The sequence below is a fragment of the Urtica dioica genome, chromosome 8, assembly GCF_054948205.1.
Source record: "Urtica dioica subsp. dioica isolate 48M chromosome 8, U.dioica_male_clone48M_v1_H2, whole genome shotgun sequence".
In the NCBI taxonomy this organism is placed as follows: domain Eukaryota; kingdom Viridiplantae; phylum Streptophyta; class Magnoliopsida; order Rosales; family Urticaceae; genus Urtica; species Urtica dioica.
The window spans coordinates 35,260,603-35,332,691 of NC_142763.1; the positions used below are offsets into that span (position 1 = coordinate 35,260,603).

The 72,089-nt window shown below is 37.4% G+C and overlaps 3 protein-coding genes across 3 annotated transcripts; 1 reads left to right on the forward strand and 2 right to left on the reverse strand.

The window, feature by feature from the left end:
• Window positions 1-15,960: 15,960 nt before the first annotated feature.
• LOC149389504 (mitogen-activated protein kinase kinase kinase 20-like) lies at window positions 15,961-16,893 on the forward strand. The gene has a single exon (XM_089622644.1). The coding sequence runs from the start codon at window positions 15,961-15,963 to the stop codon at window positions 16,891-16,893; it is 933 nt and encodes a 310-aa protein (XP_089478770.1).
• Window positions 16,894-24,354: 7,461 nt separating this feature from the next.
• LOC149389505 (mechanosensitive ion channel protein 6-like) lies at window positions 24,355-28,064 on the reverse strand. The gene is made up of 5 exons (XM_089624314.1): window positions 26,382-28,064; window positions 25,820-25,943; window positions 25,441-25,734; window positions 24,911-25,113; window positions 24,355-24,823 (listed from the first exon to the last, which is right to left on the reverse strand). The coding sequence occupies exons 1-5, from the start codon at window positions 27,971-27,973 to the stop codon at window positions 24,559-24,561; spliced, it is 2,478 nt and encodes an 825-aa protein (XP_089480440.1). The 5' UTR covers window positions 27,974-28,064; the 3' UTR covers window positions 24,355-24,558.
• A 27,558-nt stretch (window positions 28,065-55,622) lies between these two features.
• LOC149389506 (coiled-coil protein) lies at window positions 55,623-58,235 on the reverse strand. Its single transcript, XM_089624439.1, has 3 exons — window positions 57,560-58,235; window positions 56,054-56,173; window positions 55,623-55,949 (listed from the first exon to the last, which is right to left on the reverse strand). The coding sequence occupies exons 1-3, from the start codon at window positions 58,115-58,117 to the stop codon at window positions 55,938-55,940; spliced, it is 690 nt and encodes a 229-aa protein (XP_089480565.1). The 5' UTR covers window positions 58,118-58,235; the 3' UTR covers window positions 55,623-55,937.
• Between the last annotated feature and the right edge of the window lie 13,854 nt (window positions 58,236-72,089).

Genomic DNA, 72,089 nt, shown 5'->3' on the forward strand with positions numbered 1-72,089 from the left:
ATTCTTGTCGTATATATGCTTGTAATATCTCGTTAGAAAGCTACATGAGTCTACTTTAATTTTCCGCTTGAATCAATCGATTTCAAGTTTTGTAGCTCGAGTTATGATGGCTTAAGCGCTAGTGGGTCAGGTTGTCGGGAATTCTTTTGACTTGGCTGAAATGAGTTTGTGATTTTGCTGTGATTCATTGGCTGTGACACTTGTTTTGGCTATGTGATTCATTTTGACTTTTTGTGATGTTGAAATTATAGGAGTGGCCTTGTTCGATTTGAATCGGTTTTGGGACGTGAATATGAGAAGGTTTTGGCCTCGATTCGGACCTCGCCGTGCGCTCAGCCCCGGCCCCGCTGCCTCCGAGTCCCAGCCACCGAGCCGCTGTCCCCGAGTCCCCGGCCGACCGTCCTAGGTTAGTGTATATATTAGTTTTTTTTTATATAATCATATATTAGTTAGTTAGCTAGGTTAGTTAGGTTGATAAATATATATTAGTATATTAATGTGAAATATGTAAGTTAATATATGTTAATAATTGTAAATGTTAATTAGATAGTTAGTAATTTAATTTTGATAAGTTTGTTTAATTTAATTTTGATTAGTTTATGTTAATTGTAATTTTAATTAATTTGATAACATGTTAATGTTTTGTAATATGTTTAGGTTAGTGTTTCTATTAAATTATTTATATAATTATTAGTTTAGGTTAAAATTAAGTTTAGGTTAAAATTAGTTTAGGTTAAAATTAAGTTTAGGTTATTTGTATGATTAGTTTAAGTTTAAATTTCCCTGATTATATGGTTCTTCAAATTTTAGTTTTAATATGCTGATTATATATTGTAATATATAATCAGCATATTAATTTTTTTTTTTAAAAGATAAAGAGCATCAGGTGCGACTAGTCGCACCTGATAGTATAAGACTTTCAGGTGCGACTTGTCGCACCTGATAATCAAGAGGATTATCAGGTGCGGACTTTCGGGTGCGACTTTGTCGCATCTAAAGTCGCACCTGAAAGTACTTTCAGGTGCGACTTTTGCACTTTCAGGTGCGAAAAAAGTCGCACCTGATGCTATATTTTGTACTAGTGTAAGGGTCAATAAAAGAATCTTCGCGATTTAGAACGACCTAGAAACCAAGTTCGATCGTATCTTCATGATTTTCGGAACCAAAAACGCAATATTTTTAGTTAAGTTTGCGCTGGAGAAAATTGACGAAAGTACCCCAGGTATTGAATTTGGTTGAACAACTTCTTCTAGCTTTGACTTGAACAACTGTTACAATATTTTTTGCCAAACTAAAACAAGTGGCACAGAGGATCCAACACAGTTGAAAGTTATGAAAGAAGATATGGGCTCACTCAGGAAAATTCAAACATGGGCCTTAGTAGAAAAGTAAACGAAAAGAGGATAACAGGCTGCAAGTGGGTCTACAAACTAAAGCAAGGCATTAAAATCCTAGATATAAGGCTAGTTTGATGATAAACTAGTATTCTCGGGTTGATGGTGTTGATTACCATAGGTTTTCTCTCCAATGGTAAAACACACTTCGATCATGCTCGTGCTCTCTGTTATAGAAATACAATATCTAAAGTTAGAGAAACCGGATGTGAGAACTGATTTCCTACATGGATCTCTTGATGATGATGTTTTTATGCAACAACCTGAGGGTTTCACATGGAACCAAAGTCTATTTTATAAAGAAGCCTTTGTATGAATTTAAGTAGCACCAAGTCAATGATATTTCAAATTCGATGAGTTCATGATAAATCAAGGGTTCTCAAGATGCAAGTATGTCCACATCGCCAAACGCAAGAATTAAAACTACATGTTTATAGATGAATTGAAGAAAATGAAGGTTCAACTTCGTCTAGAATTTGAAAGGAAGGATCTAGGCTCAGCTTCAAAGATTTTGGGCATGATATGTTCAAGAGGAACAAAAGTCAAAGAAGTCTAATTTTTTTGCATGAAGTGTATTAGAAAAAAACTAGTAGATTTGTTTGGCTTAAGTGACTCCAAGAGTGTCACAACTCATATTGGTCCTTAATTTAAGCTATATGTTGTTCAAAAACATGAGGAGGCTACTAAGTACTTGTTCATGAAGAACTGTGATTTTGTGAAAATTCGTTCTTATTATTTTAGCCAAAATAGGCTTGATATTTATGCAGTACAAACTAACCACTTTACCACAATTTTAGAACCTAACCAAATATATAGGAAAAAATAATACAACTGATACTGGAAAATATATTATCTAAACTACCAGCCCTACTTTAAACATATTTCTACACTCCCCCTCAAGTTGACGCATAAATATCAAACTTGCCCAACTTGTTTACAAGTAACTCGAATACCGGTCTAAATAATCTCTTTGTTAAAATGTCGGTTGTCTGCTCCTTGGTGGTGACAAAATGAGTACACAATCCTTGCATCCAGATTTTCCTTTATGAAGTGTCGATCTATTTCAGTGTGCTTTGTCTGGTCATGTTGAACTGGATTTTGAGCAATGCTAATCGTTGCCTTGTTGTCACATTACAACTTGATAGTAGTTCAATATTCAGCTTTAAATATTCCAAAACTCATTTTATCCACAACAGCTTGCATGCTCCGTTTGTCATAGATCTATATTCTGCTTCAGCACTACTTCGCGCAACCATCGACTGCTTTTTACTTCTCCAGGTTACAAGGTTTCCCCATACGTAGTTACAATAGCCGGAAGTCAATTTTCTATCGCTTGAAACAGCCCAATCAGTGTCGGTGAAGACTTCAATGGATCTATTCTCAATCTTCTTAAATAGAAGTCTTTTTCCATGACAACTTTTCAAGTATCTGAGGATTCGGTAGGTTGCATCAAGGTGTTCCTCGTATGAACAATGTATAAAATGACTGACAAGACTCATAGCAAATGCGATGTCAGGACGAGTATGAGCTATATAAATTAACCTTCCGACTAATCTATGTTATTGTTCGGTGTTGATTAGGGTTCCGTCGGTGATGGTGCCAAGCTTTAGATTGGAGTTAATCGGGCTGTCAACTTGTTTGCAAGCACTCATTCTCGCATTCTTGAGTAAGTCAAGGACGTATATTCAATGTGATACACTGATTCCTTCTTTGGACTTTGCAACTTCCATGCCGAGGAAGTACCTTAGCTCTCCCAGTTCTTATACTTCAAACTCTCTGGTCAATCTTCCATTTAGATACTTGATCTCTCCTTGATTGTCTCCAGTGAGGATTACGTCATCAACATAGACAATGAGGATGACTATCAATCCTTCGTACTACATCTTGGTGAATAGAGTGTGGTCAAACTGAGCTTGGCAATAACCCTATTTTTTCACAAATTGTGTGAGTCTTTCAAACCACGCTCGTGGCGATTTCTTGAGGCCGTACAATGCTTTCTTTAGTTTGCACACTTTTGGTCTGAACTCATCTTCGAATCCTGGTGGTAGCCGCATCTAGACTTCCTCTTCTAACTTCACGTTTAGAAAAGCGTTCTTCACATCAAACTGCCAAAGTGGCCAACCACGATTCGCTGCAATCGATAGTAAGATTCTTACTATGTTAAGCTTTGCTACTGGGGAAAACGTCTCAGTATAGTCGATGTCGAATGTCTGAGTGAATCCATTGGCGACGAGCCTCGCTTTGTAGCGTTCAAGGGTTCCATCAGATCTTAACTTTGGTGTGAATAGCCACTTGCAGCCGACCATCGGTTTTCCTCATGGAAGTTCTTGAACCTTCCAAGTCTGATTCTTCTCAAAGGCTTCAATCTATTTGAGGATAGCTTTCTTCCACTCTGGTTTTTATAGAGCCTCCTGAATACTACTTGGAACAATCACGGATATGACACATGTACGGTGTAGGTGTTGAATGAAGAAGAGAGTTTAGAGTATGGAACATAGGTAGTATTTAGCAAATATCCTTTTTTTTTTCTTTCCTCGAGGAAATAGGAAGGTCAAGGAGGGACACTTGCATACCTTTTTCGGAGCTGGTTCCAATTCAAAAGATTGGCAGGCCGGTTCAATTACAGTCTCTATATTCTTATTCGAAAACGTTCTCGTGTAAAGCTTGTCAAACATATTACTTGCTCGACTTCTACTTTCCTGAGTAAAGGGAGAATATATTTTTTGGTTTTTTGTGACCCTAGGTTCATTTACACTAGATTGTTGGTTTATTCCCAGATTTTGTGGGATCTTAAACACCTCCTCTTGATTCTGATTTTTTTCATAAATATCTATCTAGTGTTGATCAACTGTATTTTTAGTTTGATTTAAAAAAAAGGTTCAGAGATATTCTCAGCCATATTTTCAGAAGTAATTTCTTGATTCTCAAAGGAATTTCAAAACTAGAATCAGGTACATCATCTTCCTTTTTATTCTCTTCCTGAAGATGATGGGTAAAAACAATTTTGATTCAAAAAACTCAGTGTTCATTGTGACATATATTTTACGGGAAATTGGGTCAAAATATATTTACGTTTTTTGAGTTGGAGCAATCCCGACAAAAACACATTTTTTTCCTTTTGGATCTTGTTCGCTAGCATTCCGGTCAAGGTTTCTTATGGCACAATACATCCGAAAAAATTTATTGGTATGGAATGAATGATGTGTACATTAGGAAACTATTGTTGAAGGATGCTTATCAGTGTTTGACATTTTAAATTTTTATGGCATCCGATATATTAAATAGATAGCATGTAGAACATTTTCTCCCCCAAAGATAATTCGAGATTTTTGTTGAAAAAAATAAGTGTATGCGTAGCATCAAGAATGTGCCTTTCGTCTCTACTATGCCATTTTTTGGAGGGTGTATATATCGAAGAACTTTGATGGATTATCATGTTTTCTTAAAAAAAACGTTTTAAGATATTTCACAATGTATTCGCGATATTATCACTTTGGACCTTTAAATTTCAGTGTTCAATTAGGTTTTAACCATCCGAAAATAAAATTTGAAAACATTTTCTACTTCTAATTTTTCTTTTAATAAAAAAATCCAACTAACACATGTGTGAACATCAATTTATGTTACAAACCATTTTTTACCCGTGTGTGTTGGTATCCGGGACGGGCCCCATATATCACTATGATTGAGTGAAAATGGTTTAGTCTGTTTATATTATAAAGGTGGATACAGATTTTTATGATGATATTTCACACATGAAAGAAGAAGGATATTTATTTTTAAATAAATTCGGAAACAATTTTTTTCAAATAGTGAAAGCTAAGATGACCTAGGCAATAATGCAAAAAATAAATCTCATTATTACTTGGGTTGGCAGAAATCTATAGGCAAGTATAATCTTGGCCTTCTTTATTTGATTCCACTCCCTCTTCAAGAATATGGAGTCCTTCACTTTCTCTAGCTTTTCCAATCATCTCCCGGATACCAGTTCCTGAAAGATACAATGAGAATCAAAGAATTGAGTTTGACACTTTTGATCAGATGTTAATTTACTGACAGACACAAGTTTCCAAGTGAGGTTGGAGACATGTAGAACTTTAGATAGAACTAGTGCGGTTGATATTACAATATCACCGGTTCCAACAATTGCTATAAACGACCTATTTGCAATTTTGACTTTTTGGTTTCCTGCAAAGGGTTTATATGTTGAGAATAGGGAGGAATTTCTGGTCATATGGTCGGTGGCAACTGAGTCTGTGACCCAAGTGGTTTTGACTTTAGAACATATGTAAGATGAGATACACACATTTTTACCGTCTTGTGCAAAGGAGCATGAAGGAACATCTTCTTTTTTTGGAAGTAGTTTCAGGAGTTACTCAATTTGATCCGTCGTGAGAGAAGGTTGTTCCGAGTTGGTCTTCACTTCTTGAGGAGTTTTAGCTTGGTAGGCTATTTTTGGCTTCTTTCTTTCTCCTAGTGGCTTGCCATGGATCTTCCAACACGTCTCCTTAGTGTGCCACAATTACCTGCAGTGGTCACACCAAGGTTTCTTTTTTCTTGGCCATTTCCTCTGGTGAACAAGGCTGAAGAATCGCTCAGTTGTTCACCTATGGCTCCACTGGTGTCGTTCATGATCTTTTTCCTACTTTCTTCAAGTCGGATTTCAGAGAAGACTTCTTGGATAGATGGCAACGGTCTTCTTCCGAGTATTCTTCCTTTTACTTCATCTAGATCACGGTTCACACCTACGAGAAACATAAAGACTTAAATCGTTTCTTCGCGCTTTTTTTGATGGGCATAGTCGGGCTGACTTTCCCATTGGCCGTCCTAGAATTGGTCGAGCTCCTGCCAGAGACATACCATCTCGTTGTAGTATATGGTTACATTCATGCCTCCTTGTTTGGATTTCCATAGCTTTTTCTTCATTTCGAAGATTTAAGACGAGTTTTCCAGGTCTGTGTACGTCTTTCGGATGGAATCCCAGACTTCCTTTGCCTTTTTCATGAACGTGTGAGGTTTGACAATGGACGCTTCCATGGAGTTGAGGAGCCACGCGATGATTATAGAATTCTCGGACCTCCACTGGAAGTAACCATCGCTATCTTCCTTCGGGGCTTTGACTTCACTTGCCAAGTAACCTAATTTTCATATACCATCAATAGATAGCTTCACATATTTGAACCACTCAAGATAATTTTGTCCACTAAATCGATGCACAGTGACGTGCATGGACGAGTGAGTAGTTCCCATCTGTTGAACTTAGCTGAGAGATGGTTTCGAGTTTTTTGGTTCTTCCATGGCAGATCGGCTAGATATTATGATTTAGGGTTTTATGGCTCTGATACCATGTAATTTTGTGGAAATTCGTTCTTATTATTTTAGCCAAAATAGGTTTGATATTTATAGGGTACAAACTAACCACTTTATCACAAAAATAAGACCTAATCAAATATCTAGAAAAAAAAATCATATAACTAATACTGAAAAATATATTATCTAGAGTCTAGACTAAGAACCCTTTTACTTATACTCAAAAGTATACCCTAATAACCTTACATTACACGTATTTCTACAAGAAAATACCCTACTCTAATTTTATGGGAGATTGTATGTATGTCATGATCAGTTTTAGGCCTAACATTGGTCATAGTATGAGTCTGGTTAGCAGGTTCATGAGCAAACCGAGAACTGAACATTGGCAAGGAGCAAATTGGCTAGTGATATACATCAGTGGAAGTTTAAACATGAAGCTGGAGTTAACATTAGAGTGATTGGTTATTGTGATTCATATTGTTCTGCAGATTTGGACTAGAGAAGGTCTCTGTCAGGATATGTGTTCATATTTGGAGACAATACCATAAGTTGAAGGAATCTATGAAATATGTATTTGAACTATCTACTATAGCCATATAATACATTTACTTGATTCAGGAAATCAAGGAGGCGGTATGGTTGAAAGGTTTGTGGAGGAGCTCGAGTTAGGTGAAGCATATGTAAGATTTAATAGTCTCTAATCCGAACATATATGATTAGAAACATGAACACAAAAGCGAAAGCAAAATGGATCAAGCGTTTACCTCCGGTCATTGTTATCGGAATATCTTCGGAGCTTTAACGGTGACTCGGAACGTCGGCAGCGGCGTCCCAATGAACACAAAAAATGAAGATTTGCTCTTCTAAACCTTGATAATCTCGAACTAGATGGTGTATACTATATGCGATTATTGGCATAGGGCGAAAACTAACTCTCTCAATTTATAACCATTCTCTTTCCACCAAAGAGAAACGAAAATGAGAGCTATTATGGGCATTGATTCGTGGTTGAAATTATGAGATTTAATGGACCATAAATATGAGATTTGTCATAACGTTTATTTGCTTGATATAATAGATATCCAATATACGTTACTTAATATACTAGATATGCAATTACGTTATGAAATATTACATTCTCCCATTTGGTCTATTAAAATTCAATATACGTCACAAGAAAATTAATATATGAATCATGACGATAGGTCCTCTATAAATGAGTATTATCTTTCATGTATCACATATATTATTTTTTTCCAATAATACCCCATCAAACATAATGAATAAACCATATGTTTATTCTAGGTCCAAACATAAGAAACTATTTCTCAAATCAATAATGAAAAATGTATGTGCACAAACCATATGAGAAATATCGAACTGGATACGAGTTTCATAGATAAAAATGTAGCGTACAATGAAAAATTACATCATGGAACCAAGTCCCATGCTTTCCACATGATCCTTAAATTTCTTTGGTGGCATGTCAAAGGATCGGCAATCATCAACTCGGTGCTAATGTGTTGGATGACCACTTTATCATCTTTAAAACGTTCTCTTATGGCTAGATATTTGATGTCGATATGCTTACTTCGACTTCCACTTTGTTATTCTTAGCCATAAAGACAGCAGTCGAGTTGTCACAGTACATCTTAATAGGCCTAGAAATAGAGTCTACAACTCTAAGCCCAAATATAAAGCTCTTCAACCAAACACCATGCGATGTAGCTTCAAAACACGATACGAACTCAGCCTCCATAGTGGAAGTAACAATCAATGTCTGCTTTGTGCTTCTCCAAGACACGGCTCCGCCAGCTAGCATAAAAACATATCGTGAAGTGGATTTTCTTGAATCAATGCAGCCAGCGTAATCAGCGTCAGAGTAGCCGACCACTTCCAATTCATCGGTCCGTCTGAACATAAGCATGTAATCCTTTGTTCCTTGAAGGTATCGCATAACCTTCTTTGCAGCTTTCCAATGGTCAAGACTTGGGTTACTCTGATATCTATCCAATACTCCAACAACATATGCAATGTCAGGTCTGGTACAAACCTGAGCATACACAAGGCTTTCTACAGCGGAAGCATATGGAATATTCTTCATTTGTTCCATATCAAAGTCATTTTTCGGACATTGGTCCAAACTGAATTTATCACCCTTCATAATGGGTGCTACATCTCAAAGAACTTGTTGATATAGGTCTCTTGAGACAAATCCAAAATGCCTCATGATCTTTCCATATGGATCTGAATGCCAATAATATAAGATGCCTCACCCATATCTTTCATATCAAAGTTTTTGAAAGAAACTGTTTCACCTCATATAGCATTCAATTATCATTAGTTGCAAGCAAAATATCATCCACATATAAAACAAGGAAACATATCTTGCTCCCACTAACCTTTTGGTATATACATTGATCCATGACATTCTCTTCAAAACCAAATGAAGTGATAAATAATGGAACTTCAAATACCATTGGCGGGACGCTTGTTTCAAACCGTAAATGGATTTATTAAGCTTGCAGATTAAATGCTCACGATCACTAGAGGAGAACCCTTCAGGTTTTTTCATGTAAACCCCTTCATCTAGATCTCCATTAAGGAAAGTTGTTTTTACATTCATTTGATGTAGCTCAAAATCAAAGTGAGCTACTAATTCCATAATCTTGCGAAGAGAATCTTTCTTTGATACAGGAGAAAACGTCTCCGTGAAATCGATTCCTTTTCTTTGAGTGAACCCTTTGGCTACAAGTCTTGCCTTATACCTCTCGGTGTTGCCTTGTGAGTCTTTTTTTTCAAAGATCCATTTGCATCCAATGACATTTACACCATTAGGCAACTCGACGAGATCCCAGACTTGATTAGTTGCCATAGAGTTCATTTCCTCAATCATGGCATTGTGCCATAAGTTAGATTCTTTAGAACTTACCGCTTGTGAAAAGTTTTCAGGATCATTCTCGGCTCCAATGTTGAAGTCCATTTCTTGCAGATACACTTCATAATCACTAGGGATTGCTGATCTTCTTCTTAACGTTGCTTCATCATTCTCTTGATGATCTTGTTGTTAAATAGGTTGTTCAACATGATCTTGATTAGCAACTTGATCTAAAGGATCAGCATTATTAGCTTGTGGAACTTCAATAGCTGGTTGTCGTACACACGATTGAGCTTGAGAAGAGTGTATGATAATCAATCTATCACTTGAATTACAAGGTTGAGCTTCATTGTGATCCATTGCAGAGACCGATTCACGTAATTGGTCACTCCCACTAATCAAATCATTCTCAAGAAAATTTGCATTTCTTGATTCCACAATCCTAGAACTGTGAGATGGACAATATAATCTATAATCTTTAGACCTCTCGGCATATCCAATGAAATACTCACTAATAGTCCTAGGGTCTAGTTTCTTTCTTGTGGATTATAAATTCTCACTTTGGACGGGCATCCCCAAATGCGTATATGTTGCAAACTGGGTTTCCAACCTTTGAATAACTCAAAAGGCATTTTTAAAATAGTCTTGGTTGGAACTCGGTTTAATATATACACAACCATCTTTAGTGCTTCAGTCCACAAGAATTGAGGAAGTTTTGTTTTACTCCTCATACTTCTCACCATGTCCATTAAAGTTTGGTTTATTCTTTATGATACATAATTTTGGTCCAGAGTACCAGGCATAGTGTATTGGGCAACAATCCCATTGTCACGACCCGCGAGCGTCGTCACCTCGCCCGCAAGCCGCGACTCGACGAAACCAACATCACGTAGCGGGAGCATATCATATATGAATAATGAGATGTAAACAAGACATTTAAAGTAAATATATAATTTATGAAACATATAATATACGAAATACAATATTATTAAAAGTGCGGAAACGTTTACAACAAAAGTGGTTATCGGAAATCTCGGGAAATTTTTCGTTTTTCTTTCAGAACTAGAAGTCGTATATCGACCCTTATACATACATATATATGTACATAGAAGCTCCCGACTTTACATATATCCACGGGATATTATTTAAGGAAGAGTCGATAATATTCAAAACATTATATATATAGAGGTCTACTTCCCGAGCCAGAACCCATAGCCCGTAGGTCAAGAGATACTCGTCCCGTCTCGGTTTCCTTCTCCGTCGACTACATTGCCGCCTTGCCCTTATCTACATTACCAAGGGACATAAAACTATGAGTCGAATGACTCAGCAAGCGGGAGTCTAGCTTATGAAAGAAAAGCAGCTAATGCAAAGCATGTGACGTGCGAACAAGCAAACAAGAATGCAGGATGCAGCTATCACCTACAAGTGACTAATGAGCGCGCATCCTAGAATACTAGCCGTCCCGCAAGGTTATACACTCCTCACTGCTATAACCTCCGGTCCGACTAGAGACCAGTTTCAGACTTCGAGCAGCAGTCGTCAACTGATCTAAGTTTTAACACATGTCTGGGATCCACTAGTGGTACTTTCTTCATCGTGACGTCAGCGCCACTGGTCTCTGGCATAGTGAGCTCGCGAACCGCGACCTTCACCCACTAAGCCCCGGTGTGCTCAAGGCAGCTTCCGGTGAGTCTTCCAGCTAGCAATGAGCTCGCGATGCGCGACCTTCACCCATTGCTTCGAGTACTCGGCGCACGGACCGGCATGGCCTGCCAAGCACAAGTCAGGGACTTGTGAGTACCACCGACACGAGTTTAAAGTTTGGGTACACTGCAGCTAGTAGCGTACACGTTAAACTTATATACGGAAGAGCGTGACGGGATAAACCCCGAAAGAAATTATTGTTTCCCTTTGAAGCTCGTTTAGTGTTTTAAGTTGAAAGCTCGAAACGTGACTTCCGAACTCTCTACTCTCGATTGAATTTGAGAGTCTATCGCTCTTCCGTCCTCTCGATTCTAACCTACTTCCTAGAGTTAGAAGAGAAGTCTAACCACACACAAAGCAAACAAGGCTGGTTCAAGTTAGCGTTTGAACCTAACGGGCGAACCCGAGCTAAGTTTTCAAGCAAGAGTGGCCGAAGCCTTAACTTTCGAGTTTATTCATTTTTAGGCTTTTACCTACTCTTGTTTACTAGCAAGCAAATGCACAAACAAACAGGGTTATACCCTTGGTAAGTAGTTGACTTATGTCTCCACACTTACCCGGAATTGTTCGACAGAAAGCTTGATGATTCCCGAAGATGTCTTGCTTCACACGTTCTTCGAGACACTTGGCACTTGTCGAACGTCGAGAGAACTAGCATCCGGAGTTGAACATCTGTTAGTTAATGGATTCGAGTTTACTTGAAGAGGATATGGTTCGTTGTCGGGATTAGAGTTGGTTCGGAATTCGGGAATCTAATTTATTATTCCCCGGTTTTTCGGAAGTTTATTCAAGACTCACGTATTCTCGTATCGAGAGTGATACGAAATAATGTTCAACGAGTAATCATGAGTCTTAAATAAATTAAATAATCCGAAATTAAAATAACCGAGAATTCCAAACGAATAATTAAATTAAATTCATAAGCATCGTTAAATAAATAATTTATAAATTATTTATTTAAATACTGAGAGTACATATCTAAGAGTATTTAAACGCTATAAGCGATTTAAAACTCACGAGTTAATCGAGCTTTATTTCGATAACTCTTCCACTTGATATCTTCAGAAACTGATCTCGTCGCTCTTGACTCGTCTGGTTCCCATTCGTCCGTCAAGATTTGTAATTCAAACTTGGAACCCGATAACGAGTTAATATCTTAAATTCCAAACCCTTATCAGTTTCAGAATCCAAATCCCGATATTACAACTCAAAACTCGAACCCATAACCAAAAACGACCTAACACGATGTTGACCACGAAAATCCCGAGGCTCAGAAAAAACCCATAATACAAACAGACCGAATCAGCCAAAACCATAGCTCACGGCCAAACATCAAAATGAATCATTCAGCCAACAACAACACACGGTCACAACAACACACGGCCAACCAACAACTTAACCAAGACAACACTTTCAAACCATACTCCAGGGTCAGCAAATAACGTCCAAGTATCCAGAATTCACAACTTCACAGCCTCAAGCCGTCACTAAACAGAAATCCAAATCAAAACTCATAAAAAATTTCACACGGCCAAGATAACAATTTCAATGAAAATTCGTCCAAAAATTCTCATAAAATTAAAACAGACCCTCTAATCATCACCCAAGCTTTAAACAAACTCAGAAACAACTCAAGATCATTACTAAACACGCAGAGATCAAAAGCCCCAAATCCAAACCTAGTTCATCATGATTTTCGGCCAAATTGAGTCCAAAACAAGAAATCCGAAATCAATTGACAAACTCAAGTCATCAACATCAAAACTCGAGCTCAAAGAACAACTCAACTCAATCACCCAAAAAAAATTCTCAGATTTCACTCGGAAATCAAAAACCCCAAAAAAAATCTCATGAACCCTAGCTTCAAACAAATCCATTCGGGTTTGATTTCCTTACCAGGTTTCTCGTGAATTTGGACTCCTCGGCGTGCTAACACTCTTTCCCGGCGTCTCTTCCTCGGGCGGTGGTCACGGCGAGCTCGCGGCGGAGTGCTTCCTCGGCGTGGACGCGCGGCTACGTGGCTCGGTGGCTTGATGGCGCGCGAAGAAGAAAGGAAGGAGAAGAGTGAGAGAGAGAGGATGGCGGTGATGATGAGGCTCGGTGATGGGTGAAGATGGAGCTCGGTGTTGTTTCTTTTTTTTTCTTGTCTGGTTCTTTTGGCCGAGCAACGTGAGGAAGAAGAAGAGAAGTAGAGAGAGACCGAGAATGAGAAATAGAGAGAGTGAGGGACGGGTGAGGTGGCAGCGAAAGAGAGAGGATGAGTGGCTTAAGAGGCTAAGTGGCACTCTCACGCTACGCCACGCGTGCACAGGTGGCCCACTCAAATATTTCCACAATTCTCTTAAAACGACCCCCTTTTCCTCTTTTTCTTTCAATCTCGTCCTTCAAAATGTTGCATATAAGTCCTTTCAAAATAAAACCTCATAATTCTGTCCTTAATTAAATAAAAATAATCTTGAAAAATAACCGAGAAAATTATTATTATTTCCCGTTATCTTGAATATATTTAAGGGATTCCGGAATTTATTTTTACTCTTGAGATTTTTAAATCTCCGAGTATGTTTCGAATAATAATATTGGATTACTCGAATATTCTCATTCCGAAATTTCATCGACCTTAAATATTATCATATTCCAAGATATTTAAAATTTAAGGACGTCTCATATGCAACAAGAATTTGAATTAAAACTCGTCAATTTTATTCAAATTCACAAGTAGAGCGTTTACAAAAGTTTATACATTACACTCATGTTCTTGAAGAAACTTCGCAAATGGCCCAGGTGCTTGTCCATTCTCTGTACATCTACCATAATACTCACCACCTCTATCTGATCTCACTATCTTAATTTGTTTACCACATTGTTTCTCTACTTTAGCCTTGAAAACTTTAAAGGCATCTAAAGTTTCGTCCTTGGAACGAAGTAAATAGAGATACATATATCGTGAGAAATCATCTATGAAGGTGATAAAGTATTTTGGACTAGTTGCATCCATATCAGGACAACAAATGTCTGTATGTATGATTTCCAACAATTAAGTACTTCTCTTTGCACATTTTTTAGACTTATTGGTTTGCTTTCCCTTTATGCAATCCACACAGGTCTCAAAATCAGTAAAAATCAAGAGCACTCTCCATCATTCACTAACCTTTTAATTCTCATAATAGAGATATGTCCCAATCTTCGGTGCCACAATAGAGAAGATTTTTCATTCATAATACAACGCTTCAACCCAGTAGTAACATTCAAGGAGTTATTAGTTCTTCCTTTGTCTTTGTCTTTGGCACGATCTTTCTTCTTCCTTTCAGAGAAAGTCAAATTCACTTTCTCACCCTCTTCCATAACCAGCCTATGCTCTTCTTGAACACGCATGGTCATAAGTTCATTAATTGACCATGTATCCTTATGTGTGTTATAAGAAATCTTAAAGGCGCCATATTGTTGAGGAAGAGTGCATAAAATGAAGTGAACAAGAAAGATTTCTGAAATTTCAACATCTAAAGTCTTTAATTGAGCCGCAATATCCCTCATGCGCATGATATATTCACGCATACCTCATACCCCAGTGAGCTTCATGGATGAGAACTGCATGATAAGAGTACTTGCCAAAGCCTTATCTGAAGTGATAAATTGATCATCTATTGCTTTCATTAAGAGATGAACATTGTCATATTGCTCAATTGAACCCCTAATCCCAGCAGATACTTTGGTCTTTATGAACATAACGCAGAGGCGATTAGATCGCTCCCACTTTTCATAAAGATCAACCTTGTCTGGGGTACTTTCCTCGGTGATTGAGGTAGGTTCAGGCTTCCTTATGGCATAGTCAATATCCATCCATCCTAGTTAAAGGAGAACTCTCTCTTTCCAGACCTTAAAATTGTCCCCTTTGAGTTTGGAAACATTGCACTTAACATCAGAGTAACCTACAGTTTAACTAGCTGCAATTTACAGAAATTAAACATGCTTATTAAATATGCAAATTATAATTAGTAGTGACAACTCTATCGTAAAGAATTACTCGACATCAACAACATAAACCTATAATAATATAACTTTAATTTTGTAGCTGATTATTTGTACCCTTCTTATTTATGATTTGTTGTAGTGATAGAATAACATTTAATTAGTTTTGCGCTCTTTTCATGTAACTTTTTTTACTGTTTGATTTATCTTCATGAAAGAGAAGATTAAGAATCTGATCATATGTTAATAGTATTCCATGTGATATTTAATAGTATTTAAATTTATAGTCCGTAAATGTTTTTTTAAGTACTAATTTCCTATTATTGTCTGTAGAGTATTAAATAATTGGCCATGATGTAAAATAATTGTTTGTTTTTTTGTTTTATCCAAATGTGGAATAAAAGTTGATGAGTAATATAGAACGAAGTAGGATTGGAGAGAATAAATAAAATTGGAAAGAAGAAACCGACACGTGTAGCGAATAGCAAGCTAGAGGAAGTAGGATTCGGAAAATGGATAGAAATTGGGAAACCTATCAAACTAGTGAAAGCCCACTAAGTGTGTTATAAATACATGGTCTTATTTCCAAAACCACAATCACTATTTGCGCCCTTTTGTCATTATCGGAGAATAGAAATGTCGTATCATCTCAAAACATTCTCAATTCCGCTAGGGCGGGGGTTGAATTGAATTGAAGTAACAATGTCGCAGCTCACGGTTTCACCATCATCATCGTCGTCGGGCTCCGATGATGGGAAGGCAATCACGTGGGAACGGCTTTGGGTGATCGGGAGAGGTTCGTACGGCGTCGTTTACGAGGCGATGTTGATGTTACACAATGCGGGGCGGGCACATCCGGTGGCCGTGAAAACATCGTTCCTGAAAGAGTCGGCTTCTCTGAAGAAGGAGTTCAGAATCTACAGAGCCCTCCGAGGCTGCAACAAGATCGTGCACTGCTACAAGGCCATGGCCACCAAAGAGAGCGGCCTCGATCTCTCCAACCTCTTCCTCGACTACGCTCCGCTCGGAACACTAACTCGCTTGATCCGCCGCGGAATCCCCGATGAGTTCCACGTCAGAGTGTACGCTCGGATGATCGCGAGAGGGCTTTTGAAACTCCACAGCAAAGGCTTCGTCCACTGCGACCTCAAGCCCGCCAACATCCTCACCTTCCCGGTTCCGTACAGCACCGGCGTGCAGCTGAGGATCGCGGATCTCGGGATGGCCAAGGAAGTTGAAGAGCCTCAGATGAGGGCCTGCTGGAGGTTCCGAGGGACGCCGGATTACATGTCGCCGGAGTCGGTGAGGGAGGGAGCGATCGGGCCGGAGCTCGACGTCTGGTCTCTGGGCTGCATTGTGTTGGAGATGATGACTGGGAGGGGCGTGTGGAGAGGGCGGTTCGATCACATGACTCAGCCACACTTCATGTATGTGCTGACGTGTCTCCCTTTGGTGCCGGAGATACCCGAACACGTGTCCGAGGCCGGGAAGGAATTTCTTCTAAGATTCTTCCAGAGGGACCCCAAGGAGAGATGGTCCGCTCTCATGTTGCTCCACCATCCCTTCCTTTCTTTACCCACAATTTTGTACCCACTCAAACCAACTCTAAACAAATGCGCAAGTTTATTAGCTTAGTTCATCATCTCTGTTTTATTATTATTGAATTAGTGCCTCTCATCATCAGTAAAGATCTTCCACTACATTATTCATTTCTCCAAGTCTTTCTCATTGGCAAGGATTATACACCTTTAATTTGTTTCAGTCGTTTGCAATCACTTTGATTATGCCTAATTAATGAAAACACCTCTGAATTTCAAGCTTAGAAAATACAATATTATTCAAAAATCAAAACACAACTGTTAAATTATAAAAATGTACACGTTATATACCCTGGAAGATAATACTTGGAAGGTCTGTATAACAGGTAAACGCTAGATAAACGGCCGGGTAGAAAAGAGCCATACCCTTTACCTATCTATTCAATATTTTTAATTATAAAAACAAATAAATAAACAACACTTACTATTAACAATAGAAATATATCAGCTAAGCGGTTACTAACTCTTGAAACTACCTAACGACCCAAAATCATTATGAAATTGAAGCATTTTTAACAAGTCGGATACCGTGTACACGTCTATTGGTCCACTTATCTAGACCTGCTAAAATCTTAACAGGTCTTACCCATTCACCCGATAATCAAAACACAAACTATCGAATTACAAATATTTACTACAAAATTATAATCATTCATTAATGCATAAAATGTGAAATAAATAGTAGTTTTTTTAGTTTTATAAATATAATCAGTATCTTAAAAATAATAAATTTCTAGTGAATATTGAATAATGGTATAAGTTCTACATATTTCACCTTATGACACTTTACCCACATACTTTTTCTATTACATGTCTCTCATCCTGGGCATCGGACGAAATCGGAACTCCCGTACCGAAGTCGTGACCTTCCGAGGATCTCCCGGAAGGAAGCTTTCCGTCGCGTTTCACACGGAAATTCCGTAGGTGCGGAAATGGTTTTTCCGTGCCGAGTGAATATTTGACGGAACTGCTTCTTGCCGAGCTGCGTTAATGGCGAAAATAATCTGGGTCGTTGGATTTTACATCCAACGGCCCAGATTAAAAATAAAAAATAAAAAAAATAACAAACCTGCTGTGCAGCCTGCCTTCCGTCCTGTTCCTTCGATCCCCTACAACCACTTCCGTCGCTCCACGAAAATCAAGTTGCCATTTCCGTGCCACACGGAACTCAGAATTTTCGTAGGCGCGCGGGAAGTCTCGGAAGCCCGTCCTTCCGTGTGCTTCCGTACCGAGAAGCCAGCATGACATGTCTCCACATCCCCCATTTTCCCAAAATAAAATGTCCTCATGAGCAAAATTTGCCATGTAAGTGTACTTGCTGTCCTTAAATTAAGACAGCTTCCTTTTACATTTGTTTCCTATCAGTTGAAATGAAATGAAAGCTAATTACAACAGTTTTTTTTTTCTAAAATGAAAGGCAATTCTCTTCTCTCTTTTTTTTCACCCAATTAGATACACAAATAAGAAATATCGTTCTTCTAGTTTTTGTCTATATTTTCTATTGAGAGAGATCCAAATCTTTGGCCCCTGCGAAGTATTAATCACATAAAATTCTTGTAGTGACGTTATTCTTGTGTATATACTGCACAGCCACGTCATATCCAACTCAGCACTGAAGAACGCCATGCTGGAAGTCAGTTAGAGTTAGTTACAACTAGTGGTTGTAGCAGCTCAGTATTTTTTTTATGATTACTTAAATGATTTAATAATTTATAACTCTAAAGAACTAGAGATGTCATAATTCCATGTAGTATTTATATAGTACTTTAATTTATGGGTAATTAAGTTAAATGGCCTCCCGAAAATAAGCAATTTTTTTTTAGCTCACCTTTCGTTAATATGCTGTAAATAGCCAGTGTCATTTATTAACAGTCAAATTTGGACGGGATTGCCCTTCGTTATTCCCGCCCATTATTTTCAGCGTAATAATTTAAATGGAAAAAAATTCGACCATAACTACCTCGCATAAATCAAGGGAGCATTTAAAACTCCATAAATGCATTAACAAATGAATTTAAAACATCACGCACCACAAAATCCATTCAAAACAAACGCACCACAGAATACACCGAGATTCACCCTCGTCGATAGGCTCACCACGAATCTTTTCTTCTTCTGTCATCTTCTTTCTTCTCCGGGGAGGCAACGATAAGAAATAAGATGGCAGAAGAAGAAAAGATTCGTTTAAAAGAGAAAAATATTCATTTTCCACGCCGTGATGTCGGCCATGGTGTTCTTCGCCGTGGTCATGCTCGACGAGAGCGATCAGAATTGGGATTAGAGGATTTCTTGTATTATGATGATCCTTCATTTTTTTTTTCTTCTTCTTCTTCTTTTTTTTCATCGGAATTGCTGGTGGTTTTAAGTGTATGAGATATGTTTCAGTGATTGTGAATTTGTTGAGATTTTGGTTCTAGTGTTTCTTTTCCAGTATTGTAAATACGACGTTGATTTACAGTTAATACCAATTGTTTCAGCGTAAAGCATTATAAAAATAAAACTGATTTACAGTATATTCATGTAAATACAAAACTGATTTACAGTATATTCGTGTAAAAACAAAGCATATTTACAGTATATTCATTGTAAATACGAAACATATTTACAGTATATTCGTGTAAATAAAAACTGGAAAAAATTCTGTAAATATTTTGGACGTTCTAAAATATTTTGGCGGCCAACTGAGATCATGAATATCGTAATTGTAATATTTGAATTGTTTTCCAGAATAAAGTCAATAAATGAGGAATATTTTGCAGATTGTATATTATATTTTGCCACAAAAATATAAATTGATTGCCTAAGGTCAACCGGTAAATCTTCTAGAACCACACGTCCAAATCTTCTATAACTACTTTCCTAATCAGTTTCCTTAAAAAAAAATTAAAAAAAAAACTGCCTTATTTATTTAATTCGAAATTTGAAAAAAAAAACTATCTAATTAATTCAATCTGCCGAATTAAATAAGGGCAAAAATGTAAACCTAATTTAATTAATAAACTACCACGTAAGCAATATGGCTATTTACAGGAAATTAACGAAAGGTTGGCTAAAAAAAATTGCTACTGTTTAAGATGGCTACGCAGCCAATTATTTGTTAATTTATAGTTTGAAGGAAAATTAACATATATTCGTTGAATGTTGAATGTTTTTTTTAAGTACTAATTTCCTATTATTGTCTGTAGAGTATTAATTGTAGATGGTGGGCTAAAGTTCTAATTCAATTAGGTTCATTCGATCATGATAAAACTATCAAACTATGTTCCTTTTCCTAATACATGTGGGTTGATTAGGCAATATAATTTGATATTTTATCCTAATTAATCATACAAATATTACAAAATTCATGTGGGTAGATTTCATAATATGGCATATGATTGACCACAATTATTATTTTAATAAGATTTTAATTTTAAATATACAACCTAGATAATTAAAGATGCTATGGCTACTCTCTAATTAATAAAGATCATATAAATCACAAAATAATATAACTAAAATAAATAATATCGTGCTAGTCATTAAAATTCTAAATGTTATATGCATGTTTCAAACAATAATAATAAAATTATAAAGCATATAACTTTTAAATAAATGACATGAATACAATATAATTTAAAACTAAATATTTCCCTAAAAACACTTAATAATCCAAATAATATGATTATAAACATACACAAAATATTTGCATAAGGTACTTAAGAATGCAAATAAAATAAATAAATAAAAAGTACATTGTATTCAGGCAAAACGTATGCGCACCACGCAAATACTAGTTTAGCAAAAAGGACAGTATTATAACATATGATTGACCACAATAATAATATACTCCGTTAAAGAAACAAAGGCCCGGGTATAAGAAACAAAGGGTCAAATAAGAGCCAATATAATCAGACAAGCCCAAGAAAACTCTAATAGCCGAGCAATAGCAAGGGAAATGGTCTCATCTAGTAGTACTTTTAATGTTTTTGATAAAAAAAACTATCAAAGTATAATTTAGGACACTTTTACTAGTGAGTTCCATGTGAAATGATTTTTTTACCCTTACTTTTTTTTCTGTTTTTTTTCCTGAACCTTCCTCTCATTTCTTCTGGCCATCATCTCATCATTTCTTCATTCAGCCACACACACACCAAAAAAAAATATATTTGTATATCAGAGAGAGTCGGAAGACGGCGAGCCAAGTTTCGATCCCGGATAAGCAAGCACTGGACTTTCGTGGTGAGGAAGGAAAAAAATGAAGATGGCTTCTTGACGGAAGAACATTTCTCCTCCGAAAAATCATAACGCAGACTTCAAAGGCTTCGTCAGAACTGAACGGAGACGAGAGACAGATTCACGCTAGGAAGGTTCATGAACGGCGGCGAGAGAATCGTCACTCATCATTCGGAGAGATCGTCACTCATCAGCTACGACTTCCTGGAGAGATCTCCAACATCAATTTTTTAAGGTTTTAATTTCGAATATTATGGGTAAAAGTCTTTCCTAGTTTGATGATAAGACAATCTTTGAAGGGTAAAAGGCCTGATGAGTAAAATTGTTCTTCATTTGTTGTGTGGAATAATTTATTATTTTTGTGGTATAAGAATGTTGGTGTTTTGGATCTTCTACTGTTATTGTTCTTGATTCATTTTGTGTATTAATTTTGAAATATGTCTGTAATTACTTACAGAAAATTGTAGACATACATGTCTATAACTACCGAAATTTTAGACCATATCTACAATTACACAAATTGTAGAAATATATGTCTATAATATTCAAATTATAGACATACATGTCTACAATTCCAAAGAAGACAATTCGATCAATTGTGGATAATCTATATCTACAATTTTAGACGGACATGTCTACAATTTGATCAATTGTGGACATCAATGTTTACAGTTATGTCTACAGTTACAATTTATATTTATACATGTCTACAATTATATAAATTTGTAGACATAATGCATGTCTACAATTATATAAGCTTGTAGACATAATACATGTCTACAAATACATAAATTGCCGTTATGGCAAACAAAATATTTGTATTTCTTGCTTATTTAATTGATTTTTTTAGTTATAGCAAACTATATATGTCATCTTAAAATGAAAAAATGCCCATATGTTCACGTTCCATTTCCAGTCCAAATGAGCTCATTAATATACCCTCTACTTTGATAATATTCGCTAATTTCTTCCAAATCATACACCAGTAAGCAAAGGAAAAAAAATAAAAAATTTATCCAGAACAAGATTATGTTGAACTAAGGTTTAACCTTTCTAATTCAGGAAAAAGTCAAGTGAACAAGAAAAATATATATATAATGATGTTGACATCACAGATTTGAGCCAAGCAATATTCCTTAGCATCAACACATGCAAAGCACACCTCATTGATTTCTTTCACACATTACAATATCATTATAACAGGTTACGTACACTGAGGAATAAAATATGGAAAATGGGTTCGTAGTGACATTTCGTCGAACAATGAGAGTGCAAGCAGAGATCAGAGCGTGAAGCAATGGATTGAGGCAATCGACGACGGTGAGAGTTCACGCAGGGGAAAAGGCGGCGAAGAGAGTCAACGTTGACAGCGGAGTCTCGAAGGAGGACGAGGGACCAATCAATGCGAAACTCGAAGCCGCGCACGAAGGGAAACAAGCCCACACGCAAGTTGTGAAGCTATGGTTGTGCTCGAACGCTTACGTCACACTCTTCTTCACTCTTCCGCCTCCAATTCTTCTTCTCTTTGATATACATTTATTTTTTTTTTGGTGTGTGTGTGGTTGAATGAAGAATAATGAGAGGATGGTTCAGAAGTAATGAGAGCAAGGTTCAAAAAAATAAAGTAAGGGTAAAAAGTCTTTTCACATGAGACTCACTAGTAAAAGTATCCTAAATTATACTTTGGTAGTTTTTGGTCAAAAACATCAAAAGTACTACTAGATAAGGCCATTTCCCCAATAGCAATCAAAACAACAGAATATTAAATGACATAATGTAAGAAACGACAAAAAATTATTTAAAACAAAAATGACATGTCATTTATAGTCGTCTTCTTCACCCATAAAACCAAATTTTGACCCGCGAACCCGTTTAAAAAACCCGATGGATTCTCCTTCATTTCTCCATGGTTTTCAAGATTTTAAAGCCCATAATTGATAGAAAAACAATTTTAAAAAGATTTGAGGTATTAGTTTTTCAAAACAACGTGGAACATGAAAACCCCAATGATGGAAAAACAACACCACCATTAACAACAAGGCAAATGTATGGAATGCACTGATACCAAATGTAAGATTTAATAGTCTCTAATCCGAAAATATATGATTAGAAACATGAACCCAAAAGAGGAAGCAAAATGGATCAAGCATTTACCTCCGGCCATTGTTATCGGAATATCGTCGGAGCTTTAACGGTGACTCGGAACGTCGGCGGCGGCATCCCAATGAACACGAAAAAACGAAGTTTTGCTCTTCTAAACTTTGATAATCTCGAGCTAGATGGTGTATATTCTCTATATGAGATTATTGGCATAGGGACCAAAACTAACTCTCTCAATTTATAATCATTCTCTTTCCATCAAAGAGAAACTTAAATGAGAGCTATTATGGGCATTGATTCGTGGCTGAAATTATGGGATTTAATGGACCATAAATATGAGATTTATCATAACGTTTATTTGCTTGATATAATAGATATCCAATATACGTTATTTAATATATTAGATATGCAATTACGTTATGAAATCCTACAGCATATACTCTTGATTCTCGCGACGCTATACGCTTTTTAAAAACAGTGCATTTCATGAGAGACCTAAGCACATATATGTGAGATTGCATTTTTATCAAGGATGTGATAAATAACAGGCAAGTCACTATTGGGAAGGTTTATACAGAGATCAACCAGCATTTATTTTAACAACCAAATCAGTTAGCGAATTCAGAGTCTCTAAGCTTTTGAGACTGGTCAATGAGTGAAGACCAACAAAGAGGACCCGAGAGCAAGAGAAGAAGTTGATCCACTGAAGAAAGATAAAAGGTGATGACTCAACAACGTGAAGATTTGTGAGAAGCTATCCCTCGTCATCAAGCCACATCAGCAACTCCAAGTCAAAGTTAGCTAGAGTCAGTTGGAGTTGTTATCCTTATGTAACCAATTATGTGTATGCGTGAGTTGTTATCCTTGGTCCGTGATCATGTGATTTAAAGTTAAGATTTGTGAAGCTATGCTCTCATTGAGGTAAGTGGATCAAAAATTAGGACTCTCTTAAGTCCTGACGTGAATTAGGACCGTTAGTACTTAAACCAAGGATAAATCAATGCGTTTGTGGTCTTTGTGCTCCATTTGTGAGGTTCTTCCCAAGCAAGTTACCTTATGGTTTAGTGTTAATTTGGTCTTGTATCAATTTTGTATTTTCTGCATTGATTATACATATATATATATATATATATATATACATATATATATATATATATATGTATGTATATCGTGGCATACGAAATCCAAGAAGGGAGAAATTAATAACCAAGGCCCTTATTTACATCGAGTTAATGTACGTTCATTTCCAAACCTATCCAAATAAAAATGCTAAACTCTCCACGTTCAGTTGTTTGCAACACAAGTAAAAAATTAAACAAAAAAGTCCCGCTCATAAGCCTACAACTCTCTCAGATCGTAAAAACCCCAAATTAGACCGTTCTTCGTTCTAGCCAAGCCGAGAAGAGATCACGGTGGGCATTGCGCGGACATTGACCTCGAGCGGAAGCAAGCGGTATTGAATGTCAAGCTCCTTGAAAATCTTGACCATTTCTTCAATCAGAAGCGATCTCCTCATGTACCTCTCTCCCATGTCTTGGTGGTTCATTCTGTGGCACAGCCATATCGCCATTCTCACTCTTGTCAGGTCCTCGAGGTCCTTCATTATGATCATCGGCGCTGGGTACCAATGGTCTTTCTTGTTCTCCACGTAACTGCATTTTTTCAAAATAAAAGCAATGAACATATTGCGGATAAATGAATTACACGTTTCTGATATCTGTTTGTTTTGTGAGACTTACTTCGTGATCCTATGTTTCAACGTGGCAATTTTTTCCGCAGGGGTAGCGACGTGGATGAAGAACTCGATCCCGTCTCCCATGTCTGGGCTTCTGTAGAAGTTGTTGATCGCCTTGGTCGCGAGGACGCTGTTTGGGATAATGATCTTCGTGTTGTCGAATCTTAGGAAAATCGTGGTTAAGATGTTCATTTCTTCCACAACCATCTGGAAATATATAAATAAAAAAATAATTAATATTCAAGATATAAAATAAAATCGGAGTTGCTGAAATGGCACTGAAATTTCTATTATTTTTTGGCACAGTCATACTAAAAAATCAAAATTAAATGCAGTTGCCGATGATTCCATTTAATGGAAATGCTGAAAAAAAAAAAATTAGAGAAATTTAAGATGTCGATTTGAATTGCTTGTTTTCGTCGAAATATTGTTATATGATGGACTACTTTTTAATCAATAATTGATTAACATTTCTAATCACAATTAAGAGAGAAACTGAGATGGAATCAGTCCTTTGTTTTTTGTTTTTGTTACCTGAACGCCGTCGATCTCACACCGGTCACCCACGTCGAACGGGTGCATAACAAACAAGAAGATAATGGCTTCGAAGACGGTCTTGCAAGTGTTTCCGAAAATGAAAGCCACGAGTACGAGCTGCGAGCTCACAAAGAGGAGGAATTTGGTGGTGGCGATCCCGAGTATGAGAAGCCAAATGACGCCGATGAGTAACGCGATTATCACGTTCACCATTCGGTGTAGTTTGTTCACTGCGGTTTTCGCATCATTTAGGGTCAATGCAAGTGCTCTTCGCTCCCTAAAGGCATTGACCTAAAAAAACTCTATATGTGAATTAAAAGCACAAATGGAAGTGTAATGAGAAAGAAAAATTATGTGACCTATTCTTAGTTCTTACCACCCAATTTTTCAAGGAGCCTTTGCTGATTTTACTACTCTCGGACGCCCCTTCGAAGAGGGACATTGTCTTTAAAGCCTCGTCTTCTTGCATGAAACGCATCAAGTCCTCCATGTAAATGAATCTGCCAAAAGGCATATGAGAAAAATTGAGATTCAAGATTCAATCTTATGATAATAACTTAAATTATAATTAAAAATCAAAACAAGAAACTCTCTCATTTCCTATTTGTACTATTTCTTTATTTCTGGTCAAATTCATAACCAAATGGTATGCCTAGGAACAAAATATAAAGCTTAGGCCTTTGTTTCATAACATTTATGAAACAAATGCACAAATGCACTAATGATTAAAATGCTAATTCATTTGAATGTCCCCGACGGTTCGATTTTATAAGGAATTTTCAAAACTCAACGGAAATTTCGTTACTATTATTGTAAAACTCGTCAAAATTTGGGATTTTCACTGGAATGACCGAAATTTCGGATACTTATTTTCATCTCAATGGCTTGTATCTACACGAAAAAGAAAGAAATCTTGACAGCATTGTGGAAGATCTTACTTGGAGCCATGGAGGGCAACATTGTGGAAGATCTTCTTGGCGGCTGACTTGGCCTCGACCTCCGTCCTAATCTGGCCGGACGAGGAGTCGTCAACGATCTGCTCGTCCAGCGTGGTGAGAGCCCCGTGCCTGACCATCCTCATGAGCCGCTTCATGTTCCACGCCGACACATTCCTGGGGTTCAGCTTGTGCAGGTGGTCTATCGTGATCCCCTGCTCCTCGCCCCCGGCCCCCTTGCTGAGCACCCTCGACATCCTCTTGTAGCTCGCTCCCCTCTCCCCGTCCGCCACCTGGCACACCTCCGCCGACATGGGCGGCCCCGAGAGGGTCTCGATCACAAACTGGTTGAAGAGCGACTCCTGGATGCGGTCAAAGTAGGTGCTGACGTGGTAGGAGGAGGCGAGGACTTTGACGATGAGCGTCTTGACGAGCCACACGAGGGTGGCGATGAGGAAGCAGATGAGGAGCTTGGAGACGTAGCGGAGGCCCTCGCTCTTGGCCTCTCTGCGGACGCGCTTGTCGAAGAGGAAGTGCCAGGCCAAGAGGACGAGGGCGAGCCAGAGGGAGTTCTGCACCGCCTTTCTGACGCCGTACACGAAGTAGAGGACCCTCTTTCTGAGCAGGAAGTTGCTCTCCACGAAGAAGACTGCGAGCCGGATCATCCAGCCGGAGACGAGGCGGCCGCAGATCAGGACCAACACCAGCACCTCCCACTTCCAGAGGCGGAGCTCCCAGAGGTCTTTCCGGCGGAGGAACCGGAGGGACAGGGTGGCGCACAGAGCGCCCACGATGAGGACCAGGCTGGCCCACTGGAGGAGAGTCAGGGCGTTGAAGTTGGACTTCTTGAACTCCTCCGGCAAGTCCTCGTCCATGAACGGGTCTTCCTCTTCTTCGTCCCGCCGCTTCATTGGGCCCGACCTCGGCGTCACTCCGGGCTTCGGAATCGGGCCTGATTTTCCGACCCGCCCAGATTTCCACTCCGGCTCTTCCGGCGGGTCCATCAGCCTCGACCGGGTCTTGGCTCGGAGGAGGCCGGACTGCTTCTTGAACGAGATCTCGCGCCGGTGCGACGTCGACGTGCACCGCAAAACCTCGTCCGACGATGATGAGCTGGATTTCCGGTCCGACGTGGACAATTTCCGCCGTGAGATCTCGCTCTCCGGAGCGGAATCTCCGGCGGCGGCGATGGGGCGGCGGTTGAGCTGGAGCTCGTCCATCTCCAAATCCATGTCTAGGGCGAAATCGCCGGAGGCTTTCTGCTTGTGGAGGAACTGTCCGATGAGTTTCGTCGGAGGATCGTCGATGTCTGTCGCCGGAGAGTCTTTTCCGTCGTCGACATCGTCGTCGTCACCTTTGGCCTTGAATTGAAAGCTCTCGTCGCCGTTCCACTTGTTCTCTCGCCAGAACTCGCCGCTCTTGGCGTCGTCGATCTGTACGATGACCTCGTCCTTGTCCCTTCCCATGCGCTTCTCTTCTTCGTCGCTGTGGTTCGTCAGAATCGGAACCTCTTCGTGGATATCGCCGGGGAGTCTCTTCAAATGCTTATACGACGAGCCGTTCGATTTGAACGATTTTTTCAGCGAGAATTCCATGGCAACGCTGCGTGCAACTGCATATATATACACACACGCGCAGAAAGGGAAGCAATATAATATTACAATATATATAAAAATAATAATATAATATGAGATGAGAGTGACGATGTTTGAATAGTGTTTGGGAAAGGAATTGTTTATAAAGGATATAAATACTTGAGCAGAAATCCCTGGTTGACGCGTGTAGTCAGTGACAATTTAAAAAAGGTGAAATTTGGTTTCCAGATTGTTATTATTATTTAATTAACTAATTTAGTACAAATATATATATATATATAATATTTTGCTTTTTTTACAGAAAGTAAAGAACAGGTGTTGCGTTGCCTGTTACTTAGGTCTGATTGAATGAGACAGACAGGTAAACTTAGTTGGACTTTTGAGCGGTTTGCATGGGCAAAATTTCTCTTTTTATTTTCAGGCCTAACGAAGCGCCATTGGATTCTCGGTTAATTACAGCTATGTCAGAGGTTTCCAAATCGTTAAATTTTCTCTAGTTAGTTAGATTTCTTTCTCAATGCGATATTGTCTACATGTATCACGACTTCAATTACTCCGATTTCGTAATAATTTGTAGTTAATACACGAGATATAAAAGGTAATTAAATTTATGCACGTGGAGTTATTTCCTTTTCTGATGTGGCACTTTTTTTTATCATATGTCTTTCTCAACAAGCAATTAAATTGTGACCTGTGAACGCGTCATAACCAACCATACTGAAGTACATACATGATACATCTACAATAAAGCTCACAGCAAAAATAATCTACAATAAAGCGGAGCAGATTTCTAGTATATGAGTCACGATTACATATTCTTTTCTACCATAACAAAAACTACAACTTTATTAATTTCTACCTAAAAACAGTGAAAAATAAGTATTTGTCAGAATTCTTTCTCAAATTCCGAGGATTGTGCTCGTTATATCGACGTGTTCTACTTGGATTCGTCCACTGCATAAATACACTCACATGTCTGAACTCTAAAATCACCAGCCTGTGATCATCAAACTCCACACAGCACCTCGGTTAAGTTACGTGGCGTACGACAATTGATGAAGCTATGTCACAGCATGGTATTTAAACCGTATCTCTGAGACACGTCACGTGTCGGATGTGTAAAAGCGAATGAGTATTGTTATTGTATACATATACATACATAACGAGTCCACGCTTTTGAATTTTGTCATTGTATGCATTAAAAAAATACGCGGCTAATCGTGGGGCTCTAAACAGAAAGTGACAACTATATACCTTAAACTAATAAATTAAAATTAGTTGAAGTTTGTTTTGCTTTTTAATTTATTATTATTATCAATGGGAAACGTAGAAGGCTAACATGGGACGGGAGGACAAAAAAATGTTGTTATGAGCCTGGTATTGATTGATCGAGATATTTCCTTTCTTTTTTAATAAACGAGATTGCGTTGCCTAGAAGATTTGGTCCCATTTTATTTGGAAGTGTCACTAAGGAATATAGATTCTAGGGCATGTTTGGTTGAAATGAAGATGGATGCAATGAATCATCATTCTTTAAATTGGGCCCATTCGATGTTTGGTTTAAAATTAAAATAAGAATACATATTCCAAAGTAATAATGATTCACTCATACAGAATGTTTAATATGTTTAATATATATATATATATATATATATATATATATATATATATGAGTAATTAAAATAAAGATGAAAAACAAAATGTAAGAATAGTTCGGAGCTGTTCGTATTAAGATCGCTTGTGAGCAGTACAAAGATGAGATTTTGATAATAAAGATAATAACTGTAAAGTAACGTGCCCGAAATGGACCTAATTATCATATATTTATAGTTTAATAGACGAAATTGTGAGCTCCGGATCGTTCGGGACACGTCATGTGTCGGTTGAAACTCACAACTGCATATCGAGACACCTGTCATGAGAGACCTATTCGTGTGAGGGGCGGTTGCAGATCGATCCGGCTGACAAACTCTCGATACCCGGTATTCAGGAGGCGGTTATCTCGAGCTGGAAATCAATTATATCGACGGGCTGATGCGTTGATTAAACCTGCTAAAGACAAAAATCATGGGCTTGGGCTCAAGGTTCGAAATGCCATTTTCGACGCCGTTTCGAGCCTCTTGATTTATGGAAAATCGACATGCCGACGGAAAATCGAACGGAAAAATGTGAAAAATGGCAACTTATATGCCATTTTCAAATGCCGTGTTTCATAAAAAAATAAAATAAAATAAAATAAAAAATTGACATGCCGATGGAAAACCGAACGAGAATAATGTTGTTTAATATAATAAAAATATATAAATACATACATATATACATCTTTTATTTTTTAACTTTGCAATTTACATGATATTTAAATTTTAAACTATATAATAATATTTATAGATCTAAAATGTAGACTTATACGTAATGGTATTTATGTTTCTTTTTCTAGTATATATATACACTTTCATATTGATATGAGTCATGACAATTTTCAATGTTGTTACGTTATATGTTGACTTTATTTTTTAGTGCAAGTTGTTTGGAAAGATGTCGGTCATTATGCTTCTACTTCTGGTGTGACATCTTTCCTCCTGTGTGCAGACTTTATTTCAGGCAAGTTTCTAGTTTTGACAGATTGCCTCGTTGGTGACTTGATTGTGAGATATTGCTTCACTGCTGACTTCATTGTGAGATATTTGCCTCGCTGGTGACTTGATTATAAGATATTCGTATGAGGCTGGGTAAGGAAACCCTAGATTCACTTCCAGGCTTGTGCAGCTGCTATAAAAGCTGTAACGACCCGACTTTTCAAACCGTCATACTAAGCTTAATTCTTTTACTTAGAAAAAAAAAGTGGATAATTTTTTTTTCTAAAACATCATTTCATTTATTTATAAAGTTTAGACTTTAAAATAAAAACAACTTTGAAAATAACCAACATTTGAAAATCTTACAAAAACATTATTTGAATATATGAGAAATATTTAATTCGGAATTCCAAACTAAAGTAGATGCTTGGAATATGCAACGGAAATAAAGCCATAAAATTTCAACTTCAGATTTGCAAAACTAATTAAACTTGGAAAGTATCTTAGGCATAAAAATCTCAAACCGAGTGTCAGAAAATTTCGTAGCGGAAGTCTTTTAAATAAACGAGCGGAACCACAACCCAACCCCTTAGCCATCGAACGCCGCTGATCCCCCATCCTCACTTGTTCATTTGTTGCTTACCTACAATACGGACGAATACACATAAAATGAGCTAACGCTCAGCGAGAATAACGGTAACTCACAAAAAGATGAGTAATGCAATGCATGAACCGATTATTAGTGTTTTAAATTCTCACTAGTACAAAAAATAGCAACAGGTGCAACTTTTTTCGCACCTGAAAGTCAATTTTCGTACCCAATGATACCTTTAGGTGCGACTTTTCCGCACCCGAAATTCCGCACCTAAAAGTTTTGGGTGCGAAAATTCGCACCCAAAAGTCTAGACTTTCGGGTGCGACATTTAGGTGCGAATTTCCGCACCTAAAGTCGCACCTAAAAAAGTCACCAAAAATAAAAATAAAAAATGGCGACTCGTACCTTGATGGTTTCGGCCTCCGTCGCTGCTCCTCGTCGCTCCAGACAATGAACCACACGGCCAAGTGACCAAAATCAACCAAATTCAACCAAGCCAAAACCTTAGATTTCACTCGGAAATCGAAACCCCCAAATCAAACTCTTAACCCTAACTTTCGAAATTCTTGGCTGAGAATGAAATCTCCTTACCTTGCTCGCGAAATCAACTCCCGGACGTTACTTCTCTCGCTCTCCGACGTCTCCTCGTGGGCGGCGCGCTCAACGGCTCGCGGCGGCGCTCTCTTCTTCTCAGCCCGCGCGCGCACGCGTCCAGTGGCCCGGTCTCGGTGGCTTTCGGCCTCGTTCACTCCCTCGCTCTCTTCCTCTCTCTCGGTCTCTCTCTTTCCCTTTCTCTCTTGGACTTCCCAGCAGTGGCTCTTCTCCCCGGCCAAGATGCGCGCGTGGGCTCGGTGGTTGAGTTGCTGGACGAGCGCAAGCGAAGAAGAAGAAGAATGGAAGAGATGGTGGTTGTGGCGGCCGGAGATGGGTTGTTGTTATTGTTGAAATATTTTTTCCTCTTTGTTCTTGCAGGTGAGGCGCGCGGCAATGGAGAAGGAGAAGAAAAAGAGAAGGAAAGAAGAAGAGGGAATGAGGAAAAATGAAAAAAGACTACTCAAAAATGAAAAAATTGAAAAAAGACCGCTCAAAAGAAGTTGGACTTTTGGGTGCGACTTTGTCTCACCCAAAGGTATGTCTAGACTTTTGGGTGCGATTTTTCGCACCCAAATTTAAAAAATCAGCGAAATTTTTTTGCGCGACTTCAATGACTTTTGGGTGCGAAAAATCGCACCCGAAAGTAGTTTTGGGTGCGACTTTTAGGTGCGAAAAGCCGCACCCAAATTCATCCGCACCGAAAGACAGTATTTGTTATAGTGTCTAACGGTGTCATGGTCTTTCTTATCATATTTTATTCGGGGTTCCCCTAGAGTAGTCGTACCAATTTCAGTGTACACTTTGGAAACGAACTACGGGGCTGCGACCTCCCATAGTTCGCACCATCTAATAAACATATCATATGAGAAAACTCCCTTTATGAGCCCGTAGGTCGGCTCGAGAGAATTCTCTTAATACCTCCGTAGCTCGAGGCGGTACGACTCTCTTACTTATCTTATCACTTGATTATTTACGTTACATACAAAGATGACATATGACATAAACATAAATAAAATATGCTAATTGTTGTCAATGGTGCCCACAAGAAGAGTTGTAGTCTTTATTTTGTACATTTGATGTAATAAAGTCTCATGAAGACTCTAGCTTGTAATTGCCTATCTATTCATTAATAAAGTTGAAACGTTCATTCAATCTTCCTTGTCTGAAGCTTTATGATAAAACCTTAGTCTTTTAGTCCATAAACAAACTTAACAACTTACGAAGAGACAAATGTAGATTTGCATGAACAAACTCTTCGTAGTTTGCTTAAAACGATATATTCGCAATCTTAGGGTCAAAGGACTATTGACCTCAGTATGATTGTTAGAAGAATCTATGATGTCTGGTTATGAGGCATTGAGAGTTGGGGACTCTATAGTTCTTCTAGGTATCTTCCGAAGGTACTGAATTGACCAGTGCACTTCTAGAGACAATATAAGAACAAACCATTTAACCTCTTATGTCTCGAAGTCACTATGTATGAATTGCGTCATGCTTACCTTAATCCTGAAATGAGACATGGCATTTCACACCTTAGTATTCTCATTTGAGAAAGTCAAAGTTCGGACTCACTATGTGATTCCGAACAAGGCCTATTGGTGAAGTACTAAGTTGTGAGTCTGTCATGAGTAACTTTGTGAAGTTCTCATAGATATGGAATTCATGTACAAGATTGCTGAAATGCGATGTATGTCACCTCATGCTTTGTTCCTTGGAGTGTGAATAAATGAATTGGCCAGTGTCCAAATTGAGTCCTGACTCTTTTGGATGAAACAATGTGACTTGTTAGCTCCTCGTCAATACATTGTTTCTAACTTATTCACAAGCGACAAAGGAGTTGAGGAAATAACAGCTAGAAGGGTAAAATGGTAATTTAGTAAATCCCGACTAGCTGATGACATTCATGAAGGGTAAACATAGATAATATTCAGTGGATCCGCTCATCATAATTAGGTCGAATTCTTGAGTAGAAAATAAATTCATTTGAACCGAGAGATTTTCAGTGTCAGCTCTTTAGTGGAGTCAGTTGACATTAAGCTAAACTTGGAAAAGGTTTGTGAACTTTTGAGTCCAAGTGTTTAGCTCAAGCTTTGTTCATTTGGGTCCATGAGGTCACTGTCACGAATCACATCGATAGAAATAGTTAAACTGGAAGCTAAGTCAAAACAAGAACGAAAATTGTCGAAAGGGTATTTTTGTCTTTTGAGACATAAGGATGAAATGGATGTCAATAAATTTTGACAAGTTCATTTGATGACTTAATGTCACTCGGCCATAATATGATTAACTGGGCCTTGTGAATTAATTTCATTTCATGAGAATTTTATTGAAAATTCTTAATGGGCCTTTCTCATGTTGTCATGAACAAATGAAGAAGCTTCTAGAAGCTCCTTCTAGAGAGACTTGGGCGCCTACCCTAATAGAGAAATAGGAGAGTTTATTTTGTGCATAAATGTATTTAGATACTTGCCAAAAGAAAAAGAGAAAACAAATTTCCTCCAAGAGGAAAGTGGGAATCGGCCAAGTGAGAGACAAGGCAAGGCCTTGAACAAAATTGGAAACAAATCAAGGCTTCTAGAAGCCTTGAGTTGGCCGAGTGTCTCAAAGGGAAAAGAAAAAAGGAAATTGCTCATGAATATGTGATATTCTATAGAAGAGGAAACTACCTTATTGAAGGTGAGACCTCTCCTATAAATAGGAGCCTCATTTCCTCACATTTCATTCATCCAAGTTTAAGAGATTTGAGAGACTCTCTCTCTAGAACTTGGCCGAAAATCCTCTCTCTCTCTCTCTAGTTTATTTTCGATTATTTCTTGTCTTGGCACCTAGGTCCTCACTCGACCTAGTGTTTAGCTCTGCGACTTCGAGACTCGTTCTTAAGTCGTAGTGTTTAAAAGTGACCACTCACTGATTCCTTCTTTTCGAGTGATTTAGTGATAGAAACTTTCGTGGTTGCTCGAGGTGCCGAGGAAAGAAAGAGAGACGTGCTGCGAGGGGAGACGAGCGTTGCAACTTTCCAAAAGCTTCTACAAGGTTCAAGCTTCAAGAAAGGTTAGTGAACTTCATAACTCATATTGGTTTTTAATTACATGTACTTGCACTTGTCTAGGTTAGTAAAAACTGTTTTACTTGTAAAAGAAATTTTTTAAAATTCCGCCGCTTAACGAAGCGTTAATTATTTTCTCAAACCCTAGATCGATTCCAACAAATGGTATCAGAGCTATGGTCAAAGATTAGCATGTACATGTTTTTAAAATTATGAGCTTGAAAATCGTTTTCGAAAGTTTACTAATTTTGTGACAAGTTAGAATTGTAATCTTAGATTTTTTTTTTATTTAATGCTCTTGTCTTTAAATTAAAAAACATGTTGATTTTCTATGAGTTTGGGATGTTTTTAAAACACATTAGAATCAGTTCTAAAAGTTTTTAATTTTTTATATTGAAAAACGTGTTTTAAAGGTTTGAGAAATTTCGGTAAATTTTGTGACTAGTTACTTTGTCTTTCTAGTTTCTTTTATTTACCGTAATCGTTTTATGCATGTTGTTATTTCTTTTATTCTATGTTATTACCTTGCTAATAAAACACATATAAAAGCTTTAAACAACATCTTAAAACGTTCCGTTACACTTGATTCTTTTTCGCACCTAAAAAAGACCAAAGTTTTAATTTATTTCTTTTTCTTTGAGTTGGAGTAAACCCGCATTAAAAGTGGCATAACTCTCTGCTCAGAAATCGAAATTTAATGATTCTTGAATCAAATTAAAGCTCTGTCTGTCCTCTGTCCAATGCCACCGGTTTTGGCTGAAAAGGACATCGGAGCCGCCAGATATGGCGATTTTACTCCGAGGTGCGCGGCTGTCTGAAACTCCAGTTTTTTAGAAATCCGGATTTTCAAACCCCACTACCATGAGTTATAGAACTCTAATGATAAAATTTTCTTGAGCAAAAATGTTTTTCATATGATTATAAACATGATGTGTAAGATTAAAATGTTTTGATTTTTGAAAGTTAAATTGAAATTGAATTTTTACAAAACTAGTTTGAATTTTGAAAAACCGTTTTCACTTTCAAACTTGAAAATATTTTGTCATCCAAATCAAATAAATTTTCAAAATGTTTTCAAAACTATATCTATATCACATATGTTCAAAATCTATATGCTCTTGAAAATTTGAGTGGGAGGTCTCCTTGTAGACAAGCCGAAAAATAAAAAGATGTGTAATCTCAAACTTTCAAGTGTTCGAGTGAGTTGAAGTTCACACTTCCCTCACGCACTTTCCCGAAATAGAAAATAGGAAAAGATCGAGTATGTACCTTGTGCCTTTATGCACTAATACTGCTCTGAACATGTCGATCTAGGATTCTCTTCTAGTTGTCCGCTCTGTCGCTCTCTAACTAGGAAATTTATTTCCGAACTTAAAAGAGTCGATGAACCAACTCCAAAAACTAAGTGGGAGGGTTATACTTGTTGTTTGTAACCCACGATCCCCAACACTAATGAAAGATGCAATAACGTGGGACTAAGAGCCGCTCTTGCGACCCTCACTTAAATGTGAGTACTCCAAGGCGTTATTGCTTCGATCATTGCTCAAAGAGCTACGTCCGAGAGTGATGCAATGATGGCAAGGCCTCCCCTTGGGGGATTGTTTTTCAAAGCTGATCTTTTGGACTAAGTGGTTGGTTGCACACTTAGGCTCAATCCCTAGTATCCTCCCTTGAGGCTCTGCGAAAGGATGTGAGTGATCAAACCAATTTAAAAGGTGGCTAGTCAAAATAGATGTATTGACATCTTGGCTTAGCATTAATGATGTGTCATTTACTTATAAATGGAGATTTTTTGCGGCCTTCTCTTGAGGGAGTAAATTATCGTTTGGTTTATAACACCTTTGGATTTTACAAAAGTCTTAATAAAACTTAAATCCTAAACCAAAGACTAATCATAAACTTGTTTCAACTTACATAGGCAATATGTCTCTCAACCATCTCTCAATCTTTCTTTCCTCGATCAAACTCGAAAACGAAAACTACATAGACTCGAAACGTAACCTCGACATAATACCTACCGTTAACAAGCACAAATGGGTACTCACCACCCCGTGTCCTCCTCTGACGAATAATGATTCAACTCAAGAGGACAATGACGCCTTAGCGGCCTGGCTTTGATCCGATGAGATTGTGAGGTGCTATATCTTGGCATCTATGAACAATATGCTGAAAGAGCAACATCATGACTTCGAGACTGCCGCTGACATGCTCTACAATCTCCTTGAGATGTTTGGAGGGCAAAGGCGTCAAACAAGGCTACAAGCAGTCCGACAGTTTATGAACTGTCATATGCAGGCTAGGACTCCTATTGGAGACCTTATGATATTGATCATTAGTCATCTGAGTAAAATGGAAATCCTAGGATCTGAGATTGATGGGAAGAATGTCATAGATGTGATCTTAGAAACTCTCCCCGCGTCTTTTGATACCTCCAAGATGAACTACTCCATTAACAAGCTAGAGTACACTGTTACCAAGCTTATGGAGGAACTTCACACTGCTGTAGGTCTCACTAAGAGGAATCAAGGAGAGGCACATGCTACTGAGCAAAAAGCCTCCGCCTCTGGAACTGTGAAGAGACCTCACAAGGCCGATAAAAAGAACTGTCCCGCCTATCTCAAAGCAAAGGAACATAGTATTGTACTAGTTACCGAAGCATGCTTAGTAGCTGATAATGTATCAACGTGGATTCTTGACTCCGCTGCTACTAACCATATTTGTTGTTCCTTAAATGGTTTCAAGAAAACCAAAAGCTTAGAGGAAGGCGAGTTCTGTTTCAAATGGGGTGATGGGAGCCTGGTGTCCGCGAAGGCTGTGGGATCCGTGACGCTGTCTTTTGAAGACCGCACTTTAAACTTAAATAATGTTTATTTTGTTCCTACCTTTGGGAAGAACTTAATATCCGTTGCTCGTCTTCTTGAGCAAGATTATTGTTTAAAGTTCATTAAGAATGGAATTCGTATTTCGTTTCCTGATAATTCTTTTGTCACTGATGCATGTATGAAGAATGCTCTTTTTTACATCTATCCCACTCAACCTTCTCTTTTAGACACCGAAATAGATAACGATCTAATTAGGGAGCCAAAGAGGATCAAACTTTCTGAATCCTCCGATCTAACAAAATCAACATACCTCTGGCACTTAAGACTTGGTCATATCAGTCTAGATAGGATTAAGAGACTTGTGAGGGATGGTCCACTCCAAGCCTCTGCAATAGGCTCACTACCTACTTGTGAATCCTGTATAGAAGGAAAAATGACTAAGCGACCTTTCTCCGATAAGGGTCGAAGAGCCACTGAATTGCTGGAACTAATACATTCTGATGTATGTGGTCCGCTCAACCAACAGGCACGTGGAGGATACGAATACTTCGTTACCTTCACTGATGATTACTCAAGATATGGGTTTGTCTATTTGCTTAAACACAAATCCGAGACCTTTAACGTATTTAAGGTCTTTAGGGCTTTAGTGGAAAAGCAAACTGGCAAAGTGATCAAAACCCTTCGATCTGATCGAGATGGTGAGTATATGTCTGGAGAGTTCGATGACTTTCTTAAAGAAGAAGGTATCGCTTCTCAGCTTACAGCACCTGGCACACCTCAACAAAACGGAGTGTCAGAGAGAAGAAACCGAACTCTTATGGAGATGGTTAGATCAATGATGAGTTACTCATCACTCCCGCTTTCCTTTTGGGGATATGCCCTCGAAACAGCCGTCTACATTCTGAACCAAGTTCCGTCCAAAACGGTTCCTGGTACTCCTTATGAACGATGGACTGGCCGTAAAGTGAATCTTGGCCGCATCCGAATTTGGGGTTGCCCTGCACACGTGCTGAGGCAAAAGACTAGCAAGTTGGCTAGTAGGTCAGAATTGTGCCTGTTTGTAGGATATCCGAAGGAAACCAAAGGTTTTACTTTCTATAGTCCCGAGGACGATAAGACTTTCGTTAGCACGAATGCTCGTTTCCTCGAGGAGGACTTTATGAAAGATGCGAAACCTAGAAGCAAAATTGTGCTTGAAGAAAAGTTGGGTGAGGAAGCTTCTACCTCATCTGTAAGAACTGTTCTTACCCCCAACTGAAACACAACCTAACTCATCAGAATCTCGTCAAGTAGTACTTAGACGTAGTGGGAGGGCTACTCAAAAGCCTGACAGGTACATGTCTTATGGAGACTCTCTTGTAGCCGTCTCCGACATGGATGACCCTGTTTCCTATAGCCAAGCGATGGCTTGTTCTGAATCAAACCTTTGGCTTGACGCCATGAAAGTTGAAATGCACTCGATGTATGTCAACAAAGTCTGGAAACTTGTAGACCTTCCTGAAGGGATTAAACCCGTAGGGTGTAAGTGGATATACAAGAAGAAAAGGGGTCCTGATGGGAACGTCGAGACGTTCAAAGCACGACTTGTGGCAAAGGGTTATACCCAACAAGAAGGGATTGACTATGAAGAAACCTTCTCGCCAGTCGCAATGCTTAAATCCATCCGCATACTCCTATCCATAGCTGCAGCTCTTGACTATGAGATCTGGCAAATGGATGTCAAGACAGCCTTTCTGAATGGCAATCTTGACGAGCGCATTTACATGGCTCAACCAGACGGTTTCGTGGATAAAGGTCAAGAGACCAAGGTTTGTGAGTTGCTTAAATCCATTTATGGACTAAAGCAAGCATCTAGGTCATGGAATATTAGATTCGATGAAACTGTAAAGAGCTTCGGCTTTGAACAGTCAATAGATGAGCCTTGTGTTTACAAGTTAATACACGAAGGCAAAGTTGTGTTTCTGGTACTATATGTCGATGATATACTACTCATTGGTAATGACGTGGGTAAGTTATCTGAGGTTAAGGTCTGGCTAGCAAAGCAATTCGATATGAAGGATCTAGGAGAAGCCGCGTACATTCTGGGAATCCAAATCTTTCGAGATAGGAAAAACCGGACCCTGTCGCTCTCTCAAGCATCTTATATTGATAAGGTGATGGATCGCTTCTCGATGCAAGACTGCAAGAGGGGTCAAACACCCTTTAGGCATGGAGTTTCACTCTCTAAGGACCAGTCTCCCAAGACTGCACAAGAGATTGAAGACATGAGGAAGATTCCTTACGCCTCTGCCGTAGGAAGCCTCATGTATGCTATGCTTTGCACTAGACCTGATATATGTTTCGCCGTTGGCGTAGTTAGCCGTTTCCAATCCAACCCTGGACCCGAGCACTGGATTGCTGTTAAGCATGTTCTTAAGTATCTTCGAAGAACTAGGAACTTGATGCTTACATACTCAGGTACTGACCTGACTATGACGGGATATACCGACTCCGATTTTCAAGCGGATAAGGATTCCAGGAAATCCACATCAGGATCTGTGTTCATCCTTAATGGTGGAGCTGTTTTGTGGAGAAGTATTAAGCAATCTTGCATTGCTGACTCCACAATGGAAGCAGAATATGTGGCTGCTTGTGAAGCATCCAAAGAGGCTGTATGGCTTAGAAAGTTCCTTAAGTATTTGGAAATTGTTCCAAACGTCGACGAGCCCATGACCCTTTATTGTGATAATAGTGGGGCTGTCGCTAACTCAAAGGAACCTAGAAGCCATAAGCGCTCTAAGCATATTGAGAGGAAATACCATTTGATTCGAGAGATCGTGCAGCGCGGAGACGTGGAAGTGAAGAAGATCTCAACGGTGGACAACCTCGCAGATCCATTCACCAAGGCCCTAGCGAACAAGGTCTTCGACCAACATCGTGAGGGATTAGGCATGAAGGACTACACACACCTTCTTTGAGTCAAGTGGGAGTTTGTTGTCAATGGTGCCCACAAGAAGAGTTGTAGTCTTTATTTTGTACATTTGATGTAATAAAGTCTCATGAAGACTCTAGCTTGTAATTGCCTATCTATTCATTAATAAAGTTGAAACGTTCATTCAATCTTCCTTGTCTGAAGCTTTATGATAAAACCTTAGTCTTTTAGTCCATAAACAAACTTAACAACTTACGAAGAGACAAATGTAGATTTGCATGAACAAACTCTTCGTAGTTTGCTTAAAACGATATATTCGCAATCTTAGGGTCAAAGGACTATTGACCTCAGTATGATTGTTAGAAGAATCTATGATGTCTGGTTATGAGGCATTGAGAGTTGGGGACTCTATAGTTCTTCTAGGTATCTTCCGAAGGTACTGAATTGACCAGTGCACTTCTAGAGACAATATAAGAACAAACCATTTAACCTCTTATGTCTCGAAGTCACTATGTATGAATTGCGTCATGCTTACCTTAATCCTGAAATGAGACATGGCATTTCACACCTTAGTATTCTCATTTGAGAAAGTCAAAGTTCGGACTCACTATGTGATTCCGAACAAGGCCTATTGGTGAAGTACTAAGTTGTGAGTCTGTCATGAGTAACTTTGTGAAGTTCTCATAGATATGGAATTCATGTACAAGATTGCTGAAATGCGATGTATGTCACCTCATGCTTTGTTCCTTGGAGTGTGAATAAATGAATTGGCCAGTGTCCAAATTGAGTCCTGACTCTTTTGGATGAAACAATGTGACTTGTTAGCTCCTCGTCAATACATTGTTTCTAACTTATTCACAAGCGACAAAGGAGTTGAGGAAATAACAGCTAGAAGGGTAAAATGGTAATTTAGTAAATCCCGACTAGCTGATGACATTCATGAAGGGTAAACATAGATAATATTCAGTGGATCCGCTCATCATAATTAGGTCAAATTCTTGAGTAGAAAATAAATTCATTTGAACCGAGAGATTTTCAGTGTCAGCTCTTTAGTGGAGTCAGTTGACATTAAGCTAAACTTGGAAAAGGTTTGTGAACTTTTGAGTCCAAGTGTTTAGCTCAAGCTTTGTTCATTTGGGTCCATGAGGTCACTGTCACGAATCACATCGATAGGAATAGTTAAACTGGAAGCTAAGTCAAAACAAGAACGAAAATTGTCGAAAGGGTATTTTTGTCTTTTGAGACATAAGGATGAAATGGATGTCAATAAATTTTGACAAGTTCATTTGATGACTTAATGTCACTCGGCCATAATATGATTAACTGGGCCTTGTGAATTAATTTCATTTCATGAGAATTTTATTGAAAATTCTTAATGGGCCTTTCTCATGTTGTCATGAACAAATGAAGAAGCATCTAGAAGCTCCTTCTAGAGAGACTTGGGCGCCTACCCTAATAGAGAAATAGGAGAGTTTATTTTGTGCATAAATGTATTTAGATACTTGCCAAAAGAAAAAGAGGAAACAAATTTCCTCAAAGAGGAAAGTGGGAATCGGCCAAGTGAGAGACAAGGCAAGGCCTTGAACAAAATTGGAAACAAATCAAGGCTTCTAGAAGCCTTGAGTTGGCCGAGTGTCTCAAAGGGAAAAAAAAAGGAAATTGCTCATGAATATGTGATATTCTATAGAAGAGGAAACTACCTTATTGAAGGTGAGACCTCTCCTATAAATAGGAGCCTCATTTCCTCACATTTCATTCATCCAAGTTTAAGAGATTTGAGAGACTCTCTCTCTAGAACTTGGCCGAAAATCCTCTCTCTCTCTCTCTAGTTTATTTTCGATTATTTCTTGTCTTGGCACCTAGGTCCTCACTCGACCTAGTGTTTAGCTCTGCGACTTCGAGACTCGTTCTTAAGTCGTAGTATTTAAAAGTGCCCACTCACTGATTCCTTCTTTTCGAGTGATTTAGTGATAGAAACTTTCGTGGTTGCTCGAGGTGCCGAGGAAAGAAAGAGAGACGTGCTGCGAGGGGAGACGAGCGTTGCAACTTTCCAAAAGCTTCTACAAGGTTCAAGCTTCAAGAAAGGTTAGTGAACTTCATAACTCATATTGGTTTTTAATTACATGTACTTGCACTTGTCTAGGTTAGTAAAAACTGTTTTACTTGTAAAAGAAAATTTTTAAAATTCCGCCGCTTAACGAAGCGTTAATTATTTTCTCAAACCCTAGATCGATTCCAACACTAATAATTAGAACATGTTATGCCAAAGTTGCACTAAACCCATACATAAACTCATCATAACAAGACATAACATAATGATCCCAATTCACTCAATAACACACACACGCGTATAAGAAATATCACACAATCAAACATATAACACATATTAACCAATTCAGATCACACACTCATCGTAATTAATTTTAAACTAATCCGTATTGTAGTGAGATTATTCTCACCTTATTGAGTCGGGGAAAAGTTCTTAGACTCTCGAACGATTGAAAAAGCTATTCGGCTCGGGACCTATTCGAACGGATAGGAATTAGGTTCTTATAAGACACTTCTAGACATAACAAAGTTTCCGGAAAAAAAAAACGAAGAAGGAACAGGGACGTCAAAAGACGAAAATACCCTTCGTCCTCGCGTTCCGGGGAAAAAAATAATTTCATAGAAAATTCTGGAAAACTTCCAGGGACTAGAAAATATAAATTTGAACATATTAGTCTTCAGTGATAAGACCAAAATCGGAGTTTAAGTTGACAAAAACAAAAAATCAAAGTATAAAATGATAAAAAGGATATTAGAGAAAACTGAAACAATCTGCATACTGGTCTGAAAATATTTCTTTTATACATAAATACACATTCAAAATTTATATAAATTTTATCATATATCAACGACGTACCAAAATATTTTGTATAAAAATTTCATAAAAAAATATGTTTCGTAGGTATCTTAATTAAATACAAAACTACGCTGGTTGAAATAGAAATAAAAATTTTGTGCAGTGAGTGTAAAAGATTTTTTAAAATAAAAACCGTTCGTGTAAAAATTATGATATATTACAACTATATTGAAAACATCTTAATAGTCATGTATATAAAATATTCAGATTAAAATTATAACCGTAACGTTTAAAATAGAAAACCATTCACGTTACTTCTCAAAAACCTTTGCAAAACAAAGAAATTTTATAATGAGTACTGTTCATAAGAAAAAAAAAATTGTAACAAGCAAAGTTAGCATGTAAAGATATGCCATAGGGAAAAAAAATACCTCTCAAAATTAGTCGTAAAGGATGCTCCTTAATCTTTGTATGAACACCAAAACTCAAAGTTATCATGTAAAGATATGCCATAGGGAAAAAAATACCTCTCAAAATTAGTCGTAAAGGATGCTCCTTAATCTTTGTATGACCTTAAAACTCTGAAGTTTGATGAACTCATGGGATCTTTTATGACATTTGAGCTTTCTCTACCCAAGATGGAGAAAAAACACAAAGGGATGGCCCTCAAAAGCTCTATTCATGAACAAAGAGATCGGGTATACTCGGATTCTGACAATGACATTGACGATACTATAGCTATGCTTGCAAAAAATTATAGCAGGGTTATGAATAGACTCAATCAGATGAATGTGAAGAATGTCTCGCAAGATGTTAAGGACAATTTTCAACAAAGATTCCAGAAGAATGCTAACCCTCACAAGAACAGTAAAGGTGGTGAACGCTCCGGAAAAGGGAAAGGTATTCAATGTCATGAATGTGAAGGTTTCGGACATATTCAGAAGGAGTGTCCCAACTTTCTCAAGAAACAGAAAAAATGGGTACGACGCCACTCTATCGGATGAAGAAGATGAAGATAGCGACACCGACCAGATAAGTAACTTTGTGGCCTTTACTGCTTCTATCCATACTCATGAATCTACTAATGAGATTGGTGAATGCTCTCAGAAATATGGTCTAGATGAGGAACTATCTGAAGATGCCATGAATTATGCATACAATACTTTGCACACCAAATGGATTGAGGAGTGCCAGATTCTCGACAAACAGAGTGCTCTTATTCTCACCCTGACTGAAGACAAGGCAAGGCTCCTAGAAACCATTGTGGATCTGAAAAGGGAAGTCAGTCGGCTAAATGGGGAGCTGGATCAGATGACTAAATCTGTCAGGATGCTGAACTCCGGCACCGACAGCCTTGACAAAATCCTCACCATTGGTAAACCTGCAAAGAATATGAAGGGGCTTGGATATACTCATGGTGCTTCATCATCCCACACTACTTTTGTTCCCCAAAAGCATGCTAGCCAGATGTCGCGAAGCATGCCTCAACCATCTGGTAATGACAAGTTTCAAGATTTACATCAGCGACATCCTTCTGGACCAACCAGGTCTCTTATCAACAGACCTCGTTGGGTCTGCCATTATTATGGTAGAAGGGGCCATATTCGACCTTTTTGCTATCGGTTATGCGGGAGAAATGTCCATCAGCAAAAGTTCGTTCACAGAAATACTCTTCCACGCCGACAACCTTCCACTCGGTTGGAATGGAGAGTAAAAGACACGTCCTACCATGCCAATATTGCATACACATCTCTGAGTGCGTCCACCGGTAGTGTCTGGTACTTCGATAGTGGTTGCTCTCGCCACATGACAGGTGATCATACCTTCCTGACCAACGTGAAACCTTACTCTAACTGTCATGTTACCTTCGGAGATGGAGTGAAAGCCAAAATTATGGGTAAAGGTCAGCTAAACTATGCTAGTATGTCTTGCTTGACTGAGGCTTTGTTGGTAGAAGGTCTTACTGCTAATCTTATCAGTATTAGTCAGCTTTGTGATCTGAATTTACGTGTCAATTTTACTCGTGATAAGTGTGTGGTGGTAAATGAGGAACATGATGAACTTATACGAGGAACCAGATCTCGTGACAACTGCTACATGTGGTTTCTCGTTCCAAACACTCAGACCAACAACTGTCTCATGACCAAGGTTGACGAAACCAAGCTGTGGCATCAGAAGCTTGGTCACTTGAATCTTAGGAGCATGCAGAAAATTGTTTCTGAGAAAGCCATTATCGGTGTCCCCAATCTAAAGATTGTTGAAGGAAGAATCTGTGGTGAATGCCAGATTGGGAAACAGGTCAAGAAGTCTCACAAGATGGTGCAACATCTTACCACATCTCGTGTTCTGGAACTTCTCCACATGGATCTGATGGGACCGCTGCAGGCCGAGAGTCTTGGAGGGAAGAGATACGTGTTTGTGTGTGTGGATGACTACTCCAGGTATACTAGGGTTGATTTTATTCGTGAGAAATTTGACACTTTTGCTGTTTTTGAAGCTTTATGCAAGAAGGTTCAGAGAGAAAAGGTGAAAGCATCGGCAAAGTGATCAGAATACGGAGTGATCATGGGAGGGAATTTGAGAATATGAGTTTTGCTAAGTTTTGTACTGCAGAAAGAATAGCCCATGATAGAGTTTTGGGCTGAAGCTCTCAATACTGCTTGCCATATTCATAATAGAGTTATTATTCGTCCAGGCACTTCTATCACTCACTATGAAATATGGAGGGGGAGAAAGCCATATGTGAAATACTTCCATGTCTTTGGTTCTTTTTGTTATATCCTTGCTGACAGGGATCCTCGACGTAAATTTGATCCTAAAAGTGATGAAGGTATATTTCTTGGGTACTCTAGAAATAGCCGGGCCTATCGTGTCTTTAACAAACGCACTAAGGCTATGATGGAATCCATAAATGTGGTGGTAAACGATGATCATGATGTTACGGCCAGTACTAATGATGAAGATGAAGTTTTTCCTAGTAACACAGATGTCAGGACAGATGCTGAGAACTCTTTGGACGACATCTCTTCTGGAAGCCCTAATGTCAGGATGGATGTTGATGACAAATTGAGCGACATTGTTCCGGATGAAGGGTCTCCTCCTGTGACTGAACAAAGAATTCCTTCCAGAAGAATTCAGAAAAATATCCTGCTCATGAGGTGATTGGCGAAATCAGTGAAGGAGTGAGGACTCGCCCAAAACCTCCTGTAAACTATCGGGAGATGATTGGTAATCTCCGCTTTGTCTCTAAGATTGAACCTAAGAATGTAAATGATGCTATTGATGATGAATACTAGGTTAATGCTATGCAAGAGGAACTTGTTCAGTTTGAAAAAAATGAAGTCTGGGATCTAGTTCCTAAACCTGACAATGTGAATGTCATTGGAACTAAGTGGATTTATAAAAATAAATCTGATGAGCATGGAAATATAACTCGAAACAAAGCTAGAATTGTGGCGCAGGGTTATATACAGGTGGAAGGCATAGACTTTGATGAAACATTTGCCCCTGTTGCGAGACTTGAAGCCATCAGACTCTTACTTGGCATCTCCTGTCATTTGCACTTCAAACTTTTCCAGATGGATGTTAAAAGTGCATTTCTCAATGGGTACTTGAATGAGGAAGTCTATATGGCCCAACCTAAAGGCTTTGTAGATCCCAGCTCACCACAACATGTCTACAAACTCAGAAAAGCTCTCTACGGCCTTAAGCAGGCTCATCGGGCATGGTATGAAAGACTAACTCAGTTCCTTGTGTAGAATGGTTATACCAGAGGTGGCATTGATAAAACCTTGTTCATAAAGACGGAGGATGGCAACCTCATGATAGCTCAAATCTATGTTGATGATATCGTCTTTGGAGGAATGTCGAACAAGATGGTGGATCTTTTTGTTCGACAAATGCAGTCTGAATTTGAAATGAGTATGGTTGGTGAGCTTAATTATTTTCTGGGCTTTCAGATCAGACAAATGAATGATGGTATTTTTATCTCCCAAAGTAAGTATGCTAAAAACTTAGTGAAGAAGTTTGGCTTTGAAAAATCCTCTCACAAGCGGACCCCCGCCGCTACTCATATTAAACCTACTAAGGATGAGCATGGAGAATCTGTTGATCAAAGCCTCTACAGGAATATCATTGGTAGTCTCCTCTACCTCACTGCCAGCCGACCAGACATAGCCTACTCTGTAGGTGTGTGTGCTCGATATCAAGCTAATCCCAAAGCTAGCCATCTGGCTCAAGCCAAGCGAATCATAAGGTACATCTCAGGAACTGCTAATTTTGGTCTCTTATATACTTATGATACCTCCTCTACACTTGTGGGATACTGTGATGCTGACTGGGCAGGTAGCACGGTCGATAGAAGAAGTACCTCTGGTGGATGTTTCTACCTTGTAAACAATCTCATCTCCTGGTTCAGCAAGAAGCAAAACTGTATTTCCTTGTCCACAACTGAGGCTGAATACAACGCTGCAGGGAGCTCCTTGTCCACAACTGAGGCTGCATTTACTCAGCTCCTCTGGATGAAACAAATGCTTGCTGAATATGATGTTGGACAAGATGTCATGACATTATTCTGCGACAATATCAGTACCATCAACATCTCTAAGAATCCAGTTCAACACAGTAAGACCAAGCATATTGAGATCAGACATCATTTCATTCGAGATCTTGTGGAAGATAAAAAGATCAAACTCGAATATATTCACACCGAAAAACAGCTCGCAGATATTTTCACTAAGGCTTTGGATGCTAACCGGTTTGAAAATCTCAGATCCTCCGTAGGATTGTGTGTGATTGAACAATAGCAATTACTATTTTTCGGAGGGAATTTTGGTTTTATCCTCTGTGTTGTCAAAGCTGGTATTCGATGACCTTTGTTCGCATATGTTTCGTGAAAGTTTTCTCATGGGCCCATTTTTCTGGTTGGCCCATTCGAATGTTTTGCCGGGCTAAAATGCCACTTGTTCTTTGCTTGGGCCTGAGACAGACCATGGCCCATTCCTTGCTACGACATCGTTTTACTCCTTGCCATGCTCTCTTACATGCAGACGGTTGCGTTTTCGAGAAAAAATGGGAAGTTACCTTCTGCTTATTTCTTATTTTCTCGCATTTTTCTTCGCCCTTCTTTCACACTATTTCCCTTATTTGCGCTCTCACTCTTCTCGACGGTTATCTGTGTGACAGTTTTATTCAAATTCTTGACAAAATGGTTGGGACCAGAAGCGGGATCATCACTACCATTCCTCCCAAGAAAGAGAAAACCACGATGAAGGCGAAAGATGTTAAATCAAAGGGGCTCGGGCTGGAGAGTAATAGAAACGGTGTCCGGGTTCGAGGTTTGCGATCCAATAAACGCGCCGATGGTCAGGCCGGAGGTGCGATTACTGGGTCGATTCCTCCTGAGAATCCTTCTCTCTCAGTCGCACGAAATTCCTTGCTCAAGAAAGCCGCTCTCTCGATCACAGACATTACCGGAGAAGTAAGCTCCAGCAATTCTTCTGAAGAAGGAAGAAAAGATGACGCGTCTCCTGAAGAAGAAATGCACACTGGTGGATCTCCCATTGAGAGCCCTCACAAGGTTGTGCAAGGTAACACTGAAACCTCTCTTCCCCCTGATCAAAATCCTAGGGACAGTGAAATGTTGGATTCGTTCCTCGATGAACAAGAGCCTCCTCCAGTTGATGCCATTGGTGGCATTCTGGGTTTAAGTGGAGATGTCGCGAAAGATGTTCCAACATTTTCTTCTCTAAGGCAAGAGAGGAAGACTGATCGTATTCAGGATGATGGGGAGGATATCCTTGCCTCTTTGAAAGAGAAGGTCCAGAAAGATGACGACGTCTGTATTGCCACTCTTCTGTCGGAGAAGAGAAAGAAGAAGATAAAGTCTTTGGAAGAAAGTGCTCCTGCTGCTCCCATCCCTGCTAAGAAGAAGAAGAAGAAAGAAAATGTGGGCATGATTAAGAAGCGTGTAAAGAAGTCTGCTAAGACTCCTATGTCTCCTATTGACGAGGTCCATGAGGTTGAGGAAGAGGAACCGGTGATTTCTCTTGGTATAGGGAACAAGAGATCTGTGGGAGGGCAAAAGCTCCCAAAGAATGTCCCTGCTGCCCCTATGGACAATGTGTCATTCCATAAGGAAGATGGTGTCCTCAAATGGAGGTATGTGTATCATCGAGCCATTTTTCCTGAAAAGGAATTGTCTGCTGAGGCTCTCAAGATAGATGTCGTTATTGAGCTCTTGCACGACGCTGAGATGCTTAGGACTGTCTCAAGCATTGGAGTATACTATCCGGCTTTGGTAAAGGAATTCATCGTCAATCTCTCCTCATCCTTCGATGCTCCTGACGATGCAGAATTCAGAAAGGTCTTCGTCAAAGGACATTGTTTCGAGATCTCACATGATGTCATCAACGAGTACCTTGGTCGAGGGAAGATCATTAATGCCGATAGGGTTCCCTCTCTAGACATCATCACTCAAGAAATCACTGGTGACGAAACCAAGGTCTGGCATTCCAAGGGGTCTTTGCCATCCGCTGATCTCACTGCCAAATATTCTATCCTATATCGCATCGGCATCGCCAATTGGGCTCCCTCCTCACATGGGTCGAGTATCAAGGCGGATCTGGCTCGCCTAATCTACCAGATAGGTACCCGTTCCTCCTTTGATTTTGGTGATTTTGTCTTTGATCACTTGACAAAGCATGCCAAGTCGTTTGCAGTGAAGCTCCCCATAGGTTTCCCTTCCCTCATCACTGGTATCCTGCTCAAGAAAAATAAGAACATTCTGCGAAGTACAGATGTGGTGGGCAAAAGACCTGGTGTTCTTAACTTCAGTCACAAACTGTTTGAGGGGAAACATGTTCGAGACCTTGTCAGACCTTCCGTCGTGACATCTGACATCTCTGGGAGCAATCTTCATTTGGGGTCAATGTCAGAAGAAGTTCAGAGGAGTGTGTTGAAAGAGCTTCTTGAGGAGATTGAGACTCTTAAAAAGACTATTGAGACTCTCTCCAACAGGAAGTCCAAGTGTGAAGCCCTTGTCCGAGATCTCATTGCTCCTAGTATAGCTACCGATTCTCAGCCTGGTCAAGCTAATGATTCTAATGTTTCTGATACTGCTGAAAACACTGAAGACGCTGAGGAGTCTGAAGACGATGAAGGAGGTAACGGCAGTGACCGTGATGATGTTGGTGATGATGGTGGTTCGGCTTAATTCTCTATATCTCTCCTTTTATTCAAGATCTGGTCTGTATTATTCAACTTCTTTTCAGACTTCTTTATGTTTGGCATGTGCTATAGTTCTGTGTGTGTTTCAGACTGAGTTGTTTTGGTTTGTAAGACATCCTTCTCATACTCTTGATATTTAATGTACTGCTGTTTGTTCGAGTTCTCATCCTTTCAGCCTGCTTTTGTTCCTCCCTCTGTGTTGATCGATCCTTGTCTTTGATATTATTTTGAGGCAATCAGGGGGAGAGGCGTCATGAGGTCATTTATTTTGACTCTCTTCTCTGGTCTTGACGCGTGTATGAGAACTGTTCCGGGAAGTGCTTGCCTAAAAAATAGCCAAAGGGGGAGATTGTTGTTACGTTATATGTTGGCTTTATTTTTTAGTGAAAGTTGTTTGGAAAGATGTCGGTCGTTATGCTTCTACTTCTGGTGTGACATCTTTCCTCATGTGTGCAGACTTTATTTCAGGCAAGTTTCCAGTTTTGACAGATTGCCTCGCTGGTGACTTGATTGTGAGATATTGCTTCGCTGCTGACTTCATTGTGAGATATTTGCCTCGCTGGTGACTTGATTATGAGATATTCGTATGAGGCTGGGTAAGGAAACCCTAGATTCACTTCCAGGCTTGTGCAGCAGCTATAAAAGCCATGCGCTCCCCCTTAGCAGTCTTGACGCTTTTGATAAAAACACTTAGAGCTCTTAGACGTGCAAGACCGGCGGACTGGGAGGCTTTGTGTTTTGTTGATCGCGGTGCATTCTCTCAAATACTATTACACAAAGATTGAGTGTTTGTGAGAGTTAGGTTTTGTGTTCGCGTGATTGAAGGTTCACGAACAGCTGAAGACTGAAAGTCATCTGAGCCAGGCGGTTGCTCGAAGGGTGGAATTGAGACGGAGCTCAAATTCAGGGGGAGTCCCTGACTAGGTATTCACTGGTGGTAATAGTCTCTAGGTTTTATTGATTTGATGATTGTAATCATATATAAACCTTGCGTGTACTATCGACTACAAGATAGTGAAATCCTTTCCACTGGTAGAGTGCCCCCAGACGTAGGTGTGTTTCACCGAACTGGGTAACCATATCGTGTGTACTTTGTTTTTGCACTGTTTATTGTTTATCCATAATCTGTGTTCAAGCAAGTTGTCGGACACATTGTCAACACATTGTGTGCGACATCTTGTCTTCGCAACTAATCAGAATTTCAAATGTCATAGTACCAACTCTCAATGTTACCACAATGTTGAATATTCACACAAAAATAAATTAAAAAAGAATAAAATAAAGTAAAAGTACATGTACTCTTTTTAAACATATTGGTTAATTGATTTATATATCCAAAGGAAAGAGGCGTTCTTTGCCGAATATTTGTTGTTGATTTTAGTCAACCAAAAAATTCAACAAAAATTAACATATTGGTAAAAGTAAAAAAGTATATAATCTTTTAAAACAATTTAAACTACATATTGAATAAAAAGAGCACAATAAATTAAAAAAAAAATAAAGTAAAAGATCATCATGACTCTCTCTCTGTCCTTTCTCATTTGTCTCCCTCTTCTCTCTTCGTCTCTCTCCTTTCTCCTCTTTCATCTTCTTCTTCTTCTTCCTTCTTCTGCTTCTTCAGTACCATTTTTTTCACAAAATCTAGGTTTATGGTTCCAAACCGAAAACAACATAAAATGGATAAACGGCACATTGTTTTCGGAGAAAATCGAACGACATAACATGGAAAAACGACTTTCATGAGTTCGTCGGCCGTTTTTCGGGTGAAAACGACACCGCCAGCGAAAATCAGAAAATTTCGACAAAATATAAATCCTTGCTTGGGCCCAATTAACTTGTGTTGAGCCAAATCTCTTGTGCATTAGATGGAGGACGAAGTAAAACATCAACAGTTAGTATATAATAATTATATACTATATTATGTGTACGCATATATATGAATTGTGTGGTATATATATATATATATATATATATATATAGTTATTATAATCTATAGCGTATATATAATTCTCATCTAAATTTTAGTTGTCATAAGTTAAAAATATATTTAATGATCAATATATTTATTATTCTAGCCTACATATGAATAATTTTCATTTTAATAAATAAATAAAAATTATACATATTAAGTTATAATATGGGTAATTTTATAAAAAAAAAAAAAAAACAATTTAATTTCATTCCATTCTACTAATAACCAAACATATTATAATATATTCAATCACTCATTCTAATATACTCACCAAACAAAATAATCAAGTTTGTATTTCTATTCCATTCCTTCTTTATTCCATTCTCATTACATCACTTCAACAAACATGCCCCTAGAGTTTTTGTACTAGTTCACAAATCATCTTCATTGCAACATCATTTTTTTGTATCTGGTTTTCCTAATAACCAATATTGGTGGACAAACATAAGTCAAATATCAATAAATATTTTTAGAAAATGTTTTAAGATTATAGACATGGAAAGAAAAAAATGCAAGATTACAAACATCAAACAATTATCGATAAAATACAAATTAATTTTGCTAGCTTCAATAGACATTAGTTAATAGTGCACACTCAATTTTGAGCACATACTCCGCTCTTTTGAGCTACCCTAATTAATTTGTTGGTAGATGAATCAAACAACTAAAGTCCACATACAAAGCAAAAGGTTGTCCATCATCTAGAGAAAAACGTATAAAAGTCGGGCCTCATCAAGATCTTATAAGACGAATAATACATCTTCAGTTAAATTACAACCCAACAAATCAACATAAAAGCAAATGAGTTTGGGTCTGAGGGGCCTCTTTTCACACAAATATTTTTGGGACTCTAGGCCTTACCTACCCCAAAGTTATTTATGCACATTTTTCAAATATGTGCTCTTCAATGAATTTATAACGAGGGTTCCAATTTCAATTAAGAAAATGTAATCTTCGACAAACGCTTGCAAATCGACGCCTTGGGACTCTACCACCGACATGCACAAGTTGGTTATTTGAATCGACGCAATAACAACGCAATTACAACCCTCATGTCAGTACTTCTCAGAATTGGTATTTGCACGTTTCAGCTATCTCTATCACCACATGTCACATCATCCAAAGGAATTTTTTTATCTCTCACCTTGATATTTTTTATATTAGAAAATTAGGAAAATAGCCAACTTAAACGTTTGACATTGCTAAATAACCAACGTTAGGTAAATCTTAGATAAATAGTCGTAAATAATGGCGTGGTCTAATATATGGAAGTGGCTATTTATTTAAGATTTACGTCTGTAAATACATGAAAATGGCTATTTACTTAAGATTTACCAAACGTTGGCTATTTAACAATATCAAACGTTTAAATTGGCTATTTTCCTAATGGACCCTTTTTATATTCATATCAGTAGGTTACTTTACTTCACTTATCCCTTGGCACTTTTCGCTAAAGACTTTGGCATACGTAAAACCTTTTGTGTTTGCTGGAAACTTCTCCGACAAACTCTCATGTGGATTCGTTGGCGAGCTATATTTCGACCATGATTGAGATAGTTCTAACAAGAGAGCTCCCACGAGTGGCTTGCACATCTTGAACAAGCACAAATGAATCTTTGAATTATATGCATGTTCAAATGAGATAGGGAATGAGATAACCTTTTGATATATCTATACTAGTATTATAAGTACGGATGGTACTTCACTATTCAAAAATAAAATCTCCACATTATTTTGTTTCAATTGTACACATTCAATGATGTAATACATTATAATGGGATAAAAGAATCAAATTAAAATTATATTTGTTCCACTTCGAAATTCTTTAGGATATTTAGGAATAGCCTATCAAATTATGAATTTTGATTATCGCTTAAAAAATTATAATCAGATCTCGGTGACTAAAAATTTCCAACTCGACAATTTAAGATCTTTCAAGTTCTTAAATATTTTTTTACTTAAATGTGATTTAATGGATGAGAGAGACGTCGTACTAACAAGAAAACTGAGGCTGGTAGTATGACACCGACTAATTTTATCTTGTTAAGCATAAAAGACTAACTCCATTTTGCTCTCCATGGAAAACACTTTCTCATAATGATTTGTTGACATTAGGATATAAACAACAAATTAGATTTGGTGTTTGTATAGATTTTTTGTATGCCTAAAGTATATGGTAGGAAGTTGGGAGGGAAAGTTTGTCATTTTCAAATGTTCAAAGCAAAAAGTCGGCTAAAAAAATCAGATTAGAGTATAGATTTGACACTGTTGACAGACAAAATTAGTACAACAATTGTCTTATGAAGAACACTTAGTTCCGAGAACACAGTCTCGAGAAATCCGATTGTCTAGGCAAGATTATCTCTAAGTACAGACGAATCTAGTAAAAGAGAGCAGGTAAATGGGGGTGATGAATGATAGGTGAAGCTTTGGACTTGTGTTTTGAATGCGAAAATGCGAATGAATCTCCTTCAGCGTACTTCTTCTCTATTTATAGGTAGTTTGGATCAAGGAAGTGTGGTGATCAGCCTCACGTTCTAGACAGTTATTAAGTAACTGTTCTCATTTCGTGTGTAGTGGGTGGTTATTTTTCGTATGCTCGGTATAACCGTCGAGGAGAAAGTTTTGTTTCGATTTTACACGTGTTTTTTTATCTTATTAGTCTTTGACCTACCAGCTTCTCTTCTCTTCAAAATTCTGCTCGGTAGGGATCGTTCTTTGCTTATGAACGAGTCGTTCATTAACCTTCATAAGCTCTCGGGCCGATTTGACTCGAGCTCGGTGCTGAATTCCTTCTGTTCTAGGTGCCTCCGAGTAGGCGCTCGAATTCAAGCAATTTATATGAGTAACAAACACATTAAAGTAACAAACACATTAAAGTAACGTAGGCGCATTTGACTAAAATCCACGAGATAAGTTTGATATTTCTCTTATATGTGTGTAGAGCACCTTCTATTTATGGACAATTGGTTTAGCATATGGGTTGTTATGGACGATTGCTCTAGCATATGGGTTGCTACTCATGTGGAAGTCACAATTACAAGGCATTAAGTAGTTATAATTTAGTGCAAACTTTAAGTGACACTCTTTATTACGGAATGATTTGAGATACCACCACATGTACAATAATGCCTCGAGTTGAATGTTCAGTGTGTGCGTCTGGAAGACAAATTGGTATCAGAACAACATGATTACCCTCTATATTAAGTACACCACTAAAACTTAGGAATAGAGAGTATCAGATTTATACTTCAAATTAATACAAATATTATAGAGTACACAAACCACAACACGCGTGTAGTGAGAAACTGCGATTCCTGATGGATTGATAAAAGCCATTGAGAAATCTCCCTCGACGTAGGCAATGTAATCCATATCACTCGGAAACCTGGATGTACAAATAAATAAATAAAATATATAATAAACAAATATTTTTTTGTTTTATATACTAGGTCCTCGAATGGAAAAAAGACTACATATGGTCATATATACCTGGTTAAGCGGATTGTCGGGAGATTTCTTCCATAGCTTCCATATCATATCTTTGTATTGATTGTGAGTCAGTCCTGGTTTGTCTTCCTTCAGCCTGGGAAGCTCAGCTTCCTCAAAAGCCTACACATTTGAGAATTTTTATTGGTTGTAACATCTCTGAGTCTATCCAGTAATATTGGATCATTAATTAATCAATACTAATACCAGTGTTGTTAAGCTTTAGAATACAAAGAATTGATCCAGCTCTGAACTACGAAGCAATTTCAAGCCTTTCCATACAAATATTTAGGCTATCTAAGACTTTCTACTATCATATCTAAAGATTTGATTGTTCAACTTCATGCACCGTTACAAAAGCTCAATCTTAACAATTAACCCAAACAAAACTAGCTTTCTTAAAGAAATCAATTTTAAATGCTATAAAAAAAATTTTAAAAAAAAAAACGAGATTTCAAACAGCACAAAGCCTGTGATGCATCTAATTTACAGAGAAGCAGAGAGAAAGCCAAGCTCCTGCTTCTCCGGATTCTACTAATTAGCATAGATTAGCTTACAACATATGCATAAAGGCGCAAGCATTTGGATACAGGAATCAAATCCTCATTCACCGCACCAAATCACATCTTAGCTTAAAACAATTGACAGTAAGAACTCAATGCAGTTTTAACAAATCTAATCCGTCCAATTGCTAGAGAGCCTCATCTATTAAATGATCCAACAACTAACAAGCAACCATCACACCATGTACATTGAAATGCCAACACTCACAAGTGAAAACTTTTGTACAATACAAGCATCACCAAATCATTAATCAGACCATGGAAAGGATATTAAATCAAATACCTACGACTCCATCAGCATGACACCTATAATCTGTTAAAAAGTGCTGTAAACTAACCACTAACTAGCATATTAGAAGAGCTTTGCCATACAAAAATTATCAAATTTGGAAGAGCTATGCTAAAACAAGCATCAAAATATCACATAATTCAATCGATACAACTACACTGAAAGCCCAAATCAGTCAATTACCTTTCTTTTTAATACAAAAATGAAACGAAAAGCCACAGTTAGTAAAATTTAATCATCTATAACCTGTTAAACGCTAAAGAATGCTTCACACTAATCAATAATTACCGAAGTCAATTTAGAAGAGCTATGCCGAAACCAACAAGTTCTCAATTCACTCAATCGATAGTGATACCAGTCCAACGAAGCCCGAATCAATATATCACCCTTCTTTTTAAGAGAAAAATTAAACGAAAACTAGGGTTAGCAAAATTAAATCACCTTTAATCAGTTCAAAGAAAATGCTTTACAGAAGCCACAAACCAATAAAGTCATTAACACTCGAATTAAAATAGCTAAGTCAAAAAAAAAAAAATCATCATATTCTCACATCACTCAATCGAGTCAGTCTCCGACGAAGCCCAGTCAGTTTACTACTCATCTTTTTGAAACACCAAAACAAAATGGAATGAAAAGCTAGGTCAGCGAATATGTCACCTTGAACGTGGCCTTGAGCCTCTTCTCAGGGTGGCGATCAACCGGCAAGGTCTCCGCGACCGCCATCCTGGCGATGGCGTCCTCCACCGACCTCGCCTCGATCACGGAATCGTCGCGATTCGTATTGGACACCGACACCATCCTCTCGTACTCCTCCTCCGCCGCCGTCCGGCTCTGCAGCCGCCGCGAGTCCTCCGCCTTCTTCCGCAGCGCCTCCTGCTCCTCCTCGCGCCGGCGCATGAGCTCCGCCTCCGTCGCCTTCGGAACGGGGATCGCGACTCGGTTCGCCTTCTTGTCCGGCTTCCTCGCCGCCTTCTCGAGCTCCTTCTCCTCCTGCTCCGCGAGGCGGCGAATCTCCGCCTTGCGCGCCGCGGCCTCGGCCTTCTTCTCGGCCTCCTCTTCGCGCTTCTTCGAGGCTCGCGACTTCGCGCCCTCGGCCTCGCGCCAGTACTGGTCGTCCTTGTCGCGCGCCTCGCGGTCCTTGCGCTCCATCTCCGAAGCGGTCTTGCGAGCCTTGGCTTCCTCGGCCTTGCTGTTCACGCCCATCTTCTTCGGCATCGTCGCTTCACCTAGAAACCCTAACACTCCGACGATGACGACGGTGACGGCGATAGCGAGAGATGCGATTTCCGTGCCTTGAGACCGTTTCGGATCAGAATTAAACTTTACCGACTCAACTTATTTATTTAATGTTTCCATTCTTCATTTTGTAATTGGTTGGTGGTTCCGATTCGTTATTAGGCCTTATACAATTTGGGCCTCCATGTGATGTTAGAGCCCATCCCAAGAGTTTGAAAGAGGTGGTATCAAGTCACAACACCTGCTACTAAGTGTGTGCACGGTCCGATCCGATCTAAACCCGGCCTCCAAATCGAATCTGACCGATTTAAACGGTTTGAAAATTTTTAGACCAGATTGAACCGTTTAAAAAAATAAATCAAATCAGACCAGATTATTTTAGATCGATCCGGTTCAGTTTAGACCGTTTTAAATTATTTTAAGTATTTTTTTGTATAAATTTAATTAAAAATAGAAAGAAAAAAAAAAACAAAAAACAAACAAATTCACCGCTGTCAGAAATGTTGTTGGTAACTTTATTAGTAATTACGAATAGGGATTTGGACACATCATTGCAATGTTTTTTTTTAATCAAAATTAACCAAACTAAAATTTATAACACTTCTATTAGCATGCCCAATGTGCAATGTCCATTTTACTCTTTAAATTTAGTTTCTTCTCTCTTTTTTTCCTTTTTTTTTCTTATCTCACATCTTCTCTCTGTTCTCTTCTCATGACGAACTTTGCAATATTTTTTTCCCTCATCTTTTGGAACTCAAAGATTTCTTTATTATTTTTTTAAATCATTTTCTCTTTAAGATCTTTTCATATGAAATGATTTTTTTATGCTTGTATTTGATGAAATATTTTTTTTTCAACTCATATCAACTGTAGATATATATTACAGTTTTCAAAGATTAGTAGACATACATGTCTACAAAATTATGAAATTGTAGACATGTAAGTCTATAAATCAAAGATTAAAATATTGTTGTGAATTTGCAATTATAGACATTTATATCTACAATTTCGATAATTATAGAATTGTATATCTACAATTTCTATAATTGTAGACATGTATATTCACAATTACGATATGTCTTGTAATTGTAGATATGTATACCAAACACCTTGATTATATATACTGAATCATTAAATTACTTTACTTTACTAGATCAAAGACACACAAGCGACTTGCTCGCCAAGTTGAAGATTTCCAAATGATTATTTTATATAACAATTTCTATTATTAATCCATAATTGAATCAAAACACTCTCTCCGTATACATATATATATATATATATATATATACTTTACAATAAAAATCACAATGGTTGTTTACTGTTCATTTATTGTTCATAACATCAGAACTAATTATAATCTTACACGTACATAATTTTTATTCCTTCCTCAACACGTTCCATAACATCAGAAACCACGTCATTACACTCAGAACGACTCGACATAAACAGAAATCATTTCTTCCTCAACACGTTCTCAATTTCTTTAAACTACACTACAAAGATAAAAGGATCCAGGTTGGGTCGCATGAGGAGGAGCAAGTATAAGGCAAAGGTCTCCATCTCCAGGAACAGGTAAGCCGTCTCTTTCTCAATCAATTGAACTTCTGGCTTGTTTTCATTTTCGTTAGGAATTGGGCATGTATTTTGTTCACTTTCTGGCTGTTGGCTTTTGCTTCGCTGTTATTTATTGACAGAAGCTTCTTTTGGGTTCATTCTCTGAGAAGAACGAGTCATTTGTGCCATGTTTACTCTGCGTCCACCACATGTTCGATAAAATGCCTCTCTGAAATTATCAAACCAAAGACTTGAATTCCCTCAAGCTTGTAAGTTTTTCTTCTACTTTTCGTCATCTCAAATCCTCCGATTGGGAGTTTTGTTTTTATTCAATATCATAGCTGGATTTGAAGGTTTCTTTAAAAATTATTTTGTTCTCATTTTTTGCCATTCCTTCTAGGATTGGAAAAACGAATTTGGGGGTTCTGATTGTTTTCTATTTTGTATGTGTGTTCGGTCAGCTTTGGGTCTACTGACTGAGTTGTTAAAAGCCACCATTTTATAGCCTGTGTGTTTGACTCTGTACATTAGAAAACAATCACAGAGTTTAACTTTAAAGTAATTAACCTTATAGCTTGTTAGGATAAATTATTGATTAAAAGAATATACAAGTACTCGGACTGATTTTATTTTCATTTTCTTTTTTCACCTTCGTTTGAAGTTTGAACATAAAATTTAGGATCAAACAAAGTGGCGGTGCTAGTTTATGTAAGGAAGCTGCCATGATGTAAATGATAACAATACAAAGATAGAATTAAGATTCAAATCTCGTGGTTATGTGAATCATGGGTATTTCTGAACACAGTATTACACTACTATACTCATAAGAAAAATAAAATAATAAACTCAACAGCCCTTTTCCTAACCTAATGACTTCTTTAAATACATATACATTATGAGAGTAGTAAACTGAGACATACATGAGTAGTAAACTGAAAAAAGTAACAAAAATATGTACATTATGAGAGTAGTAATCTGATATATATATATATATATATATATATATATATATATATATATATATGAGTAGCATTAGACATTGAGAAAGTTTCAAAAAACAGCTATCACTAATCTTCATGAACTAAAGATCTACGAGTGATCTTCATATACAAAATATCTACGGGTGGTCTTCATAGACAAAAGATGTGAAAGCTTGATATAACAAGTAAACCTAGTAGGATATTCTATTTATAAAAGTGTTCCAGAATTATCACTTCTTATTCTATTTTTTTTTCTTCTTCTTCGAACTTGATTCAGAGTCGTCCCTTGATATTTTAGCCTGGTCTTTGATTTTCTCTTCAGCAAGGTCGTAGACTTGGTTGATAGTGTATTGTGTTGTCGTACTTTCTGTTGCAGTATTCTTTTGTAGGAAAAACAATTTGACGACTCCGTCACCAGGTTTAAAGATTGCTTCAAGTGAGGATTGGTTTGAGCTCTGGAATTAATAGATAGTAATCGTTAACTCTGAGGTTTTGTTACACATAACAAAATAGGGACAAAATAGTTTCAAAAGCTAAAATAGATCACTACACCTAAAGAAAACACCATTCTACGTTTGCATGAGTAAATATACACACACACACACACACATATATATATATATATATATATATATATATATATATCGGCGGGCACAAGTTACAAATAATCCAAAGTTCAAGGCATTTGTTTGTAACATGATTTGGCATTATATGACTAAATATTTTTTGGGTGCGCTTCTTGTTTGGTGAAAGAAATCTATAGCTATGATCTTAATTCTTAACCTGTCTCGTGGTGAATTAAATGTGGTGTGAATGGTGAACTATTATTTTTATTGGAGTGGCAGTGAATTGTAGGTCGTCTAGATTCACATGATTTTGCAGTGATTTCAATGTGTGTGATAAGTTTGGCTAAAGAAAGTAACATATACCTTAAATAAAGACATAAATTAAATAATAATTGACGCATCAAGATGGTATAAAAGTGAGGATTTGGTACGGAAAGTAAATTATGCAGAAGTGGCAAATAATCTACTGGAATGTAACATTTTTTCTTTTGAAGTAAAAGAAAGGAATAAATGTATATGAATTGAAGACAAGGGTGAGATGTGCTTACTTGGTCCACAATTGTTGATAATTCTTTAGCATTGCATGAAAATAGCTTCTATGTTGTTTCTGCGAAACAAGTTGCGTCAATTGTGTTGGTGCTCGATTCATCGGAAGTGTCACCTGAATTCGTAACCTGTAAAAAAATGTGTTTTTATGCTATTTGCGAACACTAATATAACCGATTAAAAGTAAAGAGAAATTAGATAAGAGGTTTACCATGGAGTAAAAGTGTTTCTTGAAGTATTACAGTTGTAGCAGTCAAAGAAACTATTTATATTCATATTTGTGCCTTTTTTGCAGTTGCTACAGCCGTAGTAATAAAAGCTTTTATTGTAGTTTGTAATCGACGCCTTTGCTCTTATCCAATTGCTTCGAAACTTTGTGTTCTATAAATGTTGTGTTGTGAATATGTTATAGTAAGACACACCCACACAAAATACGTACACATAAAACACACACGAAATCATTTGTTAGTGTTTATTTGAGTTTCATAATACCTGATTGCTGAGATCGATGAACTTTGTGAGACTGATTATCACAGATTTAGATGGCGGAGGAAGAGGTTGCGTTGATGGTTTTTGTTTTGTTGTTTGGCCCAGTCATGTAAAGTCTTGGCGTTGTTAATTTTCCTGCAAATTGGAGCAAACATAATGAATAAATAGTGAAATAGATATAAAGAAATGAAAAATTATTAAAGGACGTACCAGATTTCTAATCTATTAGCAGCTGATAAATCAGAGTTCAGTATGAGTGAGCTTGTGGTTCTTGTTGATAAGACCACGCTACCTAAAAAAATGACGAGATATGTAGTCGGAAATGTGTATATGTTTTAAGTTTTGTGTTTATGTAAATAGTAATACCTCGGAAATTTCTTTCTCGTAAACCAAGGCCGACTATGATTGGATATATTTTTACGATTGCCTTGATAGACGCTGCTTCATTCGTTACAAAGTTATCCAATATTGATAGCCTAATGACTTGGTTGCTGAAGGGGAAAAAAGTGTTCAGTTATTTGTACAAAATCTAGGAATTAAGCAGTTAAATGTGTTATTACCTGTCATCGATCAATGTTAATTGCTGGAAATTAGAATTGTTTTTCATTGCCTTGTCTGAGATATCAAGTACTATACCAATGACATCTGTTACAAGTAAAAGAAAACGTTAGCACAATGGTTATTGTATTTTGAAAATGATTTTGGAAATAATATATGAAATTAAGTAATTATTGGGTTCATAGACATACTTAAATCTATCTCATCCTTGTAATAATTTTTGCACAGTGACGGAGGAGTGAAGTCATAAATTTGATCGAGCAGTGATGTGTTATCTACTTCGACTTCTTCAATGCGTGTTTCTTGTTTGAATGTTAGATGAAGAGCAGTTCCTAGTTGTTGGTACGATGGTTTCTCTCTTTCCACTATAGCATTTGATATTAAATATGTTCCCCCTCGCTGGAGAGTCTGCTTCAGTGGCTCAATATCTTCATTGAAAATAGTTCCTCTTATTTTGTTGCCCTTGATAGCTGAAATAAGAAAAAACGTTAATCAGATTAATGGAAATGCAAATATTATGGAATGACATCTAAATCTCATGCATTTAAATTAATAATGTTGTTTAAGGACAACATAAAATAAACATAGCATAATCAGTAAAATAATTACCTACGAAACTGTGGTTTATAGGATGCTACGAAGTTCATCGGCCATTATTAATAATTAATAATGGCCTATAAACCACAGTTTTGAATATGGAACCATCTTTTCTTGCCATAGAAGAGAAAATGGGATCTTCATAGAATTTAATAAGTATTTATAGAGGAAGCGATTTAAAAACATTGAAAAATATGTTGAGTTGGCCTAATTTGAAGTTGTAGAAAATTAATAATGGAAATGCATGTATAACCACAGTTTAGTTATACATGTTTTTTTTATATGCCGAGATATTTAGGAAGTAGGAGATATGCCAAAGTCTTTAGGAAAAAGGAAATCTGTGTACATTTACGACATATTTGAATGATTTAACTCAAAATTAACAGCACCTATGTATAGTTTTACAGCTAGTTACTAAGATTTATAGCAAATGAAAAATAAACATTACAATTTCAGTGTCTCATAGTGGAAGAGAATAAAGTCATATGTAATGAGAATATGTGTATGCAATACCAATAATTTCAATTCTGAAAGATGGTAGATAAAATTATATAAATTGTACCTTTGTATCAACAAGCACCAAGTTTTGATTTTTTTTGGACCGTGGGTTTCCTATCTGACCACTTGACTTTTCAGCAACAATTAATTTTGACGTCCACGATCTTTCTTTTGGTTTTAACTCTGATATAAGCTTAGTTTCTTGAGGATTTTGACCAGGTTGATCTTCATCTTTCAGCTTGATCGAAGATGAACAGCAAGTAATGAATTCGTTAATTAGTGTCAAGTCAAGATGATTCATGTATGAATGACTATATTAACTGTACATGGAAGTTGAAGACATGATTCTTGAGTTAGAAGTTTTTTAGTTGGTGAACCTTCTGTTTGTTTAAGAAATGAAGTATCACTATTATCATGTTATAAATGAGCTGTGGCTGAAAAGGAAGATCAGTGGAATTAGTTAGTGAGGATGAATTCTGAAAAGAGGACAAGTGGACTTCTTATTCATTTATCATTATCAAAACTTACTAATATTGTAGCGGGTGGAATTGTCTACAAAAAACAAGTGCGATTAGTGTCATTGAATTTCGCTTGTTAAATGCACACTACAACTACTAAAGTGTTGCTCAAATTGTTTGAAATACAGTATAAGAGTAACAAATCATAAATTCGTAACATTTGACTTAAGTAGTATTTGAGATAAAAGAATACTTCGTACTGTTATTGCTGTTAGTATTTGAAGTTTCACTTGAATTATATAAAAATTGGACGGCCCACAAGAAGAGTTGTAATCTTTATATTGTACATTTGAAGTGGGAGTTTGTTGTCAATGGTGCCCACAAGAAGAGTTGTAATCTTTATATTGTACATTTGATGTAATAAAGTCTCATGAAGACTCTTGCTTGTAATTGCTTATTCATTAATAAAAAGTTGAAACGTTCATTCATTCTTCCGTGTCTGTTTGAAGCTTTATGATAAAACATTAGTCTTTAGTCCATAAACAAAGTAAACAACTTGCGAAGAGACAAATGTAGATTTGCATGAACAAACTCTTCGTAGTTTGCTTAAAACGATATTCGCAATCTAAGGGTCAAAGGACTATTGTGTGACATTTCAATTTTTCCTTATTACGTTTCCAGCTTTATTCGTATGTTGTATTTGAAATATTCCTACATCAATGAGAAATTTTGAGGAACATCATACTCAAAAATCATTTTAGACACTCTCGGAAATTATTTCTAATTTAGGAAGGTCTCGTTTCGAGTCAAACTTTCTATTTTAAGAAAGTTGACTCAAGATAAAAAGTCAACATTTAAATTTTGATACGATCTCATGTCATGAGATATTTAATTTCATGTTTCATGAATCAATTTCATTAAATCACTTCTAGATTATTTATTATTGAATTTATTTAAGAATGTGACACATTTTTTTTATATATTGTGACACAATTACAACTTCTAGCAATGGTACACTTTTCAAACAACCTTGTGGCATCAAAAGCCAAATTGTTTGACTTATTCCTCTTGGTGTAGCCGTGCAAGATGTTTCTAGTAGGACAAAATTTGTTGTCTTGAAAGTTGCCCTAATTGGTTGTTGTGTAAGAAACCTTTTGGTGGTGATAAGTTTGTCCTTTCCAATAGTTTGATAAGAACAAATTTATCTCATGCATGATCATGCATAGAACCTAGAATAGGACATCTTTTTAGTGTATGGATGTGTAAGAATTTTTGGTGTGTTTCAATAAGGAAATAAAAAAAAAAAAATAGAAGAGTGGGAGGGGTAAACATGCACGGTTTGTCCAAGCCATATAGAACCCAATATTTTCCTATAAATAGACCCCAAGACACTCTCTCATTTCATCCCAAATTTTCAAAGTTTAGGGAGAAAAAAAAAAGTGAGTTAGAGTGGAGAGAGAGACAAATCATAGAATAGAGAATTCATTAGATTTTCTTCTAGAGATCAAGGTGAAGATTAGTTCTTGTCCTTTCTTCAAGTCCAAGAGGTTAGTATTTTTCTCGTCTTAATTCTTTATAATTATAGTTCCTTAGTATGTTTTAGTTCTAGTTTTATTCCCATGTTCCCATCCAACCCTAGGAACTAGAACCTTACAATGCATGCATGAAATGTTTTATTTTTCTTCAAATCTGCCTTTTAATTTATGTAACTTTGGTAATTAGTTTTTATCACTTCTAAATACTCAATTTGTTAATGGAATATACCAAAACGAAGCTACATATGTCTTCTTTTGTAATATGTCTTTATATGTATTTTGTGTGTTTTATTTTGTTCATAAAAATCCTCTAAATGCACACTGCTAGGGAGATATCCTTAGGACCCGAGAAGTGATGTCATGCTATGGAGTATATTTTAAAGATGTTGTTTTAATAGTTTTATTTTAAAAATATTTTTGTAAAATATATATTTTGTGTTTTAAATGTTTCAAAAAGAAATTTCATAAAATAAAGTTTTAAAGAGTTCGAACGAGTACTTTCAATTTTGTGTGCCGAAACTAGATTCTCATCCGGACAGATTTGTTTAATGAACTTAAAAATAATTCTGGGAATGCTTTACAGATTATTAAGCTATGTTTAATATGGCATTTTAAAAATACGGATGTTATTGTTGTTTTGCAAAAAGAATCACCGAATTCCGAGTCACGAGCAATCCGTAATTAACAAAAGTGTAACTATAGGTCATCCTGAAAATAATTTTTTCCAGCAACGTTTTTACAAACTTTCAAATTATATTTTCGATATGCATCATGTTTTCCCGAGCCTTAGATCGTTCTTAGAGCTTTAATATTCTTATAGGTCTTTTATCCCTTAAGCTTGGTTTTGTAAGAATAGATTATAGAAGCTCATAAGTTATTTTCCTATAGGTTCGAGAAAGAGTCGGATTCCTAGCTCGAGTGCTAATAAGTATCTTGAAACCGAGAGGTGAGTTCATCTCACTACAATGCGAATTTGTTCAAAATAATATCATGTGCAAGTATTACTTAATTTTATGGATGTGTATTATTTATTACTATATGCATGTTAGATTACATGATTATGTTTCCAAGTTTATCTTACCACATTTGTGAACTATGCTTAATATGTATTAAAGTATTTTTATCTAAGAATTTCCAAGCATGCTTTAGACTTATTTTATTTCATGAACTTTACCATGCAAATGATTTAATAAGTATGCAAGTGAAAACACTAAGTAGGTGACGTATCGGCCTACGCCAGAGTAGGTTCTTGCGACCCACCTCATAGACGTTTATGTCTCGATAAGGTGAGGCGTACATGTTCAGGAAGGGCGGAATCGATGTTTGGCCGCATGGTTTCCATAAGCCTTAGTGCGCACGATACGATACGATCACTAGGGGTCCCCGAAAATCATGAATCAAGTAACAAGACATGTATCACGTTGATAATAAGATTTAATAAAACTTTATAATGTTTATTTATTATTACGTAGAAAAATGTTTTGTGAGTTTTACATGAATTTCACTGAGCTTTAGCTCACATGTTTGTATATGTTTTTTTTCTTCGTTCGCATTGTAGGACACGTGCAAGGTAAATGACTTTGAGTTGGGATCATGGTGGCGACAAGAGTAAAGGGTGGGGATGGATACCGCTACCCTAATTAAAACGTTTTTCCGCTGCCAAGTTATTATGATAATTGTGTTAAGCATGTTCCTTTCTATTTATAACATCTTGAAGACAAATAATTATTTTGGTGTCGAATAAATAATTTTTTGTACTTATTCATATTATTATACTCTAGAGTTAAAGTTTTTAGTTAAGAATAAATAATTGTTTCAGTTCTAGTTGTTTTAAAAAAAATATATTGACAAGTATGTAATGAAATTCAAGCTTCTATGATCGGATAACGACTTTAAAAAAAAAAAAAAAAAATCGGGTCGCTACATATTGACCTCAGTACGATTGTTAGGAGAATCTATGATGTCTGGTTATGGGGCATTGAGAGTTGGAGACTCTATAGTTCTTCTACGTATCTTCCGAAGGTACTGAATTGACCAGTGCACTTCTAGAAGACAAGATAAGAACAAACCATTTAACCTCTTATGTGTCGAAGTCACTACGTATGAATTGCATCATGCTTACCTTAATCCTGAAATGAGACATGTCATTTCATAGCTTACGTATTCTCATTTGAGAAAGTCAGAGTTCGGACTCACTATGTGATTCCGAACAGGACCTATTGGTGAAGTACTAAGTTATGAAGATGTCACGAGTAACTTTGTGAAGTTCTCATAGATATAGAATTCATGTACAAGATTGCTGAAATGCAATGTATATCACCTCATGCTTTGTTCCTTGGAGTGTGAATAAATGAACTGGCCAGTGTCCAAATTGAGTCCTGACTCTTTTGGATGAAACAATGTGACTTGTTAGCTCCTCGTCAATACATTGTTTCTAACTTATTCACAGGCGACAAAGGAGTTGAGGAAATAACAGCTAGAAGGGTAAAATGGTAATTTCGTAAATCCCGACTAGCTGATGATATTCATGAAGGGTAAACATAGATAATATTCAGTGGATCTGCTCATCATAATTTGGTTGAATTCTTGAGTAGAAAATAAATTCATTTGAATCGAGAGATTTTCAGTGTCAACTCTTTAGTGGAGTCAGTTGACATTAAGCTAAACTTGGAAAAGGTTTGTGAACTTTTGAGTCCAAGTGTTTAGCTCAAGCTTTGTTCATTTGGATCCATGAGGTCACTGTCACAAATCATATCGAGTATGAATAGTTAAACTAGAAGCTAAGTCAAAACAAGAACGAGATAAGTTTTGTGAAAATTGTCAAAAATGTATTTTTGTCTTTTTAGACATAGGGTGAAATGAATGTCAATAAATTTTTTTGACATTGTCATATGATGGCAAATGAAATTTAAATCACACGGCCAACTTAAAGAATTTGGGCCTTGAGGATTAATTCCATTTCATAGAATTTTACTTTAAAATTCTTAATGAGTTTTTCTTATGTTGTCATGAACAAATGAAGAAACATCTAGAAGCTCCTTCTAGAAGCTCAAATTTCGTCCAACCCAAGGAAAATAAGGCTGAATTTCGTTCATGCCATAGTGGGAAAGAGAGTTCATTTTGTGCATTAATGTATGAAGATATTTGCCAAAAGAAAAAAAGAGGAAACAAATTTCCTCTAGAAGGAAAGTGCAATTTCGGCCAACTAAGAGAGAAAGCAAATGAGGAAACAAATCCAAAGGCTTCTAGAAGCTCATTTGGACGTGCAAGGGGTATGAGGAAACTACATTTTGAAGGTAATCCTCCTCCTATAAATACCCCACCTCATTCCTCTCATTTCATTCATTCCACATAAGTTAGAGATTGAGAGACTATCTCTCTAGACCTTGTGGCCGATTTCTCCTCTCTCTCTCTCTAGTTATTTTTCGTTTTGTTTTGGCACCTAGGTCCTCATTTGACCTAGTGGTTTTAGCTCTTCGACTTTGAGACTTGTTCTCGAGTCGTCGTGTTTAAAAGTGCCCACTCACTAACTCCTTATTTCTCGAGTGATTCATGCGATAGAAACTTTCGTGGTTGCTCGAGTTGGCGAGGAAAGAAGAGAGACGTGCTGCGAGGGAGACAAACGTTGCAACTTTCCAAAAGCTTCTCAACGTTCAAGCTTCTAAAAAGGTTAGTAATCTGTAATGCTCATAATAGTTTATATCATGTACTTGCTCTTTGTCTATGTTAGTAAAATCGTTTTACTTGTCAAAAGAAAATTTTTAAAATTCCGCCGCTTACCGAAGCGTTAAACTTTTTCTTAAACCCTAGATCAATTCCAACACAATTGACTATGATACGGCAAATGAGGGGAAAGTTGTTGCATGATACGACATCGTGGAGCCTTTAGTCTTGATTGTGGCGCTTTGTGGCTTTATGTAGATAAGCTCATTGCCAAGATATCCACTCTCTTTACCGGCCGAAAGCTCGTCGTCACATTTTCCATCATCAAGATCTCTATCAATAGCATCTTTGTCGCCATCTTGCTAGTCTACGGAATCGATCAATTCTTCAACACTCACCACGAGAAAAACATATTATAAAAATGAAAAATGTCGCTTCAACTTAAAGCCCAAATTTTTATTCTAAAAGTGTTTTAGAAGCGACATTAAAAGCGACAAAAGTCGCTTCTAAAAATAGTTTTGTAGTAGTGACTGACTACTTTAATCGATGTGCATCTCTAGTGGCCAAAACATTGTGGCTTTAAGAAGTGAACCGGTGTTTTCAGGAAGAACGGATTATCCAGCGTGGTGGCGATTATAGGCGCCTATGTGTTTATTGGAGGAAGCGCACCAGAGATTATGGTGTTTATTCCGTCTAATCAAGCAGCGAAGGATAAGATTGCTTAGAACAAATTTGTGGCGTTAGTATTTCTATGCCATATGGTGTCTTGTAGGGTTTCGAGTAAAGTTTAGGTGGCGATTAATTTCACCGCCGCCAAAGATGCAGTTTTGTTTACGTTCATATAAGGGTTAATGATTGTTTTTTTCTTTTTTACATTTAAAATTAATTGTTTTCAAGGCAACAATAATTCCTAAAGGCATTGTTTTCACCCCAGTTTCTACGATGATCTTTGTTGTAGAATCTTAGACAACATATGATTCTATAGTGATACAAAATCGTTGTAGAAACTTCGTACTTTGATTTTTATCCTGTTGTACATCATTTTCTGTAGTAGTGATACTTGTCACAAATTTGCTTTTTGTGAAAAACTTTGCAAAAAAATTATATATCATGACAAACTTGTCATAAAAAATTATTTTTTAATGACAATGTTTTTGTTGTCAAATTTATCACAAAAAATAAACAATTTTTTGTTATTATTTTGTCATAAAATATAGGTTTGAAGATTTAATGATAAATTTGTTAGATTTTTAACTTGCAAGCGAAATCTCCCCAAATGACCTCATTCTCGTCCCAAATCAGTTAACTAATGCTAGCGTTGTTTGTTGTTACATCTACAAGCATGTCAACGTTGATTTTCATGGTCCCTAGTTTAGAAATGTTACATCTCTTCGATGTGATTCGTCACTTCAGGGTCTTCACTGAATTTCATTTGCGAACACTTGTAAAACTACTTAAGATAATCAAGCGCTTCCTCTATGGTATTCTCTGTGTGTTCTCTTTTCATGGATCTTAGGGTGAGGTTTCAATTGTTCCAAGATGCCACTACACCACCATGCAAAATAACTCTATGCTGGTTCTAGTCAGCATCTGGTGCATTGTAATGCAAAGGCCCCCAATCACCAATTAGCATCTTCCAAATAGATTGGCTTTGCTCGCAATGTCATACTGTGTGATATATGTCTTTTGGATAGTAGCGACAACACGAGTAGAATCGCAAGCAATCGACTCATCTTCTTCAGAGGTTTCTTTTGGCAATACATTGTGGGATGCGCTCCACATGCAAATGTTCTAGTTTCGAAGAGACCTTGAGCCTCCATAGTTTGTTCCATAAATTGGTAAATTTCTCTATTTTAAACTGATATATTTATCATTCCCTCTTTTCATATATTAGTTATGATTCATGAGAAAACTAAAAGCTGAAATTAATTTTTTTTTTCTTTTCCTATTTTGGGATAAGTGTCCCTTGCATTATAACTGAAAAAGGAAAAATGACAGTGATTTACTTGTACCACTAGGCCATTGGAACTCCTACCATATTCAGTTGACATATAAATAGAAGTAATGAACTGTACTATTCATTCATTTCTTTTGTGTTTATATATATATATATATATATATATATATATATATATATATGTCAATTGTGTGGTACTAATTTATGTCAGAAAATGGCTCAATTATGTTGTTATTTAAAAAAAAGTTAAAGTTCAAATGCAACTCAGTACAAATAAAGTGAAGCTGTTTTAGGGAGCTCTAACTTTACTGAAATTGGACCATAACATAAATTGTCGTCCTAATCTATGATAATTATGAGCAATAACAAGTCTATCTAGCTAACAGTATTAAAAAATATATTTTTACGCTTCTGAGAAATATTATGTATAACCACACATATGACATTAATGTTAAATAGTATACGTGGACTGAGTCATTAAAATGAAATCCTTTACTGATGATTATATAAATACTACGTCTGTGATCTTTAAAAATAAAAATAAAAA

Excerpts from the sequence above, each read along its gene's own strand:
- LOC149389504 (XM_089622644.1), top strand. The coding sequence starts at position 15,961 with ATGTCGCAGCTCACGGTTTCACCATCATCATCGTCGTCGGGCTCCGAT.
- LOC149389505 (XM_089624314.1), bottom strand. The coding sequence starts at position 27,973 with ATGGAATTCTCGCTGAAAAAATCGTTCAAATCGAACGGCTCGTCGTAT. Across the intron at positions 25,944-26,381 it reads GTTGCCCTCCATGGCTCCAA|ATTCATTTACATGGAGGACT; the intron begins GTAAGATCTTCC and ends GCCTTTTGGCAG. Across the intron at positions 24,824-24,910 it reads TTGAAACATAGGATCACGAA|TTACGTGGAGAACAAGAAAG; the intron begins GTAAGTCTCACA and ends GAAAAAATGCAG.
- LOC149389506 (XM_089624439.1), bottom strand. The coding sequence starts at position 58,117 with ATGCCGAAGAAGATGGGCGTGAACAGCAAGGCCGAGGAAGCCAAGGCT. Across the intron at positions 56,174-57,559 it reads GGCTCAAGGCCACGTTCAAG|GCTTTTGAGGAAGCTGAGCT; the intron begins GTGACATATTCG and ends TCAAATGTGTAG.